The 72,089-nt window shown below is 32.8% G+C and overlaps 7 protein-coding genes and 1 long non-coding RNA gene across 12 annotated transcripts in view; 2 read left to right on the top strand and 6 right to left on the bottom strand.

Annotated features, from left to right (window-relative positions):
* Positions 1 to 7,194: 7,194 nt before the first annotated feature.
* Positions 7,195 to 9,586, bottom strand: LOC141708979 (laccase-11-like). Its single transcript, XM_074512853.1, has 6 exons — positions 9,431 to 9,586; positions 9,199 to 9,350; positions 8,871 to 9,115; positions 8,646 to 8,774; positions 7,636 to 8,559; positions 7,195 to 7,542 (listed from the first exon to the last, which is right to left on the bottom strand). Exons 1-6 carry the CDS (start codon positions 9,533 to 9,535, stop codon positions 7,412 to 7,414), a joined length of 1,686 nt encoding a protein of 561 aa, XP_074368954.1. The 5' UTR covers positions 9,536 to 9,586; the 3' UTR covers positions 7,195 to 7,411.
* A 954-nt stretch (positions 9,587 to 10,540) lies between these two features.
* On the bottom strand, positions 10,541 to 12,971 carry LOC141706443 (laccase-11-like). The gene is made up of 6 exons (XM_074509204.1): positions 12,867 to 12,971; positions 12,631 to 12,782; positions 12,316 to 12,560; positions 11,982 to 12,110; positions 10,959 to 11,882; positions 10,541 to 10,871 (listed from the first exon to the last, which is right to left on the bottom strand). The coding sequence occupies exons 1-6, from the start codon at positions 12,969 to 12,971 to the stop codon at positions 10,741 to 10,743; spliced, it is 1,686 nt and encodes a 561-aa protein (XP_074365305.1). The 3' UTR covers positions 10,541 to 10,740.
* Positions 12,972 to 14,567: 1,596 nt separating this feature from the next.
* On the bottom strand, positions 14,568 to 18,727 carry LOC141708981 (cytokinin riboside 5'-monophosphate phosphoribohydrolase LOG3-like). Its single transcript, XM_074512854.1, has 7 exons — positions 18,375 to 18,727; positions 17,671 to 17,768; positions 17,495 to 17,525; positions 16,685 to 16,784; positions 15,411 to 15,481; positions 15,161 to 15,304; positions 14,568 to 14,918 (listed from the first exon to the last, which is right to left on the bottom strand). Exons 1-7 carry the CDS (start codon positions 18,492 to 18,494, stop codon positions 14,829 to 14,831), a joined length of 654 nt encoding a protein of 217 aa, XP_074368955.1. The 5' UTR covers positions 18,495 to 18,727; the 3' UTR covers positions 14,568 to 14,828.
* Positions 18,728 to 33,084: 14,357 nt separating this feature from the next.
* On the bottom strand, positions 33,085 to 35,680 carry LOC141708983 (29 kDa ribonucleoprotein A, chloroplastic-like). The gene is made up of 4 exons (XM_074512856.1): positions 35,330 to 35,680; positions 34,181 to 34,282; positions 33,735 to 34,055; positions 33,085 to 33,545 (listed from the first exon to the last, which is right to left on the bottom strand). Exons 1-4 carry the CDS (start codon positions 35,678 to 35,680, stop codon positions 33,483 to 33,485), a joined length of 837 nt encoding a protein of 278 aa, XP_074368957.1. The 3' UTR covers positions 33,085 to 33,482.
* On the bottom strand, positions 35,612 to 40,463 carry LOC141708982 (large ribosomal subunit protein mL102 (rPPR5)-like). Its single transcript, XM_074512855.1, has one exon. It carries the CDS (start codon positions 40,294 to 40,296, stop codon positions 37,990 to 37,992), a length of 2,307 nt encoding a protein of 768 aa, XP_074368956.1. The 5' UTR covers positions 40,297 to 40,463; the 3' UTR covers positions 35,612 to 37,989.
* A 1,316-nt stretch (positions 40,464 to 41,779) lies between these two features.
* LOC141708984 (synaptotagmin-3-like) lies at positions 41,780 to 47,462 on the bottom strand. Of its 3 annotated transcripts, XM_074512857.1 has the most exons (12): positions 47,171 to 47,462; positions 46,376 to 46,474; positions 46,218 to 46,268; positions 45,985 to 46,108; positions 45,709 to 45,827; positions 45,021 to 45,122; positions 44,831 to 44,905; positions 43,858 to 43,934; positions 43,326 to 43,575; positions 42,555 to 42,920; positions 42,313 to 42,438; positions 41,780 to 42,212 (listed from the first exon to the last, which is right to left on the bottom strand). In XM_074512857.1, exons 1-12 carry the CDS (start codon positions 47,279 to 47,281, stop codon positions 42,084 to 42,086), a joined length of 1,629 nt encoding a protein of 542 aa, XP_074368958.1. In that variant the 5' UTR covers positions 47,282 to 47,462; the 3' UTR covers positions 41,780 to 42,083. The 3 variants fall into 3 exon arrangements, with proteins under 3 accessions (XP_074368958.1, XP_074368959.1, XP_074368960.1); XM_074512858.1 differs by lacking the exon at positions 47,171 to 47,462 and having other exon boundaries at positions 46,357 to 46,448; XM_074512859.1 differs by lacking the exons at positions 46,218 to 46,268; positions 46,376 to 46,474; positions 47,171 to 47,462 and having other exon boundaries at positions 45,709 to 45,849; positions 45,985 to 46,101.
* A 2,828-nt stretch (positions 47,463 to 50,290) lies between these two features.
* On the top strand, positions 50,291 to 57,742 carry LOC141708985 (uncharacterized). 3 transcript variants are annotated; one of them, XR_012569679.1, is made up of 4 exons: positions 50,291 to 50,453; positions 51,632 to 53,356; positions 54,080 to 54,179; positions 57,223 to 57,742. It is a non-coding gene; the product is annotated as an uncharacterized LOC141708985 (long non-coding RNA). The 3 variants fall into 3 exon arrangements; XR_012569678.1 differs by having other exon boundaries at positions 54,092 to 54,179; XR_012569680.1 differs by lacking the exon at positions 54,080 to 54,179 and having other exon boundaries at positions 57,223 to 57,741.
* A 12,514-nt stretch (positions 57,743 to 70,256) lies between these two features.
* LOC141708987 (phenylalanine ammonia-lyase 1) overlaps positions 70,257 to 72,089 on the top strand; it is a 3,329-nt gene continuing 1,496 nt past the window's right edge. Inside the window, exons 1-2 of the mRNA XM_074512861.1 lie at positions 70,257 to 70,797; positions 71,650 to 72,089. The exon at positions 71,650 to 72,089 is cut by the window's right edge and continues 1,496 nt beyond it. Coding sequence (XP_074368962.1) covers positions 70,391 to 70,797; positions 71,650 to 72,089 — 847 coding nt within the window. The 5' untranslated portion in view covers positions 70,257 to 70,390. The remainder of the gene's footprint in view (positions 70,798 to 71,649) is intronic.

A 72,089-nucleotide genomic window follows, 5' to 3' on the forward strand; every position in this document is an offset into this window, starting at 1 on the left:
GTTTTCAGCTTTTGCAGAAAGTATCTATCAGTTTCAAAATCAAACCTTATCAAAAATATTATTTTTATATATTATATCTCAAAATATGCATAAATTAAAAAAATTACCAAACAATCATCTAATTTTTCTGACAACACTTTTATTATCCGCATTTTTTCCCACAATACAACAGTTTTTAACAACAATTCCAAATAAAGCCTAAACACCCTTCTGACAGTTTTTCAGCAAAAAATTGATGTAACTATTTACAACAGCAATATCAAACGGAGCCTAACTCAGACCGGACCTCTTCAACAGTTATTTTCAAGCACATTAATCACACAAATATTAAAAAAATTCGAAGGAAGGTTTAATTTAGGTCCACCGTGTACCTCGCCCTCACCGCAAACCGAATAATTAGTTCCCCACATGTGGGTCTTGATAGTCCCTTTCACTTGAGCGGGGCCCATGAAAAATAATAATAAAAAAAAAAATCAAATTTAGCTGGAAATATTGTTAGAACCAATTTCCGGGGTCCTATTCTTGGTACAAAATTTGCGGTCATAGGCCCTTTAAAAGAAAGTACAAGAATTAAATAGTAATAATTATGTAAGTTGGGGGAGTATAAATGTTTTTTTAATATAAATGTACGAGTGATATATCTGTAATTACATGATTTAATTAAAAAATTACTGACTTTATTGTTAAAATATAATATGTACTCGTCTAACTTCCCTAAACACGTGCTTAGAAATATTTTTTCTCTTTATTTAATAAACTTAATTTTCTAGCTGAAATTGTATAAAATTATTATATATTTGAAGCACATTTAAGAAATCCTTTAAATCCGTCTAAGAAGTCCCATACTACTGCATTTTATATTTCTGAATTTCAAGATACTTAAATGTTCTCGCTTTATGCGACTTGTCTCATTTTGTGCTATATGGTAATTGTATTGAATATGAATTTCACATCAACAACACCTCTGACAGATTTGTAGCTGATATCCTACATGAGATGGGTTGCATTTGAAATGGTGATGAAAATCGCATGTGCTCACCTCTCCCAAACGGTGGTGAAAATCGCATGTGCTTACCTTTCACAAAAAATATTTGTTCATAAAATGAGGACTGTGAAAATCGCATGTGTTCATCTTTCGCAAAAAATATTTGTTCACAAATGAGGACTCTAAACTCAGTTGTTGTCATTGAGTCATTTAAACATTGCACTATCAATCTAAACATTGCACTATCAATGAAATTAATGTGAGAGTTAATTGGAAAACTACTATTTTTGGGTAAACATTGCACTATCAATGAAATTAATGTGAGAGTTAATTGGAAAACTACTATTTTTGGGAAGATCATGTTGGATTCCCCGTAAACCATTAACTTCATTTTTAATTTTCAAAATACTTTTATTCAGTTTGTTAAGCACTCCCGAAAAAATGGCTAACTATTTAATTTTATTTATTTTTCAATTGATTACATAGAGGTTTGTCCCAACTGAGTTTTCTTCAAATTATAAAATCTTTTTTAATTCTCGGTAAAAAGAAAAATAATGCTTGGTTTTCCCGTGTATAGACAGAGCACGTTTTATGGGTAATTTGGCAAATCCGAATCATTTACGTCTTAGTTATTAATATTTCTAAATGATATGAATGAATCAAAATTCTAAATATTGAATGAATAAGATTGTTTGGTACATAATTTTTTTATGAATTCTGAATGAAAATTTTGCTAATAATTTTTCCAAAAGATAAGTCTTAAATTTTACAAAATCTTAGAATCGAGGTATTTCTGCATGTTGGATGTGGAGAAAATATGTATTATTAAATTACTAAAACTTAGAATAATTGTAGTTTGTTAAATATAACTAATCAATTGCAAACAAAATATATCAACATGTTGGATGATACATAAAATTTTGATAAATGACATTTTTTTAAATCAAAGAATTTTATTTATTTATCAAATTTGTATTCATTTAACAAAAATATTTTATATCAAATAACTTATTAAAATATTAGTGTCGGATTATACATAATATGATGTCAAAATAATAGTTAATAATAAAAGTATAAAAAAATTTATAAGAAGGGGACAAGAAAGGAAAGTTAGCAGCTAGCATCACCCATCACCCATGAACCATTTTGCCGCGATTTTTTACATTGAATGACTAAGAAAAATATATCGTTTATATGCAAAAAAGGTGTCAAACAAATCTATACTTATACTATAATAACCGTAATGATGTATAATTTGGATCAACGGTTATTTTCTAATTTTGATATTAAAAAAATAGTGTTATATATGCGCTAAACTGCTAAATTATTAAACTACTACAAACAAAGTCTACTTATCCTACTAAACTATAACCACAACGTATGATATTATTAAAAAAAATTAGTGTTATATATTCGCTAAACTACTAAAATTTTAAACTATTAGATATAGTATATTTATCCAACTAAATTACGACCCCACACATTATCCTATACTTTTTTTATAAATTTATTATTATTATATATTTATATAAATAATTTTAAAATTATAATATGACGGGATAAAAAAAAAATTAAATATTAACAAAAACCCGTGTATCGCACCGGATTTAAACTAGTGAACGTAATATATGATTCGGTCATGAGGGAAGTGATTCAGAAATATTTGTGACAACATAATTTTCACTAATGTTATAATTGTGCATGGAGTACGTTTCTTCTTACAAACATCGAATTATAAAATAATAATGTTTTAAGTAGTAAGTTTTTTGATATATACGTCGAATTATGCAATAAAGCTATGGAGTCCCATGTTTAATTGGAGTTTTGGAGTCTATATATATTATGTAAATAGTGTTGTAAAAATCAGGAATTAAGAAAGATCAGTCGAGCTACCGATTTGAGACTAATTGAAAATTGACGATTAATCGGGAGAATTAATCAGAGTAAAAATCAGATATATTATAATATTAAATTATATTTAATATATTATTATGATTATATTAGTTATTTAATAAAAAGTAAATATTTGTTCTATCATAATTTCTATAATTGTTCATATTTAAATGAATATAGTATTTTAATTCTAATAAATAATTATATATACTCCAATAAAGAAAAATTTGTAAAGACTAATCGGATTTCAAAAATCGAATCGGTTGGGTATCTTGCATGGGATTAATCGGTTGAATCAGGGATTTTTAGAACACCGTTTGCAAGTTATATATTACATAAAAAATTACAAAATATATTATTTTTCCAATTATATTCTCTAAATATCATTATTTTAACGATAATCTTGCAAATCACATATATTTAAAATTAAAACATTGTAAAATATATTATTCCGCGGAACATGTTTAATTTGGAGAATATAATATATTTTGTAATATTTTAGTTATAAAATGTATGCGATTTATAAGATTTTAATTAAAATAATAATATTTATAATATATAACTCATAAAATAATATCTTATATAATATTTTATTTATAGAAAAAATATAAACTACATACTCCGATAAAATGGTGGACTTCATCAAACTTAACTATCAAATTATGACGTAATAATGTTTTAAAATTATGACAGCAATGTGACAAATGACAATAAAACAAAGGTGGTGGGGAGCAATTTGTTTTCCACAAAGAAATGAGAGGACGCTTTGACATTTGACACCTATATAATTTTGATATAACATTTAAAACAAAAAAATATATTAATTTGAATGTTTTAATAAAACAGAATTGAAAAGTATCTCATATCTGTATTCTCCTCTCCAAAGAGTAAAATTTAAATTTGCCAGATTAGTAGAGCAGTCAAACGGATAATTCAGATACGAATATATTTATATTCATATTCGCATCCGTATCATATCCGCATCCGCAATCGTCGGATTCGAATACGGATAATATCTGCTTTATTTCGAACGGATATCAAATTTTTTTAATGGTCTGTCGTATTGACGATAATTTTAGAACATTTTTTACGATTAAACTCAAATGATATATATATATATATATATATATATATATATAAAGTATGTGTACAACCAAGCAATATTTGTATAAATGTATTATAATTATTTAATGCATGTACACATACTAAACTAATAGAATAAATTTTAAAGTATATAATTTAAATATCATATATGTATTTGATTTCAGATTCCAATATCCCCGATTCAGATACGGATAATATCCGCTTTATTTCGAATACAGATAATATTTGTTTTTTTCGGATACAAATACGAATTTTTCAAACGGATATCTGATATCAGGGCAGGGAACCTTCTTCAAATTCTTTTAACTTGATAATTTGATAATTTTACGCTTTACAGAATATTAGCAATAGCAAAACGCTATTTATTATAAGAATTATTGTAAGAAAAAATTGTAAAGCACCTTAAATTAATTACAGGCTAAATTTTGAATTCATTAAGGTTTCTCGAATACGAGGAAGACAAGAGAAAACTCTTAATTTTTAATTTAATAAAAAGATCATTTTTCGCTGCATTATACATCTTAACTTTATTTATGTACATATATTAAATTTTAACACAAAATAAAAAGAAAAACCTATTTAAAATTAACCAATAACTAAAAATAACGTGATCTTAGAATCTTGAAAATTGTCCTGTCTCTCGTTTTATCGTCAAAAAGTCATTGTTATGCTTTTAAGTTTTACCATGGTTATTTGACGTTTTATTGCATCCTCGTGTGATCTTTCTTCCGCCTTTTTTTAGTTGTCATGTTATGAATTTTTAATGGTTAAACTGAACGAACTTTGACTGAGATTTAAATATATTATATAATTAAAATTATTTTAAAAAATTATATCATTGAAAACTACAACTAAACTATTTTATTATTTAATTTACATTTTAAAAAAATAATAAATGACCCTATAAATCGATTAAAACATCATATTCATACTAAGTTTAAGTAATTGTTCAAAAGTAAGTTGGTCAATTTTACCACTAAAAAGTCAAATATGGCAGCTAAAAAGGACGAAGGAAATATTTAAAATTTTGAAGGGAATACATGTGTGTAGAAAATTTAAAACTTTAGTTTGTGTTGGTTTTCTTTTATTAAATATATTATATTCAAAAAATATTATTATAATCAACACGTGTTCGTACATTTTTTTTATCGTAGTTAACCCGCAACCGCTACCCTTTGGGTGCACACCGGGTAAACCCTACGGGCTCACGCAATAGCCTGCAAAACACGTGAATCAAGGTAAACCGCATTTAAGCGACATACTCTGACTAAGGAGGTATAATAATAAATTATCCTCATGTGGGATTCGAGATCAAGAGGATAATTATCCTCTCTTTAACCAACTGAGTCAACCCTTGCAGGCGTGTTCGTACTTTTTACTTTTGATACATTTGGATTATTGAAATCTGATATTGTTGAGTATTGTAATATAATGAAGAAGATCATTAATAAAAATGTTATGACTGCAGGTTCGGCTGAATATATTTTTAATAAGATAAGATTTGTTATTAGACGAGGTATTACGACGCAGTTTGTTTCCCGCTTATCACTTATACTCGTATAGACTTTTTTTTTTTATTTTTTTTAAAATAATATATTATCAAAAGGAAAGAAAAAAGCAAAAATAAAATAAAATAAAGTAACAAAAAACGTGTCAGCCCGTAAGGGTTGACTCGGCTGGTTAAAGAGTGGATAACTATCTTCTTGGTCACAGGTTCGAATCCCACGTGAGGAGAATTTATAATTATGGTTCCTGAGTCAGAACCTGTCGCTTAAATGCGGTAATTTGGGTTGCCTAAGATATAAAAAAAACGTGTCATTTGTCCGGTCTAACCTAAAATTTTTGTACCTACAAAAAATAATAACAAAAATATGAATACGGTGTCATAATAATTGTCCGGGGGGGCCTTGAAAATGTGATGAATCGGTTGCTTAAATGTATTAAAATGTATACACAGTACTGGTCCCCTGAATTTGATTGACTGATTGTATGGCCCGAATCTCTGTCGCTTTGTTACTAGTGGGGAATTTAAGTGGGAATTACTGTCAATTTGTATGCATTGTACTCTGAGTTTTTCTGGTTTTACCCTTTCTTGCTTCACCTTTTCACCATCTTCATGTTCATCCAACAAGGACATTCATCAGCATCATCACCTAGAGAGTTCTGTACTGTCATATTGTTGCTTGGTTTTGTTGTATGTGGGGGTAAATTTGTGGTTTCATCTGGTTTCGGTGTTCGGCATTATTGCTGGTTGCGGAAATGTGTTAAAGGGTTGGACTGATGTCAGGGAGACAGGGGCGGAACCAGAAAAAAAAGTTGGGGGAATGTGTTTTCTTTTCTTTGTTTAGATTCTTTTACTTGGTGTAAAATTATCGATGAGTTTCTAATCTAGTAACGAATGTTGTGACACTACATGTTCGATTTTCCCTTATTCTTCGTAATTTATACAGTTTTTGACTTTTGTGACTCCTTTGCATAAAAAAATGGTGCAAAACTGAATCATTTAAATTTCTTTTTAAGCCTAATGCAGCATTGCTAAAATGAATTTTAATTTTTTTACTAATTTAAAACAGAGTACATATTTTGCTATTTACATTGCTTTCACAAAACTCTAGAGATGCAGCTGTGACCTTCAAGATTAATGCAGAATATTAGATGGGCTGAAAGGCTGAAACTTTCAACACAAAAAGTTGTTGGGCTGTGTCATCAGATTTCCCAAAATCGTTCCCAATATGATACGTGTCATCTTTTAATTCACGGAATTCATATTAATACATGTGAAAACCATTTCATTTATGAATAAATATCTAATAGCATGTTACAACTCATCATTCGGGAACGGTTTTGGGAACGTTTTCGGGACTATAACATTTTTGTTATATTTTAGTATCCTTTATTCATTTCTTAGATTTTCATTGAATTTCTCATTCTTTTTCAAATGCTGGGAAGTAGATTCACTTTAATGATGATTGCTTTTACTTCACTTATAAATCTCTGAAATTGTTGCACCATTTTAGGCTTATGCTAGCAGACTTTCTTAAGACAAAAGGCATGTAAACTGTCATGCTATACCAAATGTTATGTTGTTTCTAGTGAGTAGTTGATTTGAGAAACTAGCAAGAATATGAAACTCAAGCATGCAGTCAGAGTATGGTGCTCTGTGTTCATCTTTTGAGGTCCTGTAAATAAATAAATCTTTACGATAAGCGATGTACAGTGAACTTGAAAATTCATTGATCAGGTTTTATTTACACATGAAGGTCACATTTAGACCCCCAAAATAATCTTGAATTGCACAAACTAATCAATCTCTTAGTATTGCAACATTGCAGAACAGACATGAAATGAAGCTTTGCTGGAACAAATTGCGAAATTTAAATGCAATGCAAGCTTGAAAGAATGAATTGAGGTCTCTTAGATTCTTATTATCTAGCAGGGAGGAAGGTCTTTAGGTGGTGGTAGGATAGATTCTTCTGCTGACTTGCCGTTTTCTACCACAAAAGCCATCTTCAAGCCCCACATTGTGTGCAGTTCCAAATGACAATGCATGAACCAAACACCTGTAAAGATCAAAACAAGTTCACTATATCAGTTCATAGATTTATCGAGAAATCTAGACTAAATGTGTGTGAGAGTTTGCATGAAAAAGTTACCTGGATTATCAGCTCTGAACCTGATAGCAGTCCAACCTCCAGTAGGAACCCCAACAGTATTTCTCTCAGGTGGATCAACCAAGTTATACTTAGCAGGGTCTTTCTTCGGGTTAAAGTTCCCTACACCGCTTCCCATGACAAAGAAGTTGAAGCCATGAAGATGGAATGGATGGGACTCAACTGTGAGGAGATTAGTATCTTGGAGCACTAATTCCACAGTAGAATTGAACTTCAGCTTACTCAACCTGGTGCCTAAGGTAGTTCCAAGATTAGCTGTGAGCGGTGCACCTGTATAATTGAAAGGGGCCAAGGGACGGTCTGGAAAATCAGTCCTGAATACACCCGGAATGTTGAAATAATGAGCTTGCAAGAGTCCAGTCTTTGGCATTACAAAGGTTATGTTATTCAGTGATGCTGTTAATTGTGTTCCATTTAGGCAGTTGGGACACGCGTTTTGCCCAAGACCAACGGTATAAAACAGGTGTCGATCAACTTTAAGAGGAACATTAGCTGGAAATTGTGGAGTGTTTAGGCTTTTGAGTTTACTGCTATAACTTAATGCAAAGTTAGTGTTGTTTGGAGCTGGAAGTTGAGGCAAGGTAGGAAGTACAGTATTCGGAATGCCTTTATATTGTAAGATCCCTGTGGCGGTTTTATTGTCTACTGGTACTGGTGCATCCATGAAAGGCCTTGCTGCCATGAAGTACCGGCCTGGAGATTGGTCAGCTGTTACCAATACATTTGTGGTTTGGCCAGGTGCAATAAGAATGGCATTGGTGGTGAAGGGTTTTGTGTAAACTGCATCAATCTCTACTACTGTCAAGATGTGACCAGCAATAGCAAAAAAGAGTTCATCATTGAGTGCAGCGTTAACGATCCTCAAGAGGTATGTTTTCCCTGACTCAACTTCCATTGCAAAAGTATCTGCATTCCCCAAAACAAATCCAAATATGTGAGGAGATTATTTGAGTATAAGAGCGTAAATGTACTTGTGATTCATTTAAAATTACGTTTCTCAGAGCAAGGGAAAAGAGGTCCTGGCTTCCCATTGATGGTATGAGCATCTGACATTTGTGGTGGCAATCCCAACTTATTGCCTTGCTTAACAAGTGTTTCTACATCTCCATTCCACCATTCTCCTGCATTCATTCATAACCATTGCATATATAATTTCAGTTAACTTTTTGAATTTGCCAAAGATGAGGAATCACTCATCAGTTTTATGCAGAACTAACCCAAGACTATGTTAGCTTCGCGATAAGGCTGAGGGAAAGGGAATGGAGTTCCTTCCTTAGGCATAATAACAATGGCACCATAAACAGTTGCTCTTAGCCACAAAATATGTGCATGCCACCACAGGGTTCCCCTTTGGCCTGTAACCGTCATATTGTAAATGTAGCTGTTCCCTGTTTGGATCGGACATTGTGTTATATATGCTGGTCCATCAGCCCATCCATTGCAGAATTGTTTAAGACCATGCCTGCATTCATGTTCACACAATTAAAATCAGCTCATACAACAAATTTTCCCTGTTCCATAAACTTGCACAGACATTATATTTACCAATGGATGGACAAATTGTATTGTGCATGATTAGTGACATTAATAAGAATCTGATCTCCTTCTCGAGCATATACAGTAGGCCCTGGAAACATCCCATTTACTGTAACAATCGGTTTTGCATGGCACAGTCTGCTAACATTCTTCACTTGGACCTGTTGATCAAATCCAGTTATAATCCAAAACTTGAACTAATAAGCAATGATCAAATATCAATTAGCTTTAATGTACTTACATCAAACTGATATGTCTTCAATGCTGCATCAGCCAACAGTGAAGTTGCAGTGCAGCTAATGAACAGAAAGAGCAGTGCTCTAGACCATCTAAAGCAAAGTGCCATTTTTTCGATATTTTCCAGACAATATTCACAGGAAGAGATTTTGTTTCGAGTTGGTGTGCTAAATGCAGTTGGAGGGCTTGGTTTATATACCAAGTACAGACTAAAAATTTGTTAAGACTTGAGAGGAAAACAAGGACAGTAGGTAAAACATGAGCAAAAAGTAGAAGGCTTTGCTCTACTGCTAGACTTTGAACAAAGCTTGGAAGCAAGTGAATTGGAAGTTGAGATATCCATATAGTTTCTGTTGGCTATTTGTAATACATTAGTTTGCAAGCTATTTTAAATAATTTTATTTTATTAAAGTTAAATAGACTACCATAAGATATGTATTTCCTTATTCTTATTTATTCTTAAAGCACTGTGCAATAGCATTACACAGTTATGAAAATTGAGGAATCAAACAATGAAATGTTCACAAGTGAGGGTCACATTTTCATTAAATTAACATATCTAGTTAAGTTTTATAATTTTCTGGATTTTATGATAATTTATTTGAATCAAACACATGGACCTCTTTCTGAGCTGATGAGAATGAGAGGAAGAATGTTGAAATCCTCGAAACAGAAATATGCATGTCTTCCCTCTTTCCAACTACGACGATAGAGTTTAACTCAGAAGCGCTAGTGGTTACAGCCTAATTGCCTGATACAGATGCATCATTTCTTTGTGAAGCCTGGTTGAATCAGGAGTGAAGCCTAGTATGGATGCATCAAAAGCGAATTCACTAGAGTTATGAAAGGCGCATGACATGTAGAATGCTTCTTTTGAAAGTTCTCGATTAATCTATGCTTAAATTTCTTGTTTATTAACTTAAATGGTGCTTTTGTTGGACAGGTTGATTCCTATTTATTGCTTTACTTGGTTGGTTAATTGGAACATGAATAAAATTTCAATACAAAAACGTAGATTAGAGTCTCTCATTTTTATTTCTGTTAACCGGATTGTAACCCCATGATCACAAGTAGCATGGACTGAACTTGATATTCCATTTATCAGATTTTATTGTACACTTGAAGGTCCCATTTAGACCCCAAAAACAAATTTGTCAAGAGCATTACAAAATCTAAGTGATCTCTTCAATCACCAAAGATTATACTGCATTATTGAAAAAGAATTTTTGCTTTGTTGCTTCAACAAATCCAAAAACAAAATATGTAACACAAGAGCTGGAGGACAGAACAACTAGGGATTTATAATCTCAAATACTAGCAGGGAGGAAGATCTTTAGGTGGTGGTAGTATGGATTCTTCAGCAGACTTTCCATTTTCAACCACAAAAGCCATACTCATGCCCCACAATATGTGAACTTCCAAATGACAATGCATGAACCAAATACCTAATGAGATCAAAACAAATTCAATATATCAGTTCATAGGTTCCTCGAGATTTCTAGACTAAATGTGTGTGCATGTGTGTAGGTTACCTGGATTATCAGCTCTGAACCTGATTGCAGTCCAACCTCCAGTGGGAACACCAACAGTATTTCTCTCAGGTGGATCAACAAAGTTAAACTTAGCAGGGTCTTTCATTGGGTTATAGTTTCCTACACCGCTTCCCATGACAAAGAAGTTGAAGCCATGAAGATGGAATGGATGAGACTCGACAGTGAGGAGATTAGTGTCTTGCAACACCAATTCCACAGTAGAATTGAACTTCAGCTTACTTAACCTGGTGCCTAAGGTAGTTTCAAGATTAGTTGTGAGTGGTGCACCTGTATAGTTGAAACGGGGCAAGGGACGGTCTGGAAAATCGGTCCTGAATACACCAGGAATGTTGAAATAATGAGCTTGCAAGAGTCCAGTATTTGGCATCACAAATGTTATGTTGTTCATTGATGCTGTTACTTGTGCTCCATTCAGGCAGTTGGGACAGGCGTTTAGCCCAAGACCAACGGTATAAAACAGGTGTCGATCAACCTTAAAAGGAACATTTGCTGGAAATTGTGGAGTGTTTAGGCTTTTAAGTTTACTTGTATAATTTAATGCAAAGTTGGTGTTGTTTTGGGCTGGAAGTTGAGGCAAGGTAGGAAGTACAGTATTTGGAATGCCTTCATATTGTAAGATTGCTGTGGCAGTTGTGTTGTCTACATTTATCGGTGCATCCATGAAAGGCCTTGCTTCCATGAAGTAACGGCCTGGAGACTGGTCAGATGTTACCAGTACATTAGTGGTCTGACCAGGTGCAATAAGAATGGCATTGGTGGTGAAGGGTTTCGTGTAAACGGCATCAATTTCTACTACTGTCAAGGTGTGACCAGCAATAGCAAAAAAGAGTTCATCATTGAGTGCAGCGTTAACGATCCTCAATAGGTATGTTTTCCCTGACTCAACTTCCATTGCAAAAGTATCTACATAAGTAGAATCAAAGACATTTGTCGGTACTCAAAAGATATTTAGAAGATCATTGTGTATTTTGTAATGTAATTTGTTGGAGATTTAGAAATTACGTTTCTCAGAACATGGGAAAAGAGGTCCTGGTTTTCCATTGATGGTATGAGCATCTGACCTTTGTGGTGGTACTCCCAACTTACTGGCTTGCTCAACCATTTTCTCGATATCAACATTCCACCATTCTCCTGCACAAAGATACAATTTTAATCGGGTTAAATATCAAGTAGGTGACTGACTGCGTCCAAAATACTCAAGTAGACCACTCACTGCAAATTTGGCTCAAAGTGATCATCAATTAACTTAATTTGATCATTCCTATAAATATTCAGAATTTTAAAAACTTGAAAAGCAAAGATGATGATCCTGTCATTAGCTATTTGCAAAACTAACCCAAGACTATGTTGGCTTCGCGATAAGGCTGAGGGAATGGGAATGGAGTTCCTTCCTTAGGCATAATAACAATGGCACCATAAACAGTTGCTCTTAGCCACAAAATATGTGCATGCCACCACAAGGTTCCCCTTTGGCCTGTAACCGTCGTATTGTAAGTGTAGCTGTTCCCTGTCTGGATCGGACATTGTGTTATATATGCTGGTCCATCAGCCCATCCATTGCGGTATTGTTTCACACCATGCCTGCATGCATGCTCCCAAAGTTTAATCCGAGACAGACTAATTTCTGTACTTGCATAAACATTATATTTACCAATGGATTGTCAGATTGTATTGTGCATAATTTGTGACGTTTACAAGAATCTGATCTCCTTCTCGAGCATACACAGTAGGCCCTGGAAACATCCCATTGACTGTAACAATTGGTTTTGCATGGCATAATCTGCTAAAGTTCTTCACTTGAACCTGTTGATCAAATCCAATAAACTCGAAAACTTGAACTAATAAGTAATGACCAAATATCAGTTAGCTTTAAGCTAATGTACTTACATCAAACTGATATGTCTTAATTGCTGCATCAGCCAAGAGAGAAGTTGCAGTGCAGCTAATGAACAGAAAGAGCAGTGCTGTAGACCATCTAAACCAGAGTTCCATATTTTTTCGAGACGATTTCACAGGAAGGAGTTGGAGGACTGGTTTATATAGCAAGTGCAGACTAAAAATCTGGAAGCAAGTGAAGTGGAAGTTGAGATATCCATGTGCATGCAGTTTCTGTTGGCTATTTTAAATATAATTATTTTATTAAAAGTTGAATGGTATGCTATGATTTTGCAAGGAATAGTTCATAGACTACCATATACAATGTGCTGTGCATTACACGTTAAGGGCCAACATTCAGAGAGGTGAAAAGTGAGGAATTAAACAATGAAGAGTGAGGGTCACATTTCAATTGATTTAACTTATCTCCTCAAAATGTATAAATTTTTGGGTTTTTTCAGAGTTTATTTCCTGCATTCCACATGATTACTCACATTAGTAGCCTCTTATAAATTATTACAGGGGAGAAGGTTCCTAGCAACGGTTTGCCTGAGCCGTCATGTAACAAACATGTTTTTAGTCGTTGGATCAATCATTTAACGGTTGTGATTAAAAAAACAACTATAGGAACCGAGAGACGAAAAAAATTACCCTTTTGTTCACGGACCGCGGACATTATTTACGGCTGGAACCTGAATTAAATTTCTATTTGCTAAGTGAAAATGGACCCCCCGCATTAACGCGATTTCAGGTCCCAATCGCAGACCATGTCCGCAGCCCGTGATTAGGGGTCAAAAAGGTAATTTCTCCGGACTGCCGATATTGTCCGCGATCCCGGTGACTATTTTTTTAATCACAATCGTGGGATTTAACCATCCAACAGCTGAGAAGGTGTTTGTTGCATAACACATCCTTAACAAACGTTTGATACGGACCATCCCTCGTTAGAAAATACCCTAATTTTACTTTGAATATCTCAAAACTTCTCCATATGATATGCTGCAACTCTTTTTAGTGAGTTTTTTCCATGTTTGAATTCCGGAAGAGATTGTAACATGTAAGTGCATGAATATGGATATTTAAACCACCAAAGATTCCTGTAGTTGGGTTGGGGTCAATTTTACAAACAGCTTGAATGTGTAGTGCACAAACAAGATCAACACAGGGACCATTGTTCTAAGCCAACCTATCATTGTCCCAAGCCAAACAATATCTTGATGCTCACCCACATGCTTCTTTCACCCCCATTGTTAGTTGTTTCTTCTCATTTCCCTACTCCTGGTCCCATTCTCATAATCTCCTTCCTAAAATGAAATAACAAACAACAACAATAATAATGCATTCCTTATTGCATTTTCAGAAATGCAAGAGGGATTGAACAGGCCCCTACCCGAACCCGAAAAATGGCAAGAAATAAGTATAGCAATGCCATAATTTTTCAAACATCTTCAGTATATAAACTAGGAAGAATAACAATAATGGGGAACAGAGAAGGACAATTAGTATATAGAGCATATGCCATTATAGTTACATCCAAGTGAACACTCCAAAGAGATGGACCCTGACTTGAGCTTCATTCAGTTTTTGGTCCCAAGCTCAAGATTTTTTTTACAGCAAACATGAGACTGCTTATGTTCTGTGACTTCGAATGCATGGTCATATATGGAAGAGAATCATCAAAATTTGGTATAATTGAACATAGCGATTAGCGGATCAAGAAACTTGAGTTCGATAACCATTCAGTAGGAAATTTCATATGCATCAGTACTAATACTTACAATGATTTGGAAGTAAACAACTTTCAAGATGGGATGGAGTACTAATTAAGTTTTAACTGAGGTCATTTAGCAGTAATTTACAAAAAGAACGATTTCCCATCTCCAAACAGTAAAAACTAATAGTAATCTTCAGTTAGCTTCTTCGCTGCCAAATATCATTCATCTACCAAACTGTTCTACTGCCATCCCGAGTTCATCAGGAGATATCGTATGCAGGAGGGTAGGCAAGCTGCTCTGTCTCCCAGTTCAACTTAGTAGCAGCTATCTCATGGCGGGGAACGTACTCCTACAAAACAAACACAAAAGAAAGGCTCAAGCTTCTACCAGATATAGTAAATTGAGTAGTTCTGAATGACATTACAAACACTGGTTCACTAAGTTTCTGTGTGGTCTAGAGTCTAGACCATACAAGTTTATTACACTGCATAATGCGTATGATGTGCTTAGTAAGTAAAAAGTTAGAACATGTGCTGAAACATAAGCTTCTCTGTATCTAACTTCATTTTCTAACTTTTGGCAAGAGATTACCTCTAATTTCTTGACCAACACCTTTGCTGTTGGAGCAGATACAATAATATGGCGTGCACTCGGGCTAATAAACCCTTCTTCCACAGCTTTGTCGATAAATGACAGTAAAGAGTTGTAGTATCCATCCACATTGAGCAATCCCACCTGCCAAATGAACAATTGTCTTATCCTTTTAGCACTTAATGAAGTTCAAGAGTCCATCAGACTCGTCAACAGCCTCAAACTTGTGTAATACATGCAGTGAATTTACCGGTTTATCATGGATACCAAGTTGAGCCCAGGTTATTACTTCAAGGAGTTCCTCCAGAGTGCCATAACCACCTGTATGCACATAAATTTCATCTGATATCACATGCCTTGATATGCAAATGCAATTTAATCTAATATGTTAATATTATTAAGCCATCAACACGTTCAATTTGAAAAGAAACCTATATTTATAACATAAGGTTAGGCTGTTAAGATGATATACACCTGCAAGTTAACCTTGACTAAGAATAGTTTTACTTTTACCACATTGACTATCAACTATCAACTACTAATGTTTCTGCCTAGTTTTGGTAAAAGTAGGTCCAAGCACTTGTAATATTATTATTCAAAGTTGGTCTTTATTGAATATATACCCCCATCCTCTGCTTGTATCAGAGGCTTAATCTTCTCAAATGCACTCATGTCATAATGCCATGCTATGCTTATGAGAAGGCCTTGGCAGGAGTGATCATGAGCACCTGTTTCCTTCCAAAGGTTCAATGGTGATAGTTGGCAATAAATTTGGAAATATAATGAAATACTAGTATCTTTTTCCATAAAAGGGATGAAAATAGATAGGTACTATGGCATAAAAGTATGAGTATTGACTAATGTTAATCATGGAGACAGAGTAAGTCAGGATGAGAAACTCTGTGGATTCAGTGCAGTATGTCATCAGTCAACATTTAAGGCTGGGAGGATTGCTTTCTATTGATGGGTCTTGGGGTTTGTGTGAGATACTTAAGAAACTCTGCAGTTGCTTTCACAAATCACAATAGAAGAATGGGAGACTATATTTGGCACTATAAAGTAACAAGAGCCATAGTAAAATTTTGGCTATATTTTCTAAAATACTATTATTTACTATATATATATTACATTAGCCTAGATGGTAGATAATGGTTTACCAGTTAAGGACATACAGCCTACTCAAAAGACCAAGACAAAAACTATATAATAATGAGTTTTAGTCCTTTTTTGGATGTACCATTTACAAAAATGCAGTTTTAGAATTTAAAAACAGCAGTAGAAAAGTATATCTATCTACCAATACTAAAATAGAAGTGCCTTTTTCAAGAAGATTAGAAAAATTATTTTTTATAGTGGCAATGTAGTTCTCAAGGAAGGTAAATATGTGGATTGCAAAAAGAACCAAAGAGCAGACAGATAAGCAATGCTAGAAATGGAAAATATAAAATCACCACAGTTATTTGTGTTCATCTTCCTAATATATTGTTAAAAAAACAGTGAGAAAATTGCAGGCCTTGTACTAACCTGGCAAGGCAATAAAAGCATCTGAGTGCCTAGCCATCTCAGCTTTCCTTTGGTGCATATCTGCTACTGCCTTCACTTCCCCCACTGTTTCACCAGTTAACTGCAAATAGTACCAGAACACAAAACACAAGAATATTAAAATAAATAAGCAGAAGAGAAACCAAGAGAGAGAGTATATTTGTATAGGTGCCTGTGCAACTTGTGCAGGGGAAGCAATGATGAGTGTTGCAGGTGGATTGGTCCAAGAACTAAAATCAAGAAAACTAGACATAATAGACAAGCAGCTCATGTCCCAGGATTGCAAATACTCATATGTAAAAACATTAGATATACCTAAGGAAAAGCCAAGAAAACACAAGAAAGGAACTGTAATCATGATGAACAGGTAATAAAACACTGTTTTGAAAAATAAATTTTACAACAACATTTGAGAGCTTAAAAAATCTTCAGAACTACAGCTACCACAACAGTGCTTTGAATGGATAAGTATGCCTGTAGCAGCTATAAACACCATTTTTTCCAAAGAACATACATAAATTTTCAAGCCCTTTTTATAGCAGTTTATATTTCATCTTTTTCCCTTCCTATCCTCCAACAAATGAGGAGAAGAAAAGAAAGATGGTCAAGATCACATATATGTTTATATAGTAACCAAACAAGAATTTTATACAAGGCAAGCATCAAATAAAGCTCAATCCAAACAAACTGGAGATAATAGTGTTGCAATGATATTTTTAATCTTATATTTTTTCTCTAAAAAATGGTACTAAAAGGCCAAAGACTTTCTTGACCATAGCAGGACAGACATACCTCTCGAGGCATGAGCGTCTTGGGAATCACCCTGCAGAGCATGACAAAACAGAGTTTTTAGAGGATAACAAAAACAATGGTCTCAACAGAACATTTGAACATTCTTATTGAGATTGTAAATAATGGAATTTGAGAAAAAACATAATACTATACTATTACTGCATAAGGAAGCTTACCCAATAACATGCCTACCACCATCATGAACAGCCTGAGAAATCAAACCCATTAGCCCAATGCTTCCCCCTCCATACACCAGATCAATGTTTCTTGATACCTTCATTTTCACTCAAATCAAATCAGCCCATATCCATTTTTTTCCCACTAATGTATATCACACACAGTCACACACACACACATACACATATTGAACATATAGCAAACAAGTATTAAAAGGGCTAATGACAGCAAAACAAAAAAACTGTTGAGGGAGGGAGAGAGAGGGAGGGGGAGAGAGAGAGAGAGGGAGAGAGAGAGAGAGAGAGATTCTTGATTACAGTAAAAACAGGGAGCCCTGGTTGATAAAAGGCTTCAATCATCTTCAAAATCAGGATATTTGCATGACATTTTCAAAACTTCACAAAATACTTAAAAATCAAAACTGCAAAATCCCATGAATCAACTTACTTCCAAACAGACATAACACATTGCATTAAAATCCCATATTCATTAACTTAAAAAACATTAAAAAAAACCCATCTCAAATCACAACAAAAAGGCCTCCACTAAAAAAACCCACAAGCCAAAAACTCATCTTTTCAAACAAAAATCCAAGAAAAGTACAAAAATGCAAAACATAACCACAAATGACACATTACAAACAAAAAAGTACACATTTTGATTAAAGGGCTGTAAAAAATCAAAAGGGCAGTAAAAAAAGTACCAGTTCTTGGCCAAGCTCAATAGCAGCATCCTGATAGCTACTCTTTTTACCTTGACTACTTCCACAAAACACACAAATTCTCCCAAACTTTGATAGCTTCATCTCACCCTCACTTCCCATTTTTTCTTCTCTTTACTATAAAAATATTTTTGTATTTTGTACTTTTGGCCTTAGGTTTAAGAAATAAAGTTGTTTCAAGAAAATGAAGGGAAGAATCTGGCTCTCCTCACTCTAGTATATTCACATATATATAGAGGTGTGTGTTTAAATTATGTAGTACAGAGGAGAGAGAGAGAGAGAGAGAGATTGGGAGAGAGTGGGAGAGAGAGAGAGGGAGAGGTGGAGAGAGAGAGAGAGATGTAATGGAATAGGTGTGCCACAAAACATATATACAAAAGGTTTCAGCTACAAGACTAGTAATAGTTGTATTGCCTCTCCTTCTGGTGCGTGCTAACCAAGCATGTACTATAAACATTTTTTTACATAAATTTATTTTTTTTGTTATGCCTTCTTCACACGTGAGACACTCTCCACCATGCTCAATCTTTGCCCCAACACCCTCTTATTATCCTCTTTAGGGTGGTTCAAATTTAATATTAAAATCTCGCTCGAAATATCAAACTTTCTTGAATGAAAAAAATCGCTTAATATGCAAATTTTGAACACGAAACTTGTGTTAAGTGTTAATTATATGCAAAAGTTAAGTCTGTGTGCATTGATGGATATAAATTTCAAGACAACAGGGTCTAACGTTCGAGAACGAAAAAGATTTACGTTATATGTAAATTTCGAATGTGATGTTAAGCGTAATATACAAATTTTGAACGAAAAAGATTAACTTTCTTGAAAAAAAAATCTTGTAATATACAAATTTTGAATACGAAACTTGTGTTAAGCGCCGATTATATGCAAAAGTTAAGTCCGTCTGCATTGACGGATATAAAATTTCAAAATGATTAGGTCCAACTTTCTTGAATGAAAAAAATCGCGTATATACAAATTCCGAATATGGAACTTGTGTTAAGCGTCGATTATATGCAAAAGTTAAGCCCGTCTGTATCGACGGATATAAAATTTCAAGATGATCACGTCTAACATTCTGGAACGAATTTTTTTTAGATATTATAGAAATTTCAAACGTAAAACTTATGTTACGTGCAAAAATAATGCACGTCAGTTATATGCAAAAGTTATGTTTATCTGTGTTGACGGATATAAAATTTCGAGACAATACCGGGGCTGATAAATTACGAGAAAATTGGCATTGGCCCTTGAAGTACACTAGGTTGGTAGTTGTTAATTAGAATGGCACAACATAATGGTAGGCATAAGTGATTTTCACAATATAGGAGAACATTTGACTAAACCGAAAGGTTATATATTACCATCACAAATAATGATAACTAGTGATGTCTTTTCTTAAATACTAGAAAAAACTATTACTCAAGTACACAACTTGATGCTTTTTATCTAAGTGTTTAGTTGTGTTTTTGCTCAGGAATATGTTGAATGCCTTTACTCATCTTTATCATCTTTTGTCCAAAAGTTGCCTAGTATGTATCACTGAAGTAATTATCTATATTCTCCTCTACGTAAGTGTGAAAGCTACCTCTCTTTATGTGTTTTTGTACATTAGTACAATGATAATTCCATGAATTTGAATTTTAGTAACTTTATTTTTTCGGGGAATCCGGTCCCTGTCAAGTGATTGCGATTACTGCAAATCATCCGTATGCTATAATTTTTCACGTATTAAACGACGTTGGTCCCTGAGTTTATAAAGAAAGTTAGAGTTAAACATATGCCCGAAAAATTATGACGAATTAAATAGTTACAACATTCACTTGTCAGAAATCCAACACGGACTCTTTAGAAGTTGCTTTTCCCATTTATAAAATATTATTTCGATAATTTGAATGATATATCGGATAACAAATAGAAAGTTAGTGTTAATTAGATCTATCCACTAAAAATTATGACGAATAAATATTCACAACATTCACTTGTCAGGAATCGAACCCTAAGGGACTCTTTAGAAGTTGCTTTTCCATTGTATAAGATGTCATTTCGATAATTTAAATGATATATCGGATAACAAATAGACACTTGATTGTTACGTAAAATGCGTCAACATGGACAATGAATTTAGAAGTTGCTTTTCCATTCTATAAAATGTTATTTCAATAATATGAATGATATATCGGATAACAAATAGACACTTGACTGTTCCGTAAAATGCGTCAACATGGACAATCAACTATGGCAAATTGCAATAGCTACAAGAGTTTACACCCCATGTTGCAACATTCAAATGAACAACTTAAAGTTTAAAGACCTACTAGAAACATAAAGTTCTGATGACATTACATACATGATTTATATATGAATCTATGGCCCCCAAGAAAACTGGATATATTCTTGAAAATTTCACATGCAAACTTAAAAGGTGGCAGCAAATGTAGCTTCATAATACCTTAATTAAGGGAAAAAACATCAAAGTTAAGGAAGAAAGTGTACAAGATTAGTAGATTGAGGTCTGTAAACATTCAAAAAGGCCAAGACCTTTTGAAGGAGGAGATCAGAAGAACTGGACAGAAGGAGATGGGAGTTATATATAATTAGTATGTGCATGCGTGAAATTAGTATAATTAAGTTAAGCATGTGAAACAGGACAGAGAGAGGATATGGGTGAAATTAGTAGTAAAATTCAAGGGAAATTGAGAAGAGTGAAGAAGTGGGATAATGTGGAATTGATGATTGATTAAACATGTGGGCATTGGCCTATTGAGTTTGTACCCTTATCAACCCTACTTGTTTAGACATACTTGTTCTATTCATAGGAAACATCTTGTTTTCTTGATTTCTTAACCCATAACCTTGCACCTCCCTTCCAACCCTACTAGTAAGTGTCGAGTTTGTTACGATCGGGAGTTTTGTTCACTGGATATTAACAAAATTATCGGTTTCATAATACAAATCTGCAGTTGGAATGAGAGTTTATTACGAGCGGTAGTTTTGTTCACTGGATACTAAAAAGATTATCGGTTTCATAATACAAACCCGCAGTTGGAACGAGAGTTTGTTACGAGCGGGAGTTTTGTTCACTGGATACTAAAAGATTCGATTATCGGTTTCGTAATACAAACCACACAACTGGAATGAGAGTTTTGTTCACTGAAGACTAAAGAATTTGATTATCGACTTCATAATACAAATCACTCGGTTGGAACATGGGGTTTGTTCACCGAACAAAACTGAATAATAGACGGTTAAATTATTGATTTTGTAATATAAACTACACAGCTGAAACGAGACGAGAGTTTTCTTTAGTGAATACCTAAAATGTGAAACGAGATGAGAGCTGTTTTGGTGAATACCTAAAAATTCGATTATCAATTCGTAATACAAACAACACAACTGAGACGAGAGTTTTATTCACTGAATAAAGATTCGATTATCGGTTTCGTAATACAAACCAGACAACTGTCTCACACACACACATTTCTTGCTAAAACTATCAAAATTAGTGTAAGCAGAGCTTCTCTCTCCTGAGCACACTTTCTATTTATTCACATATTTATTTATTTATTTAATTATAGTCAATGAAGAACAAGAATGATGGGCTGTTCGGGTCATGGAAACTTGTAAAGTGGGTAGTAATATTATTATACAAATTCAGTCAGAGATTGTAGGAGCAGAAGCGGTCTAAATTAAACTAATGCTGCGTGCTACTATAAATTAATAAAAAAGTAGATTTTTTTTAATTAAACATGAATATGAATCTTCAATCCCAAAGCTTACTAGCCCCTTTCTAGCTGCTGTTACAACTTCCTTACTGTCTTTTGTTCCTTATTGTCTGCTACCCAGTTGCCTAGTAGTAACTCATCCTTTTAGTGTCACACCAATATGTCAAATTTCAACTTTTGATCGATTTCGGATATTTACGGTTCGGCTTGTAAAAAGTTCGAAATTTTAACAAATTTTGGGATAAACGAGAATTGAACCAATAACTCATCTGTAATCAGGCTTATTGGTCTGTACGTATTTTAACAAATTTCGGGATAAACGAGAATTGAACCGAGTATAAGAAACACGAATAAATCGTTGTCACAGTGCTATCCCGACCCTCGTATCCGTTGAAATCCGTTATCAAATTAAATGCCCGTTTGGATCATGGATTCAATCCGTGAAACATGAATGAATCTTTATCACTGTGTTATCCCAACCATCGTATCCGGGGACGGAGACAAGGGATGGCAGGCGGGTGCGGCCGCCACCCCAAACCACAGTATAATTATAAAATTAGTATTAAAATTTACGGAAAAAAATTATATATTTATATAATTAGTATCTAAATATCGTTATTTTTAAATTTCGCCCCCCTCAAAAATATATAAATTTTATAAATATAGTACTAAAACTTATGATATTTACAATAATTATGAATTCAGATACGTGAATTCAAGTATATTTGTACATTGAAATTGTTAAAAATAACTTCTATTAATTTATTTAATATATTTTCAATTATAACAATATATTAGTTACTCCGGAAAAAAAATTCGCCCCATAACCTCTCATTTCTGGCTCCATCCCTGATCGTATCCGTTATCAAATAAGACTTCCGGATCATATCATGCCGAGAAATTTAACAACTAGCACACCGACGCAAATAAAGATTTAATCATTTCCGTGCAAAACGAAACCAATATAATGCAGACAAAAAAGATTAAAGTAATAAGAACCGTAAACTCGTAGGACTAGAAAGAGACCTTCATATATATGGGGGTCTTGAGACTCTATTCCTACACGGCTCTATATGACTTAACGTTTTCTGCCGACTTTTCTAGACTCCATTAAGATTACGATGATGATATATATAAACTCCATTTTCAAAATAAATTTATGTCACAATCTTTAATTAAAGGCTTATTGACCTTTTCGGCCTTAAAGTTTGCACCAACGTATTCATAAAAACCTGAAATTTAAAATCGTACCTTTTCGGCTATCGGCTATCGGCTATCGGCTATCCAAAATGTGCTTTTTACCCTTGAATCGGGAAAAAACTGGGTGAAAATCGGTCGGTCTAAGGGTAAAAAGTTACATTTTCAGTACCTAAGGGGCAAAAAAGTATAATAATGAACTACAGGGGCTAATAGGTATATTAGTACAAATTTTGAGGTTTAAAAGGTCATTAAGACATAATTAAACCATGATACGGGCCATTTGAGATCCGTTTTGAGACCTTTGGCATTTACCTATGGAAAATGCTTGGTGTAGTACAAAAATTTGTACATAATGACATGTGGTGGATTTTAATTGAAATGAGTCATCTGCATTCACATCAACAACACCAATTAAAATACCCTACATCAAGTTCCACGTCATTCTGTACAATTTTTTTTACAAAATTCTGTACAGCTGACACACTCTTTACCTGTAAGTTGCAGCAGCACAGTTGATGTATGTTCTCTGATTTGCAATGATAATAGGAGATTGATGGTTTCAACTTAGAGTGTGAGTAATGATCAAGCCTGAACCAGTGACTCTACTAAAATTATGAAGTTTTACATCAAACTTAACTGAAATTACATCAAACTTAGCTAAAATTACATCAAACTTTTACACACTTTTGTCCATGTATTGAATGATATTAGAGTTCAAACATATCTAAATAAAATCCCTAAAGTAAATATTATTAACATAACTATAGTCTATAAGCAAATAGTTTACGGTGAACTTGCAGGTCACTCTTACTTTACCCCATAGCCGGAGGTCTCGGTGTAGATGGTGTGAATGGAAGCTCGTGATGTCCGGTTCTCGGAGGTCCGTGCATGCTTGTTTTTAACGGCGGTGCAAATATTTTGAGCTTAGTATCGTGATTGCAAGTTAAATATAATTTAATGATGTAATTGAAAGCTTTTTTAACTTGATGACTACTTGCAAATTACCGGTGACTCCAGTATACAGTGACGAAATAACCATTTTACCTTGACCCCCGAATATATATAGGTAAATGTTAAAAAAAAAGCTGTTTTTTAAGTTCCAGAGCAAATAAGCTATATAAAGACAAAACTGCTCTCCCCGGATGTACATCAACAATCATGAAAAAAATTAATTTGAGGATAATATAGTCGTTTCATAGTAAATTTGCTCCGGAAATTAAAAAACGGCTCTGAATTTAACATTTCCGAGTATATATTCCCTTGAAAACAAAAGAGACATAAATTTCATGATTAAAAGGTTACCTGCCTGAGATGTTTTACTTTAAGTAAAGACTGGTCATCCCACAGGTCTGTCATGGAGTCTTGTTGTCCTGTACCATTTGGTCACATGGTGAGCAAATAAAAGCAATTGCACCCCATAAAGCCACTTGGCCCCAAGAGTACAACAATATCACTACCATTTTTCAAACCAATGACAAATGTTTCTTTCAGTTTTTGTGCCACTGGAAAAGACATGGACCTATTGAAGTTTTTATCATCAGTTTTCAACACTTTTTATCCTCCATCTTTCATGGTCTCTGTAAGATGTAACATATTAAGGGACTTAACCTTTGACATTGTCTATACCAATTTAAAGGGCACATCATCTCTTCTTTTCTACTTAATATAGCACAACATGGTTTGTGCTCATCTTATCTTGGATCACTTGTGTGGTGTACATTTTAACAAACATGCATATTACTGCTCTATATAGTGCACTTAATCAACATCTCATTTCAATTTGTCCTTGCTTTGTCCCCACATCAAACCTTTGAAAATGATCAAGGATGCTTCCCTCTTATCTTCTTCACATTGGCATATATAACCTCCAACTTTTGGTCCCGAAAATGATCGTTGTATATTAACATGGAAACATGTCGTGCTTAATGTAATGGTCAAGTGTCTGTTTCGTATCAGTCACATCCGAAAATGATCGCTGTACATCAACAGGGCAATCTGACATGCTTACTGCAATGGTCAAGTGTCTATATCGTATCAGTCACACCAGTTCTTAATGTGATCGTCAATTGTCTATTAGACCGCCTACATCGAGACATGGTTAAGGGATGTAGTGCGTTCATACTAACATGCATGTGTACAAAACACAAATTGAGAATTGAGATAGAGCCATAGAGGGTTGATAAGATAAGGTTGTTGAAGAGAACTGGATAAGAGTGTTTGGAATCTTACTAAAGAAAAGGATGCTCTTGTGGCAGACTACATATGACAAAACCTAATGATGCACAAAGTTGAGGTCCATTTTAGCTTTTATTAAAAGAAAACTCTGAGACATAAGAACAGGACACTGCAGCAAATTATTCATAAACAGAACAGTGCAGCAGTATAGGATGAGCAAGAAGAAACAAAGATAAAGAGGTAAATATCAATGATAGGTGCATTGCTTAGGTGTTTAACAATCATATATTTGTTCATAATCTCGTCAAGTTAAGTGAGTACGTATCCAGGATCCTAATATGTATTTGTTCATAATCTCGTCAAGTTAAGTGAGTACGTATCCAGGATCCTAATACGTAAAAAGTGTTATTTGATGCAGAGGACTCTAGATTCCGAATAAGTTGATGCATCCTTTTAAATTATTTACTCAACTCTGTCTAAAGTCAAGGTCCCTTCCAACCAACTGCAATTTTCAAGCATTATCAAATAATACTTTTCCAATCAATCCAAATTGAAAACAAACCAGCATTTTTCTAATCAAGAACCAAATTCAAACTATTCTTATATATTTTGCATCAGCAGAAAAAAATTAATTACCTAAAGCGGATACAGAAACACTCACATATGGAATGACCGTCAAACGTATAATTCGAATTCGGATACACATCTGCCCATATCCGTATCCGTATTCGTAATTGTCGGATTAAAATACGAATAATATCCGATTTATTTCGGATACGGATAATATCTATTTTTTCTCAGATACGAATGTGGATATTTCGTACATAATTTGATTTTTTTTTATTTTTCTTATGGTCCTATCATATTGACGATAATTTTAGAACATTTTAACGATTAAACACAAATGATATATTTATATATGTATAAAGTATGTGTACAATTATATAAAATTTGTATAAATGTATTATTTAATGCATTTACACACACTATAAAATAAAAAAATAAAATTTACATTATATATAATTATATGTTTATATAATTAAAATATCATATATGTATTTTGTTTCGGATTCAAATATTCTGGATTCGGATACGGATAATATCCGTTTTATTTCAACGGATACTATCTGTTTTTTCTCGGATACGAATGTGGATTTTTCGGACGGATAACGGATTTTTCGAATTTTTTGACATTCTAATATTGATTTTGTTTTTGACAAAAGTCGAACATTTAACATGCATATCATGAAGGGAGCGAGAGGGATATCATCAAATTAAGAGATCATTGGTTTTTGTATAGTTACACACCGGAACTCACATATCCGACTTATTTTTGACAAGATTCAAATTCTTAACATGCCATGTTCGTAACGACAACATTCAAACTCTCAGTCGTGAAGGGAGCGAAAGACATATCGCCAAACATTAGTCCCAGCTTACCGACGCTTTCCTGTACACAAGACATGTCAAACAGTAAACAGCATTAAATTAAGTAAAAAGAGCTAAGATTCTTGCAGTTGCTAGGGTGAAAAGACATTAAACAATCTTTAAACTAGGTAGTTAGTTGACTAAACAGAAACATTACAAACTAAACATAATATTTAACAGAACATATACTAGTTAATCAGATCTCATGGCCCCGCAAATCCAACATAAATTAATAAAAAGAGTTGATCTTTTCCAGTTACAACGGATCTGGTAGTTAATACAGTTTTAATAAGTCAAACTAAAATTCGGTTTGAATTTTAGCATAAAATATAAATTTAAGTGACCCAAGCTGTAGTTAAGTCTCAAGACAATCTCCACTTTTTTTTCTTCAATTTTCTTCAGTACTTCTCCGCATAATTCTCCTTAATTTTTTCTCTTTCTGTATGGATTCACTTAACGCAGGATTCGGGGAGGGTAAAATGTACGTAGTCTTCCCCTCTTTCCGAAGAATGAAGAGGCTGTTTCCCGAAAGACCCCCGGTTTGTGTGTGCGTGTCAAGATAGGTAAAAAGTGAAAATAACAATTTAACATATACGCAAGAATCAATACCAACTTCAAACAGACAAAAAACTGATCACTTAAATTGAAAAAGCGTCGAAACAAACCTTAACCAATGATATTATTCACATGGGATTTACCTAATTATTTGTTATTATCATGTTATTGGCTATTAACAAATGTAGTGTGATGCTTTGACGAAATAGCAAGTAATTTTCATATTACAATATTATTCCGTTGAAGCATGTAGTGCACTTTGTTTAGAATATAAGTTCGAATTTGATTATCATTACAAATCATAATCATTCGAGAGTTTACGATGAATTTTTACGTATTTTCTAAAGTGGTTACATTTATGAGAATATTCGTCGGTATGGACCCGAAATTTGAACCAACATGTCACATATTCCCAGGTTGAATGATGAACTTATTCAACATTAATCTTTCACCTTATAAACATACTATGCAATTTCTTTAGGTTAAACACTTTAAAGAAAAGTATAGATTCTGAAATGACATCTTGAGCTTTCTTTTCCTAACAACTTAAAGAACATTTTCAAGAAACTTTGAAGTTCAACTAGGGAGAGATAGAGTGAGGAGGGTTGTCTTTGCTGACTAAGAATCAAAGTTTCTCACCGAAAGGGATATTATCAAATGCAAAGTTTGAGAAAGGTCCCATTAGTGATGCATACTCAGAAAGTTAGAAGAATTTATAAAGACAAGGACCGGATCGTGTTCCCTGACAATCGATTGTTGCAACCATCTATCCGCTATAATTTGTCGCGGATAGGCGTAATACTGAAAATTTTTGTGAATACAGGGGGTTCACGTCATCTATCCGCGCTTAATACATCATCTCTAAGTTTTTTGCTGTCCGCGGAAAATTATAGCGGACGGATGGTTGCTAACAATCGATTGTTCTCGACCAGCTTCCGTGAAGACAAGTCTGATACATTTAAAGAGGAGAGTTTTGAGGCATCTGACTATGTTTTTGGGACCCTATAATTGTCACCTCTATCTTTATTGAGCTAGCTTGTCCCTCTTTTACTAGTTAGTTTATGCCTCAGCCTCATCAATTTGTCTTCCACTCTCCTTTTAATCCTCAAGCAGAGATTTGCTAGAGTACCCTACACAAACATAGACAAACTATTCAACTCTAAAGTCAGTTGGTGTATTTTTTCATAGAAATGCATAATTATATATGATGATTTGATCTTAAAAGGGGTTCTAAGAAAGTTGGTAGATGTTTGGGCCTTTGGTAGGCCTGACCTAATAAGCCTAGTGGATCTCTGTAAGGAAATATGGTGAAGCAAGACAGTTGTGCTTGAAATGAAATGTATTTCTGTAAAGTTATTTCAACATATATTGCAGATTTCAGTATAATCAGTGAATCAGATCTCCTGAGCACCGATCACTGGGACGTTTCAGAGCCCGTGCAAAGCTTAGGCACCAATCTCTCAAGGTCGATCCTCGATACTAAATTATAAGTTGGCAGCAGCATACTGATTCATTAATGAAAAAAAATACTATTCCTAATTGTAAATGTATGTGATTTCTCCTTGATAAGAACACGTAAATCTGGGAAGTAAAAACCTGAAAATGCAGTTTGTTGAAACAATTTCCACTGAAGAGGCATCGATGTCAAAACTGCAGCTTTAACCTCCGTAATGCACATAAGAATAGCCTTCAATAGACTTTGGTGGGAGCTAAAATTTGATTAATCTCTGGAAAATCTGCAGTGGGCTGTGGCCTGTGGCATTGGCCAGCTAGGGGAATTACTGATGCATCACAAAGCCCAATGACACCAATGCACACAATCCCTACAACGATATCACTCGCCTTTTTTGATGCTGCATCCATTGCTGAAACACACCTCCTGTATCAGGATGTACCATCAATCATATTAAGCACTGGCACCTGAACTTTCATATCAAACAACTTAGTCATAGCATTCTTAGAAGACAAATGAGTACTTCGATTTGAAAGTTGGAGGGGGTAATTTTTCTTCTATTTAAACAGGTTTCTTCGAAGCTTCCAGAAATGGGCCACATCAGCATCAAAGCTGTCTGAAAAATTTTTATATCCTGTAGAGAGTTGCACTAAACTGCTTATCACAGCTGAGCAAAAAACAGTTTAATTCTTAGAAAGCTAAATTTCTACAAAGCATCAATTCATTAATGAGTGATAACTATGCCATAGACCGCAAAAATATCCATCCTTCACTCGAGCAAACTGCATGAGAACAACAATTTTAGAAGTCAGAGAAACTATTAATAATCAAGAAATATTTATATACGCTCTCGAGTCACACTGAAACATAGTGCTAGGAAAAATGGAGATGTGTTTCTATTTCACCTCTAGTAAAGTACAACGAAAGTCCTCTATGTCATCACCTATCCCACGTACACATTCGAGTTTGTGATGGTACAGATTCATTTAAAATGAAAATGCCTCCTTCAAATTAATATAATTTTAAGTGCACATCTCTGTGTTTGAATAAAAAGGCCAGAGTGGAAGGATCAAGTTGATTGCGGGAAACATATAGCACATTGATGTTCTTGAGATTTATGGAAGGTCTATAGAGCTAACTGTCCTTTGGAAGTTGTGGGAAATGTTTCTCGCTAAAACCAGAAATTGCGTCATAAAAGTGGATTAAACTGTCACAACCATGCATGTGAAAGTATTATATTCCACCATCAATATTTAGGCGCGCACACAGACTCAATACAATGAAAGATTGCTTCAACAAGCACTGTACATGGTAGTAGAAGTACGCATTGGGAGTAAATCAGTAAAATTAGCAGGGATTAGGGAATACTTGCTAAAAAAACTGATCAGTCAAAATGGTGCGGAGTATCCAGGATGCATAAGCTTCAAAGCATATTGTGCTCATCGCTGAAGGGTCCTAGATTTCTTGATAATGTCCACACATCCTTATCACAAGTAGAACCATACAAAAGATGAGTGGCCAACCAAAGGCTTTTGGCCTTTTTTACCCAGACTCGGTTGAAGAGTCCAACATGGATAAGTTTCCAAGTGTCAGACTCGCAATCTTTTGAAAATGTTACATGATTTGGCTTTAAAATAAGTGTCAGAGTGTACATATCCATGTCCAAATGTCAATTGTCCAACATGGGTACTCGAGGCAAAATTAAGGGTCTGGGCAACATAGCTTCTGGCTATGAGGAACAGAGTATGAACACTGCTTTTTTTACAAGGTATATATACTTCATGCTCTTTATACATTGTTAAACACCATCATGTAATAATGTTATAGCCTTAAGAGAAACTGATACCTGGCAATGTTTTCTACCAGTCTAGAATCTCAGTAATGAACAACCATCAGAACTGACAATAGAATTAATCAAAGCTGCCAATAGCGATAGGAGACACATCTAAGTATGATGCAATTAGTTTTTCTCTCACAAATCAGCTTTAGCATAAGTGTAAACCATCAACTAGTTAGCCATATTTATACCTCAATAACTACCAATGCAACCAGGTGAGGTGAGCCACTAACTGTACAGAGATATGCAGAGGCGTTGCAGCCGTTACACATGAACAATCAATCCAACTATAAGTTGAAATCTTTCTGACATCATTCAGTATAACCAATAAAGACTTCATCTCCTCTATGTACACCGACATTTTAATAAAGTCACTAATCTGTTTTTCACGGAGATAATTAAATAAATTTCAAAATTAGCTAAATGAGTAATACGCAGTAAAAAATATCTAAATCAAATTTCACAACAATTAAATCGTGTATCTTATACTTTTAAATACGAAACCAATACTTTATAAGAAATTTCCATAATTTGGAATATGACCATGGATAACCCAGCCTTTACAATTTCTATAGCTGTCTGCAGATATATCTTTCGACCTATCGACTGGTATATTTATATCCATTTAGTCAAGTCATAATTTATCAGGTATTATGTGGTAAAAATGGCAATTACAATAAGTTTGTACATGTAGATTAGACAGTATGGAAGGAGGAAATTTCAGTAATATGAGTGTTTTGCAACTACATTCATATAGCAAGACTTGTTATTCTCATATGTTCATTCATACAGTACTAATTTTTTGGATTGGCTTTCCCATTGTTAATACCGGAAACTAACAGGAAGCTTGGTTAATTATTTGTGCTAATGCTACAATATGTAAAACTTTGTGAAAGTTTCGAATACTAACCACAATCCACGAGCAGTGCTGATATCATTGCAGCCTTGTGAGTTGTGACACTGAACACCGTAAACCACATTTGCTCACTTTTTCCGATTTCCACAGCAGAAACTTTACAGATGACAAGCTCCTAATAATTTTCTGCCAGCGAACATAACATAACAGCCTGAAGCTCAAACACCTTGGCAATTTCTGCGAAAAAGAACAAACTGTAGTTATAAGTCAATGTACTACATGAACTACTGCCTAATTATAACCAGCATGATTTAGATAGGAGTGCGATAAAACGAAGGAATTGAACATTTTATGAGTCCAATAACTGAAGAATCAGCACTTATTTCCTGATTGCTCATGATCTTAATGAGAAATGATCCTGCAACTGAGAACCTTACTGAAATCAAAAACTAAACTCAGGATGTTTCTGGCCTCTTTCTTGTTAGAGTTGTATGCAGACCAGTCATCATCTTAAACTTCTAGTAAGAGATCACAACAGATGAAGTAGGCCAATCTGTACTGGCAAACCAACATCAATAATGAGCATTATACTCAAGTCCACAACATCAAGACCTGCTTCATCATCTAATGCACACAAGTTAAATTTTATATTCAATCCTCTGTACATAAAGATAATGACAGCAAGAGTCATTTATGATATCCAATTATCCATATATCTCCGAGCTTTCATCAGACAGGAACTCGTAATACTAAAGGATGAATATAGAGCAAAAAGAATTAAACCTGATAAAGATATGAGCAACATCATGCTCATTGTCAAATTTTCCATGAACACCTCTTCCGGGTCATCACAAACACATACGAATAATTTCAAACTAAAATGAATGTCACATCTAGAATGAAATCAACCAGTGTACTTCGCACAAACAAGTAGTCAACTAGTCTACTCTCCTGATTGCGTTAAAACCCTTCCTATGCATTGCTCCAAAATCAAATACCCTCAACGCTTCCTCGGAATCACCACTCTGAGGATACCCAGAAAACAATGCAGTTCAAATTACCACACTTCTTTCAGTCATCTATCAAACACCTTCCATGTACAGGACATTTCAGCTACTTGCGAATAAAAACTTGTCAGTTTAGTATCTGTATATACATTTGAGTGCAACCCATTTCTTGAACTTGTGAATACGGAGAATAGAAATCTGATTGAAGTGGGTTTGTAAATATCTGATTTTAAGCATTGTTCAAATTTCAAGTGAGAAAGTAATGGATGTTTGATTTCACTGATTTGTGGATTGGTTTGCAGATTGGTTCATTGATGCTGTATTTTAATTTGTTCTGTTAGAATATAGATCCGGTTGGGCCTTCTCTAAGACCTTGAGGTTTTACAGGGACGGGGTTTCTTGACACGTTCATTTCTATATATATTAGTGACAGCCAAAAAAGAGTTAATGGGCTAGTACAAAACTTCAATTAAGGTCATTCATGTCAGAAAATGTACAAAATTTATGTGTTTACAGCAAGTTGTATCTGGTATCTTCAGCATTTGACAATTGACATACATAATTATAAGAAATAGAAAACTGAAAGCTTCCTCTGTCCTGAAATGGAGATATTACTATTTTTTCGTAAAAATTCGTAGCCGAAAATAAATACTCTGGCATTTCTAACTAAAGCCTTACATATAAAGATGCACACATGAATGACATGCCATCATATGTGCATCTTAAGTAGCTCTTCTTTTTTTGGTTGAAGGAGTAACACAAATCTGAATACCTAATATAAGTGCCGCTGCTTCAGTAGACTTGTACTGTGATGTTTCTCGACGAAGGTGTACCACAAAAGTATTCAACACTTAGTAGCGCCTCTGTGGTGGAGCTTCAGCAACACTCACCCGGATTTGTCTACCATCAAGGTCCTGCAGCATTGCAATTTATTAGAAAAGTCATTATAAAGTAATCAAAGGCTTTTTGTACTACTACTCATTTGCACAAAGTGAATGCAGTTTGAACATTGTGTTCGGACTATAGTCCTTGCAAACAAACATAGACATGTATGATCCTGTACTAAAAAAACATATATTAGAAATTCACAAAACAACACTTACAGCTCCATTCAGATTATCAATCGCACGGTTGACCTCATTAGATGAACCATAAGTCACGAAACCAAATCCCCTCGATCTACCAGTCTCTCTGTCGTAGACCACCTTTGCATCCACAACCTTCCCTTGCTCACTGAACAAGGTTTCAAGAGCCACATTATCAACATCCCAAGAAAGGTTTCCAACATAAAGCCTGTTGGTGTTGTCGAAACTTCTGCCGCCACCGCCTCCACCACCAGCACCACCCCTTGGTGATCTAAAAGAGTTCTCTTCTTTAGGAGGGGGAGGTCCAGAATTCACCCTCAATGCTCTGCCTTCAAGTTCCTGCCAAGTGCAATGGATTTTGTTTTGATGAGAACATAGAATTCCAAAGCACAACTTGAATTAACTTGAGGCATTCACAGAACAGAATAAAAAATATACATTATTTGTGGTATAATCTAACTTACATAACCATTGAACTGCTGAGCAGCTGCCTCAACTTCTTGAACTGTTGACATAGTCACAAACGCAAATCCACGACTTTTTCCAGTGAATTTGTCATATATAACCTACAAAAGATTACAAATTCGGTCAACTAACAAGTTACATACATCATACATTCCCTTAAGCATACAATTCCACCAAAACGAAACTGATACCCAATTAAAACACTTAATGTTGCATCATGAAATAAGAAAATAATTAAACAAGTACAAGATAGACTAGAAATCTAGTTGCCTACATTTACATCTCTAAGAACGCAAATGGCTATATGCAAACACACGTGACATGTACTTAAGTATTAATATTCTAAAACTGGTCACGTATTATATAAACTCAAGTTAAAATTTTAAAACTCTTAGAACACGAGAATTAGCATCTACATAAGCAAATTTCACACTCTCAAGTTGGATAACCCAATTTCCCTAAAGTTTCCTTGAACAGACACTCAACTAACACAATTACATAACATACAAGCGCATATGAATCAAGATAGTCTTTACAATCACACATATAAGTCATTTATAAACTAATATCGAGTAATCAAACTAACATAAAGCATCAATCTTTCTAAAACCCGGAAACAAAACACATAAATTTGAGCATGAACCTAAAGAAAAAGCACCTAAAGTATCAATCTTTTACAATAAAGAACAATACCCAGATAATAAAACACAAAACTGAGCAAGAACATAGATTAAAACTAACCTAAAGCATCAATCTTTTACAATAAAGAACAAACCCCAGTAAAGAAACACAAAATTGAGCAAGAACATAGAGAAACAGTAAGCTAAAGCATCAATCTTTTACAATAAAGAACAAAACCCAGGAATAAAAACACAAAATTGAGCATGAACATCGAGTAAAACTAACCTAAAGCATCAATCTTTCACAATAAAGAACAAAACCCAGAAATAAAAACACAAAATTGAGCATGAGCATTGAGTAAAGGTAAGCTAAAACATCAATCTTTGACAATAAAGAACAATACCCAGAAATAAAAACACAAAATTGAGCAAGAACATAGAAATAAAGTAACCTAAAGCATCAATCTTTTACAATAAAGAACAAAACCCAGAAATAAAAATCAAAACTTGAGCAGAATTATATAGTACCTCAACCATTTCGACAGTGCCAGCATTCCCAAACAAGTCAGCAAGAACTGCACTGTCGCAATTAAAAGGCAAGTTACCAACAAACAATTTAAGGTCAGGTGAGAAGCTCCTGTTATCCTCATCTTCATCTTCATCAATGTCAGAAGAGAATGTAGTAACATCCTCATCAACAGCAACTTTCAACTTATTACACAAAGTGGGCTTAAAGATTTTAGTACCAGAACAAGATAAAGATAAGGATAAGGTTGGTGTGAAAAAAGAAACAAAGTTGAGGTTTGAAGAGTGAAGAGGTGTTTTAGGAGTGAGGTTAAGGAAGTGAAGTGAAGACGCAGTTGTGGTTGAGACAGACATTGTAAGAAAAATGAGTTGAAGATAATGTAATGAGAGGGTTGAGAAGAAGGGTTGGCTGCTGTTGAAATGGTGTGAATAATTGTTGAGGAGGGAGAGAGATGGGTTTTATAGAAAGGGGAAGGGATAAGAGAGGTTTTAAGCAAGTTGGGAGAGAGGGAAATTAGGGTTGCATTATTGTTTTTCAATCTTTGGGTTTTTGTTACCTATGGTAAAAGTAAAACTAGTCAAGTTCATTTTTTTACGGGACGTGACGGTTTCGGGTTTCGGATCTTGTTCGTGATTTCGGGTTGGGCTAGTTGGGTTCGAGTCCACAAATCAAGTTGAGTTCGGGTAAAAATACATTTAAATTATATTTTTATGATTTGGTCTTGTAAAATTTTATTGTTTTTCCACTTTGATTCTAACAGATCACGGTAATCTAGCGTGTACACAAGAACTCAGTTTTCTGCACTACACTACCAGAATTCTATCGTCTTTCAGTTGAATGAATGTGTTTAGAACTTCAGTGTGTCGAGGAGATGTGTGTTTTGACATTTTTCAGGAGCATTTGTTATGCAGTTAATTAGAAGAATGTTTGTATTGGAAAAATGTCCTTTGTCCTTTGTCCAAAAATACACTATTTATGGTTATATTTTTAATTTTATTTGACAATCTTTACACATTTTAAATTATTCTGAGTTTGTATATCAGTTCTGTTCTTACCATGGCTACCAATTATCATCTGACAAAAAATTAAGCTTAAAATTCCCCCATCTGGTGTGTCCCTAGGGTTTGTAATTTAATTCATAGATTCAGATTGTATAACTATCATTTGTCCAGAATATAAGATGTTTACTGTGATGACATTCCTCTGCAAAATTTAACAAGGGTTTCACACTTTCACCTGGAAGAACTGTCCACAAGAACTTGCAACCCTAGAAAGTAGATTGTGTTTCTTCCTATCATCAGCTGCAGAACCTTTTTTTTTGGTTTCAAATGATATTCAAGGAACTAAGGATGAAATTCTAGACAAAAGCAGGGATTAAAAACTGAAGAAAATTTTGCCAGCAATAATGTTAAGAACAGTACTAAATATAACCACAATCCCATTTCAGCTACAAAAAGTCACTGCATGGTTATACAAAGTGCATATGATATCAAGAACTACATGCACTATATGGAAAGTTTTAAATTGAACATCAGTATTCAGTAACATCCAATATAGCTTGTTCAGTTGGTCTATAACTGTCTTCTCAAATTATGGGATACTAAATAGTGTTACGACTGATCAGAGGAATATTTTAAAGAGAATTACAGCAAGTCCTAGTAGAGGCAAAAACTTTGAAGAAAGACCTTGGAAATGATTAGGAAGTTTCTAATTTGATGGTGAAATCATAATCAAGGGAGATGGCAAATGTGAGATCAATTCATTCATAAATCTCCTACTAAATTTAAGTTGGCGATTAGACAGTTTACATATAGACTTAACTATCTACACAGCTACAATAGAAACCAAACAGGATGCAACTGCACAAGTCTGTGGTGTCTGTTAGACTGCAAGAAACTTGGCTTTATTTATATTCCATCCAAAAATGTATAACATACTATTATATCATTGGGAAGAAAGAGACCGGAATTGCAAAAGAGCAATAGACACAGTGTGAAGAAAAAAACTAACAATTACGACGAGATATAGATAGCTTCAGAAGTAAATGCAATTTAATCCCCGAGAAAAAAAATGGTAGAAGCATTGGTTACTCCAATTATGTTCACTACATGCAATTCCTATGAGATGATCATATGAAAGAATCAAAAACAGAAAATGCTGATATTTAGGTCCTGTAATCATGTATTGAATTGACACTTCATGAAACTAAGTCCAATATTTGTACCTGATATAACACTTCAGGTCACAACCAATTATGAGAATGATGCCTGCTTACAAGTATAAAATAAAACTTCTCATCTAAGAAGACTAACAATTTAACTTCTAGATGCTAGTACGAGTTTCATTCCACAAGATTCGCAATGGAAATATTTGATTTATGTTGCAGAAATCAAAACTCAACCAAAAACAGGAAAATGTTAACCAATTCTTACAAAAATACTCAGCTAAGCATTTTGAAGATATCAAACTTTTGCTAAAAGGATCAAGTAGAGTGTTACCAAGAAAACTCTTGGAATGAGTTTAATGAAAAACAAAAACACATTAAAACAAATTCATGCCACTTATTCTGTTGCTGAAGAAATCTTGTCACACCCTAGGGAGAAATTTAGCCAATAAATTTTACCTTTGAACTAGAAAGACAAAATTTGGGCTATGATAAAATCTACGAAGCCATGGCTTCTCGTTTCTTGCCTTTCTTGCTTCCAAGTGTTTTATTCTTTCCCTTGATCATCCTTGAGAGGACATCTGCTTGTTTTGTGTTACCCTGCTCGTTTAGGCTCTTAATTAGTTCCTCACAGCTACTCCAATCTGTGGTGCCCCCTTTTTCCATTATTTTACATAAGATGGAATATGCATTAAGAGTCTTCCCAGCTGTTAACAAGGAATCCAGCACCTTTTCGTAGCTTGAAAAATCAATGTTCAATTCTCTTTCCAAACAAAAGTCTACAAGCTTTAAAGCAGCAATGGTCTTTCCTTTTTCACATAGTACAGACAACAGACTATCCACATCAGGTGCACATCCGCTATGCACCAGTAGCTCAATTCGTCCAATGGCTTCCTCAACATGACCCCTCAGGAGAAGAGCTTCCAATATCTTGCCAACTACGTCCATGTGCTCTTTCACCCCCTTGTCCAACATAGCTTGCATGACACGACTTGCTGTCTGAACCCTTCCATCTTCAAATAAACTCTCCATTACTGACCTATACAAAGATGAATCTGGAAGATGTCCATTTTCAATCATACTATCCAGAGCTGATTTAGCATCAGCTGGTTCACCTTTTGTCAAATAGCTCTCAGTGAGAAGCTTATACGCGCTTGCTTCTGAAGGAATTTGTCTCCTAACCATTATCTTAATAAGTTCAAAGGCAGAATCAGGGTTCCCTTCCTTTGAGTGACCACGGATCAGATTATTGAAGGCAATTGGATCCTTAACACCCACTTTCATCAGCTGCCGGAACAGAGTTTCAGCTTTGTTTGTTTTTCCATTGTTGCAGAGATACTCAATCATGGGGTTGTAAGCGGTAGGCTCCATATCCGACACACTCTGTTGCCCCAATATAATTTCCTTCTCAATAAGCTTATCAACCAAGTTTTCAGCTTTATCATAGACCCCAGCCTTGCACAAATGCTCAATCAAGATACCATAATGTCCAGCCTCTGTTGGAATACTCAGTCTAATCATCGCTTTGAGCACATCAGCAGCTGCATCCAAATCACCCACCTCGCATTGACTCAACATTAACCTTCGGAAAATGGAATTATCCGTGGGATTAATATAATTTGTCACCATCTCCTTCAAAATTGTCCTAGCCTCGGGCATCTTCTTGGCATCACATAACCCTGGCAATAAAGTTGAGTATGTAATAGCATTTGGGTTCATGCCAGAACTTTTCATTTCTTCCAAAATTTCTAACCCTTTGTCAACTTTCCCAGCCTCCACGTACCCTTTAAGCATGGTGGTATAAGTAATCACATTACGAACTATATTTCTTTCCTTCATCTCTGCAAAATATTTCTCAGCTTCCTCCACTTTCTTAATCCTACAATAACCATTAATCATAGTATTGTAAGTGACATCATCAGGCGAAATCTCCCGGCCTTTCATCTCCTCAAAGAACCTATTCGCACTCTCAAACCTTTTTGAAAGAAAGAACCCCCAAATCATCACATTATACGTATGAACTGTTGGAACTATCCCTTCACCCAACATCTTATTGAAATACCTTTTCGCCATCATATACCTTCCTCGCCTCATTAACACCTTAAACAAAAAATTATAAGTCTTAACACTCTTCGGAACCCCCAACTCCGTCATTTTCTGAAACAACTTCACACTCTCCTGAACAATGCCCGCCTTACCATAACTATCAATCAACATAACAAACAAATCCTCGTCCCACTCGACACCCTTCGTAGGCATATCTAACAAAATACACCTAGCATGATTAAGCTTCGACGCGCGTCCTAGAATCTCAATAATCTTACAATGTGTCCCCCTATCATGCTTAAACAACCCCGCACGCTCAACCCACCTAAAGAACTGAAGCGCGTGCTCAGCATTTCGAGCACTATGCAATACATTATAAACCAATTCATAATCAAATTCAGTAACTAAACTACGAATAGAGTTCTGTAAACGAGTAGTCCAAGCTCTATTAGCCATCATTCTACAAATAATTTCAACATTTTCTTGATACTTAGGCTTATTAGGCTTATTACCTCTTGGAGCTCTTCTCATGGGCCTCTCTAATCCACCATCTTCAACACAAATTCCTCTCATGGGCCTCTCTAAATCAACTTCTTGGACATGGGTTTCTTGAATTGGGCTCAAATCAGTGAAGATCACATCATTCTTGATTAATGGGTCAGCAGATAAAGAACAAAAAGGTAGAGTCTTTAGTGAAGAGGGGTATAAAGATTTGTAAAGATTGAATTGAGATGACTTTGAAATGGTGATAAAAGACATTTTCTTGAAAAATCTTGAAGAAATTGATGTAAAGTTTAGATCTTTATGGTTAAAATGAGAGAGTGTTTGTGGGTTTTAGGGTTCATAGAGAGGAGTGATAGATACAAGATCTGTATCTCATGTTTTGTGCAAGTGTAGCTGCAAAACTAGGGTTTAAGCTTGTTTTGTGTATATCAATATTAGTCATGTAATATATATATATATATATATATATATATATATATATAAAATATAAGATTTTATTTAAACTAATATTTTGTTTCTAAAAAAACAGGTTTTGGAATTTTATCCCGCTGCAGTAAACAGGTCGGGTACGACCCTCTCTCGTCCCGATAATTTCTTAGAAAAGTTATTCGATAATTTCTTAAAACAGTTACTTATTTATAAGGTTATAAGTTATGTGTATAGAAGGGACTTGAAATTTATTTATTTTAATAATATTAATGCAAAATATTTTGATTTTGACATATTGGAAAATCAGTTTTTAAAAAAGTGATATTATTAACAATATGCATTTAATTATTGTTATCATTATTTATTATTATTATTTAAAAAATCGTTATAAATACACCGAATTCGGATCTTTTGTAAAAGCTTATTTACAATAGCATTTTAGCTCATAACACAAAAGATTATACTGAAATATGATAGTAACTCGTTAATTTATACTCTTTATAATATTCGCTCCAAAATTTTTTTTTGCAATTCTTGATTTTGAAATGATGTTGCAGTGTGCGGGTGTACACGGTTCGGATTAACCGACCAACCCGATCCAAACTTACGCTATTTCATCCGATCCAAATCGAATTTTTTTAAACCGAATATAATTGGATTGAAAAACGGTAAACCCGATTTAAATGGGTTGAATATGGGTTTCGATTTTTTTTAACCGAACCAACTCAACCCGATTAGAAAATATATATACATTAATATGTTACCTTAGTTGTCTATCCTGATGATGGCGAAGTTTCGAAGGTTACAGATTAAGTATGGTTAACAATTTAAGTTTCTGTAGAATTCAGTTCAATTAAAGTCCCACCTATATAATGGAGCAGTTTAGTGTATATATATATATACATTCATGACTGCTTCTTTTATTCTAATGATTTTGCTTTTGGATTTCAAAACAAAAAAAAATACAAACGGATACAAATTAAAAAGTTACTTGTTTATTATTGCATAAATATTAGTTACTTGTTTGTTTTTTAACCCGAACACTCCAACCCAAACCGATCCGAACCGAAGTACGTTAAATGTGTTTGATTATAAATTTATATTTTATGGGTTGGTTTGAAAATTTATAAACCCGATTTAATTGGTTTGGGTTATTAAAATCTCCGAACCCGACCTACCCGAACCGTGTACACCCTAGTTGCAGACTGAATTGTAATAATAAAAAAAATTGAGAGTTCTAGCATTATTTAAAAAAAAATCATTTATAATTACAAGTCACTTGTGCACACACAAGTTCGAATTATATTCATAACTCACTCTCCTAATTTGTAAAAAAAACAGTATGACAAAAAATGTATATCACTTCTATATGATCATAGAGTATGTTCACATTGCATTGCAGGGTAATATTTACAACAGTATTGAGAATCAGAGGGACAAGTATAGTTATATCTAACTGTACAAACATTTTACAGATATCTGTTGTATAGTATTCTCATTTCTCTCAAGTTTTTCGAAAAATGTCTACAATTGTGACCAAAAGAATGAACTTGAACTTTCCTGCAGTGACCATCAAACCAAAAACTGCAACTGTGGATAGTCCATAACAAATATCAGGCTGTCGTCCACCTCATATCAAGATGTATCACTCCATTTCTCGAGTTAATAAGATAGAATTTCTCGTTGATCCGACAGTTGTCAACTACATCGGCCAGATTAATACGAACATGCCCCAGTGATTCCTGCATCCGACATGGAATTAATTTTGAATATTGCTAATGTGAAATAAAACAGTTGAAAGCAAGATTGAGATGACTAATATATTGTATACTATGATCATACCTTGAACTTGAAAGATAACCTTTTTGTACTTATGATTTCTACGTAAATCACATCATTTATAGGAGCCTCATCTAACATAAATTGAAATTCTTCCTCCCAAGTTGGGTCACGGGTTTTCTTGATTGTCTGGTAAAAATCGCAATAATCCAAAAGTTAATCTATATGTAATCAAGCTTCAGTTGATATAGAAATGACTACAGTAACCACTACAGTTATAGGCGACATTGTTTCTGTAAGTTCACCTTTGTTTTTTTTATCTCTCCTCTAAAAACAACCAAAGCAGAAGGATTGGTGTGGTGCTTTCCCTCAACATCTTCTGCACCTACAACTGTGATAAAAAGTAAACCTGCTCCGTACCCGTTGCTGGACTCGGACCTTTTTACTGAACTTTTATTCATAGAATGTTGTAGAACAAGAGAGCCAGTTCTCTCATAGTCCTCTTTAAAAGGTACGAAAGTTAGATCTAACATGATTTTTCCTCTCTGCTTTTTGTCAGTGTCATTAGGATTTATGTTCTTGAGCAGATTCATTGCAAATTCCTTTCTCTCGTTCGGCACAAGTACCTTCAATGGGATGAGCTGCATACCGAGCTTGTCATGTCGCCCAACCTAGGAATTACATAAGAATCTTATTTCCAAAACCAGGTTTATATATATGTAAATAAAGTATGCTTCACAAAATATCATATCCTGAGCTACAAGTGCATCTTATTTTTACTATTAGTTACAAAAAAATCTTTATACATAATGAATATGATTACCATCATAGATTCATAGTAGCTGGTTCAAGATTTATGGTAATGGTTCTAGTCAAATGGAGCCTTATAGAAACAAAAGCCCGTTCACAAACCTTTTTTTTTGCTAAATAAATATTTGGATAATTATAATATTAGAATTTCTATATGTGTAACTGCTAAATTAACTAATATTACAATCATGGTATCAACTATATAGTTTTACTTGATTAGTTAGGATTTGTATTTGATTAAAAAATACATAACATAATAACAAAACCTTTTCCCAATCGTAGACATGTATCTGAAGGACCTGGGACTGAGGATCCTTTACGGTAAGCTTGAAGTCCTCGTTCCACTCTGGGTTCAAATTGTTCATCTTAATGGAGGTCTTTTTTGCAGGAAGTCTTTCACCACTGAGACTGAGTTTTACATACGGATCAGATGTACTCAGCAAGTCCATGTCCAGAAGCTTTTCCGCACGTAAAACCTTCACATGCAGTAATCCTACGGGCTTCTTAGCAGCTCCCCTGCATACATGAGGCCGAATTTAATAGTTTGGTTTCAATACTATAGATAGTGACCTGGTCGAGAATCATTCTAAAGAAGTCAAGGAGCAAGATGCATCATAATTTTTTTATTTTTTGAGAATACTTGGTATAAAATAACTGCACTGTCTCAAAATAGGAGCCCAAATACGTTAACTTGCTGAGTTGCTGTATCAGGTTACAACTACAGATGCATGCACTTAATGGCTATTTTAGATTTACAGTCTGCAAAAAGAATCATTTTGTCATTCTTCAATAACTTACAATGAAGGGTCAAGAATTGGTATTTCATAAGTCTGGGGCCAAAGGAAGAGGCTAGCCACTTGTCTTTTTATTGTTTCCTGCAACAACCCAAGAATTAAATCAAATGCAGCTAAAAAATTAATGTCAATCTAGTCAATTTAACTATCAAGAAAGTCTCATTCACAATTATAATCTGCAAGGTGAATTTTTTCCATCCAATCATCCATGCGCCTAGTTCATAAGTATAAGTCACCTCCACCTAAATAGCTCTTATTCAATAGTGCTGACTAAATAGAAGCGCACGTTATAAACATTTTAAGATTCATCAAACAGATTCATTGAGTTGTGAACAGAAATATCCTTTAGTTTCGCCAAACAAAATAAAAAATAAATGTAACAGTGTACATCATATAAATAAGTTAATTTAAATAGAAGCTACACTAGTGGGACAAACATTTTCTATTTTCAAATCCTAACATCTGCAACTCCACCCCACCCCCAACCTGATACATTTTATAACCATATATTTCTTCTTTAATCCTTAATTTTATATATGTCAATATGCGCTCTTCACAATCAATAGGGCCAACAGATGAGGATTTGGAGATAATACCGGCACAGCTCATTACCCGTCATCTCCCCCATGACAAGGTCATGTGTTGAAATCCTTATTCTCACTAACCTACCAAAACAAAATAGAAATGGACTAACCCGTTGACCTTACAGACAACGCAAATGTCGAGGAATAAAGCATTGGGTAGCAGTAGTCAAACAATGGTGTATCCTTCATTATGTAAAAGTACAAGTATTGGTTGTACACAAAATTGAGCCACCAAAGATTCCTATGAATTTATAGAATCCCAGCAAAATATATACTTGTGTATTAATTAAGCATGTCAGGAACCACAATTAGATGGCCCAGAAGTTCCCTCAAAGATTGCTGAAGAAACAGATAGAGTTCATCTACTGCAGAAGAGGAGAGAGGGAAATTCACCTGTACAAAATGATGTAAACCAGGAATAGCCATAAGATCACACCCCATCAGTTTCAGCCCAAAGTCTACTTGAGGCTACATCAGTCAATATTAGTTTATCGGTATGAGTCTTGTGTCATATCCGGGACATGCTTAGCAATCATAGTCATAGTATGAGAAGAGCATGCATAAGTTATTACCCTGAACTTACCTTCTCCATTAAAGAAACTATTATGCTCGCAAAACATGGGAAGGTTGGCACCAAAGGCTTCAAAATAACTCGAGGGGCGACTGATACTTGTAAATCTATCAACTGGAAAAAACTGAAATCAAAATATACACATATTCGAACAATTATGCCCATATGAACACACTAGAATTACTTCTTTAAAAAACCTTTGAATTGCATCACAGATACAAATGTCAAAGTCAAATTATAAGAACTGACTTCAAAAGTAATCGTAATGTGCCACTTTATAAATATATGTAACGATGGAAATAAATCACGTGACAACAATATAAGACCCAAAGAATAGGAGAAAAAGACAGGGTACAGCACCAAATTAGAAGAAAAAAAAAACATTATCTGCAGTTCCAGGTTTACAATCCAAAATGAAAATCAAACAAGCATGCCCAATATGTCCCATTGTGAAGTAGGGTTAGTAAAGGCTACACAAACCTTACCTCTACCCCAGGAGTAGAGAGGTTATATTTTTAAAGAACCGGACTTATATCTGAATGAAACTGGAAAAGCTTTCTCGCATAATTAAATGATAACTTTAAAAAAAAATATGACAAGACATAACATGAAACATGGAAATCAAAAGCACTACAACAAATTGCATATGTACTATAAAACATAGGCTTTTCAAATATACACTTCAGAAAAAAATTCTAACCTGTACACGAATATTTAGGTAGAACACTTTCAAAACCAGAATAATATTAGTATTTCCAGCAAATCTGACTGCAGGTTCAAGCACTAGGTGCTTCTCATTAGAGTCGTACACTTTCAAACCTAGAAATGGATCAGAACTCCTCTGTTAAAAACAAATGAAAAAAAATAAACTTTAAATTTAATTCAGTTTTGGTTAGCTTCCTTCTCTTAGAAAAAAAATTATTTTGCAGAGTGATCTGTTTGAATCAAGATATCTGTAGGGAGAGATGTTACTTACCATGAATAGCAGGAGGAATAGTTCCAAGTGTAAGGGTCTCGAAATGTATGGATTGAATTTGGAACTTGCCTATATATTCAGCAAAAATAGGTTCCGCGGTGCTTTTTATTATATTACATAACGCCTTGTAAAGAAATTCAGCAAACGAGTTAGACTTTACAGAAAAATAGGTAAATGATACTCCTATTCCTATATGTTTCAGAAAAGTAGCACGTCTGTGGAAGTCATGAAACCTTGTTGAGGTAAGGCCACATGTCATAAATCGCCACATTCAACCAATCAACCTGTTAGCAAAGGATATAAAATATTTATTCGATTCCTATAATGGTAAAAATCTCAAAATTCAGACGATAGTTTATGCAGTCTAAGTACATTGAAATTTAGAGCTCACCCGCTCGTAGTCTGAACTTTTTACCCAGAGAGGGATGTCAGGTAATATGTCCGGCCAGGAGCTTGAATCAAACACCTCAATTGGCCTAATAACTGGTTCCTGCCAATGTAGGTGCAACAATTTCACTTCAATTCCCATTCTAAACAATAGCTTCAAACTTAGCATTTTATAATTCAGAAAGTGACCTTATTACAAACAGAAAAAGTACTAGTAGAACTATGTGAAACACAGATTCATCGTATGCTTAATCCATACCAACCATTTGAAAACAATTTAAATACACTTCCTAAATTTTGGAAGTGTAATGTTCTAACAATGTATCGCAAACACATACGAAGTATCCCACTTCATAAAAATAAAGTGATTAAAATGTATGATTTATGAATGACAACAACTATGGTCTAACAAAACAATCTCATTTGATCAAAGCAATCAAGAATCATCATATAAACATACATGTACATTATATACATCAAAAAAATTAATCGACAACATAACATATAAGTCGCAAATGAACAACTAAACAATTCTTGGAAAACAAAAAAAAAATCATTAGACACACATTAATAATTTAAATGTAACAAATACATAAGCGGAATATACCGAGTACGTTTAGTTTGGTTTAACAAATTACCTCAACAAAATCAATTGACAACATAACAAATAACAAATTACAACCTACAACAACTCTTCTTGGAAAACTAAAAAAGATTTCAGTAGACACACATTAATAATTTAAAATGTAACAAATTACCCCAGACTTGTGATAAGCGGGATATACTGAGTACGTTTTACCTCGATATTTCGAGACTCGTTTCGAATGAACATGAAAAACCCAAGAAAAAGACCAAGTGGGATTCCAAATCCAAACCCAATAACACTCAACAAAGTGCTTATAAAACCCATCTCTTAATCACCAAGATTCTGCCATAAACAACATTAAAAATGGGTATTATCACAAACAAAAGGATTAAAAATATAAGCGATTGAAACTCAATGGTAGGGGAGACTTTCATGTGTTTGTGAGAGTTGAAACAGCCAAGATGATAGATACAGAGTCTGTATGTATTTATTATTTGAAACATAACACAAGTCTTGTAACTTGTTGCAGTTTTTTGGAGTTTTGTCTGACTTATTTGTCTACGTGGCGTGTCCACATAGACTTTCCCGCGTATATCGTTTTTACCCTTCAAATCTCCGTCGTTTTGTTTTATTGGTTTGGCTTTGACCATCAAATTTCGTTTCCATTTTTTTAAAAAAATAGATTTTTTTAAGGTCGAAAAAATCATCTATAATCTTTGAAATATTAATTTTTCGGTATATACATTTAATGAGACAAATATTTTTGATAAACCGTATAGGTTTATACAGGTTTATAAGAAAAAAAATATAGCATTACTCATTAGGGTCGTAATGAAAGAAACTTAAAAACGGTTTAAATAATGATATAATTATAATTTTCCCTTCAAATTCTTGGAAAAAAAACAGGAATATCAATAATAAGTCTTTACGATATATAATTTATTTTTATGTTACCACCATGATTGATACTCGGTTGCGTAAAGAATATATATGGATTGTTTGTAAGTGATAATATGAATACCATATATAAATTATTGCAATTTATTTATTACATAATTTTAATTTTTTAATAATTATAAATACATGTTATTTAAGTAATTAATTGTCTCACTAGATGTTAATAATGGTAATGCATGTACATAAATCAGATATTTAGCATACAAATAATTAAAACCATCATAATTTATTAAAAAATGTAACATAAGATAATTACATGCTGACACACACATATAAATTAATCTTATTTTGTTAACAATAGTGTAAATAAAAATTAACATTTTTTCATATATGTTCAATTTCAAAAACTAACATTTTTCGTTAAAATCAACTTTTATACTGATAATAATGTAAATTTTAAAAATATATACAAGCTCTCACAACTCACAAGGCTTTAACCTTTTTTATTTTTAGTTTGGGAGAGAGTAATCGTTTATTGGACATCAAAAATATGAGGGGAGTCAAAGCAACAAACGTTGTTCCATGAATGTTCATTTCAAAACTGAAATTACGGATTTGGCCAAATAACATATTTAATTAAGTAAAATAATTTAAATTTAAATTTTATTTAAAATTTAAGATATTCAAATTTTAATACAAATATGAGAATTTAAAATGAAAACTATTGAGTTTCTAGATGTTCAGATAGGGAGACGTGAAGATCGAATATGCTGAAACTTGACTCTTAGACGACTTGTAAAGCTTAAGAAAACACTTAGAGGTGATATATAGAATTTGTGTCACGCTAAATAATGTTGAAATATAATTGTCAGCACCGAAGTTAGTAAAATCAAAACTTCTGACAAAAGAAAAAAAAACCACCAAAGCACTTTTTAAAAAGGAAAATAGTTGCGAACAACGAGTTGGTGCTGTGGTTGAATTTCTGTTTCGCTTAAACAAAGTCAAGAAATCGATATAGTTCGACTTCTAACATGTGTGCACGTGTAATCAAAATGCAAAAAAAGAAAGGAATACTAAAACAAAAAATTATAGTCCACCAAAAATTGAAAATGGGCCATCAAAACCGAAACCAAATTGTTAGCCCATTATTTGTAGCACCTTAAAGTTCTCTTTCTTCCCTAAGTTCCAGAACTGGGTACGCAGTAGCCCAGCCCAGTCCTCAATGCATGAGGCCTTTATTGGAGGCCTTTTAAAAAAAGAAACGAAATATAATAAACCAAAAATCGATTTTGGAGCATTGTCTTTGAATATTTGGATGATAAATGCTTAAACAAATAAACATTATAACATTTTAAGGTCCCGGATTGGATTGGATGAACACTCGAATTTAAGTAGTGGGCTAAAATGATGGAATAATTTAATAGTTATTTCAAAATTTCATTTTAAGGAAACACTCAAATTTAAGTAGGAAATCATGATGATGAAATGTTATGCTATCCTTTTTCACTTTTCAGGATTAATCGACATATATATAAGCTGATCAGACACCTGATTATAAAAATAAATGCTAAATAATACTCCTTCTATATGTCTTTTGAATATTTGGATGATAAATGTTTAAACAAATAAAAATTATAAAGCTAGGATTTGAGAGTGGCTTAACATTTTAAGGTCCCGGTTTTAATGGACACTCGAATTTAAGTAGGGAGTTATTACGATGAAATGTTGTATTAGCCATTTTCACTTTTCAGGATTAATGCAGACACGAATAAGCTGACCGGACAGACACCTGATTATAAAAAATAAATGTTAAATAATACTTATTCGGTATGTATTTTTAAGATGTAAAAATATATAGCTGAACCATTTTCGATCTCTCGTACGTGTCGCAAAAAAAATGATAACTAATTAATAAAATAATCACTTTTTATATTAAGTTACGCGTAAAATGTCAAATTGACAACTAATTTAGAACCGATGGAACAAATTTTTTTTACGATTACAAAAAATAAATCTATACTATGCTATAATAACCACAATGAGGTCAAATTTGTTTTAACGGTTATCCCTTAATTTTAATTATTAAAATAATAAATAAATAATATTATATATTCGTTAAATTACTAAATTATTAAAATACAACATATACTATTACACATAATATACTTATCTTACTAAACGAAAACCACAATTTATCTTATTCTTAAACAATAAATAAATAGTTTATATATCCCACTTGTTAAAATACTAAAAATAGTCTACTTACTAAACTATGATCATAATTATCTTATAATTTTAATTATAAATTTATAATCTATCATTATTAAATATTTATATAATTATTTTAAAATTATAATATGAAATGATAAATAAAATTTTAAAATATTAACGTATCACGAGATTTAAGCTAGTAAATAAATAAGATAAAGAATGAAAGAACGCTAGTCGAGTCGGTCACGTACAGTGTATGTTGTCAGCTATCTCGGCAGCTGCTGCTCTGCTAGAACTTTCCAAGCTGTACTTTAAACTCTTTCCACTTAATTTCAGCTTCTGTGCCCACTTTCAACACCAAAGACAGTTTTAATACGAGGAACCAAAGGTGCTTACTCATCCACGTTTATCATTTCTCAGTTTTTATATCTCAATTTTATGTCTCTCTGTTTCTGTTAAGTAAGATTGTAATTGATCATATTGTTATGCAACTTGTTTTCAGTTTTCGTGTCTGTTTGGATCATGGGATTTCAATCCACGTAACGACATTTCAATACAAAAATGTTTTGGAACCTCGTTTTTGTTCGTGTTAACTGGGTTGAAATCTCGTGATCCAAGCTGTTGCTAGGTTACCAATAGTTTGAAGTAGAATTGCAGTAGGAATTAGTATATGGTTTTAGGGGTTTAGATCAAATACAAACCATATAAAAATTAGAACCAAGGAGAGCCATTGATGTTTAGTGTACCGAATATTGCAATTTTATTTATGGCACCGGTGCATCTATGGGTTCACTAGTCCATTATTAGGATTTAGGGGTATGGTATGGATTATGTAGGATTCGACATATTTATGCAACTCCCTTGGTATTTAAAGTGATAGAGTTGATTTTGTTTTAGATCTCGGTTTATTGGTTTGTGATGGAGCTAGACCCTTTATTTATGAATAATGCTAGGTATTCCGAAACTTGTATCAAAATAGTTACAAAATGACGTGGCAGTACAAGTGCCGAAATTCAATTCGTGGGCGCGTATGAATGCACACGGGTCTCGTATTATTATAAAGAAAGTTACCATTTATAAAACATTCGGGAAATTTTTTTATAGCAATATTTGGGATCTCTAGCATTTTCCTTTATTTATACGTGTAAAATGAAAAAAAAAACCTACGTCTTTATGAGTTATGGAATCTTTCTGGCAATGAAAAACATTGGAATTGGTCATTTGACGTGCCTATATCTCAATTATTTCATGTACGAAGAAAACGCTAGTTAAATATTTTCGTCAAGGTAGTATGATATTGAGCTAATAGTGCGACTAAATTTTACATGATCTTCATGCTTTAGAATCTAAGTGCTTTTTATAGTGCTGAAAGAATCAAATATCATATGTTCAAAGGACATTTGAATAATGGGCACATACAGAGTATTCATTGATGTTTCTGTGTGTAAGAATTTTATCAATGATATTGTGCTGTGTAGTCATGTAGATATGTGTTAGTGTCACCATTAAAAATCAATAAACAGTTAAATATTGAAATTAATTTGTATCCTTTTCGGGGTGATGCAGGGCAAGTAGAGGTTACAAGTAAAAAAGAATACAGGAAATGGGATATATTTATGTAATATCGTTTCCAGCGATTCTCTTCATCTTAATTGTGGCCATAGCTTGTTATCTTCTTGGTAGGGCTCGCGGTCGACAAGAAGCTGCTACGCTTCCTCAATATCACGGGCCTCCTGTTCCTGCCCCTCCATCTACGATTCTGCATTCTCATGAACCAGCTCCTGGTGATACTAAATGATCTCAGTTCACTTATGTAATCTGTAATCTTTATTGTGCTTTATCGTGCTTTTGACCTATACATAATACTTCAGTTATGTTGTTAATATAGAAAGTCATTTTCAAAGATTCAATTGTTTGTTTAACATATATAATATCCAATTAGTACTTGCAATGTGAAGTGAAGCAAACTTATATAGCTTAATAGGTTCTAGATATAGGTGTTTAGAATAAGAGTCGTGCTCTCGGTGTTATATATCTGTTAGCACATTATGAACAGACTCTTTAGATGATCATGACTCAGGAGTAAAGCTGTGCACACAGGGAAGGTCCCCTAACATTGCTGACCTTTAAAATGTATATAATTAATTCCATGTGTTGCGCGTTAGAAACAATTATCATGCCATTTTCTGGATTAAACCATCTGAGCACCCCAACTGTCTCACCGGCATGTCACACGTGTTAGTGTAGAGATACTTGATACTTAAACAATAGAGTTGACAGAGACCCTGGCATATTAATTTTGCTGCAGCAAAACCAGGTACTAGCCAGCGGAGCTTGAACGTGTGGCAAGAGCTCTCAGCATATTCGAGAGATTTTGCAGCAAGCTATGTGACTAATCTGAGTTCTTTTAATCTAAGCAGGAAACAGGTTTTAGTTCATAATTAACTGTCAAAATGTAGAGGTTGATAGAAAACTAGGACTTAGCTAGATATAAGGATTGATTTTCTTTGCTTATATAGTTACATTTTATGCAATGAGGAAAATCCAACCAGTTAAGCTCGTGTATCCCTTACGGGAGGTCAGGAGTTTGACCTCTAACGTGTGCGTGCGTTATCAATTAGCGGGGAAAAAAACCAAACAACCAAAATGTGAATGAGTAATGGTCAAGTATGAGTTACTAATAATATATTGTCTCAGTTAGAAAACAATTGTTGACTTATGCCCTACAGATTCCAGATATGGTAGGTGGAACCAAAACAGATTAGTGTATGAATGTGAATTGTAAACCACAATATTTGATAAACCTAACCTTCTATGTGCATGTTGAGCACTCTTTGTTGACTATTAGGTCCTTTTGCTCCATTTACTTCAACAATATGTGATGAAAATTTGGAAACTGTGGTCCTCTAAATCATGCTCTTTCAGTTTTTGGTACCTAGTTGTATTATCCAAACTCTTATAACCGTCTTTTTTGGGTGAAACATTACTAGTATCCGTTGTTGGCCTTGTCGAAAGATAATGCATTGATTTGGACCTTACGATAAAAATTACTAGCTCGTCTTAACTGATTGTTAACACTTTTGGTTCATCAAATTGTGAGCATTTTCTGAGAATTTCACTAATTTTAGTATTTATCATTAGCTTATTCATTTTTTCTTCTCTTTTCTTTAATCTCGGTGCTCCACCCGAATGTTAACAATTGGGTACGACGGAGAGAGTACGGATGTGGATCAAGGTTTGAAGTACATTAGTCAGATAATCCCACTTTTAGATGCTTTGGTGTATTTGGAGGTGAGGACCTACTCAATTGTACTCTGTTCTAATTTTCTATGCTTTTGTGTATTAGAGGAGAGGAACTACTTTGTTTTGCTAATTATTACTCAACTAGCTAACTGCTTCACAACTTGAAGAAAACTTCTTGTAGAATTGTAGCCAGTCATCTACTCCTGGTTAATATAGAAAATGATGACATGAAGATGCATCAAAGAATATTCACAAAAATAATAATTAACTAGGTAATTAAAACTTCTTAATATGTGCGTGAAAAAGTCAAACGACAATTTTTTAAACAGAGAGTATTAATGTTATACAGATACGCCAATGACTAATGAGTACCCCTAGCCTTATACTTACTATGTCCCTCTCATCTGTTTACACTTTTCTTTTTGAGATATCCTCTCGATTGTTTACATTTCAAAATTTTCCAAAAATAGTAAAGTTTTTATAATTTTTAAAATAACTGCATCCACTACTTCTCTCTGCTATATCCACTTTATATATATAATATTAATCGGTCCCACTAATTTACTCACTTTTTTTAACTTCCTTCTATCACTTTATCATACTTATTAAGAAAAACACCTGGTCAAATAATGAAATAAAATAACAAGACTGTATCTATAAAATAATTTAAAAATGGCCACTTATTAATTAAGTAAAAAGGAATACATGTTCCAAACAGAAAAAGTTAGTTACAGGAATTTGTTAACAAAATGTCATTAATACTCCTGCCAGTTCTGGTACTAGGTACAGCAGAAAGGATTATTAATGATTCAACCTGGTTTCAACTCTGCATGACTTGCAGAATTAATGGCCGGCTTAAGATTAATTACTGGTATTATCTGTATTCTTGTCTCTTAATAGCGCTTATGTCTAAACCTATAAGTTAGTTAAGTGTCATAGCATGAGGAGTACTTAAGTTAAGGTGCTAATTCCTAGTAATATAGTGTGTTTTTTTGAAACAGTAATAATATAGTATTTTTTTATCCTTCGGCGGATATTTTTCGTGAACAGACTTTTCTCATTTCCTCGGATATTTTTCGCGAAAAGAAGAAAAATCCATCCGCGAATATTTTTCAAGGAAGGATAAAAAAGATTTCCTAAATATAAACCCTTGAAATATATATTTAATGCCCCTCAAAAGTGTGTTAAATAAAGTTCTGATTATTAGGGAACATGACCCTTTAGTTAAAGTATTTAAACATGGGGAGAAAGTCGTTGCACACATTATGGGCTTGTGGGGTCATGACGTGTACGTGTAATTTAAAAATATATTGATAGTATATCATTGTTAATTATTTTTAAATTTTTTATTTGTGTTTTAATTTTTCCAAAATAAAAGAAGTTTTAAAAAATAATCAAGCAAATCTTTTAACTAATACATCTTAAAATACGTGTAAAGTTAAACCAAGAAAGTTCAGGTCGAATCATAATTTGAATATATAAGCTATATCTAATAATATATGGGTCTCTATCCACAGTCATAGTTGGATAGGGACTCTATCCAGTCAACAAATCAGGACAATTGAAGTAAAAAACGAATGGTTAGGATCCGCTATTGCCGCTATGTTTCATTGTGAGGGCGCAATGAAATATTGCGGGAGTGACCCACATACTCCATTCCCTTTTTTACCCTTTTCCTATGTTAATTCATTTATCAATGCTTTTTTAACTACATAAATATTAATTTAATAAGATATTATTCTTAATATTTCTGATTAAAAATATAATATTTAAAAAATATTAAAAAATATTTTATCATAATATTAAATATTATATTTAATATTTAATATTCAATATTTTAAAAGTATTGAAACATTAAAATGAAATTAATATATTTAAATATTTAATAATATATATTAAAATAATAAAGGTAAATAATTTGATATTTAAATATTTTAATTATTCAATATTTTTAGTAATAAATTAAAATATTTGAAAATATTATTAATATTAAATATTAATTCGAATTTTAAATAAACATAAACCTACTACCGCAATGAATCATTGCGGTAGCGCAATGAAGCATTGCGGTAGTCGTCTTTTGAACACAGAGACACGCGGAAACTACCATTATACCTAGAGTTGTTCGCGAACCGAGTCGTTCGCGAACAAGCTCGAGCTCGGCTCGTTAAGGGTTCGGTTCGGCTCGGTTCGTTAAGGGCTCGAGCTCGAACACAAAAATGTGTTCGTTAAGAAAACGAGCTCGAGCCGAGCTTTTGGCATGTTCGGCTCGAGCTCGGCTCGAGCTCGGCTCGGCTTGATTCGGCTCGAGCTCGGCTCGGTTCGGCTCGAAAAAAAATTAAAAAAAAAATTATTTTTTATATATTTAATTATTATGAATTTTATTCAGATTTTTTATAAATATTTTTAAATTATTGAACTATACGAATGTCAAAATATATATTTTAGTAATTTGAAAAAATTCAGATATTAAAAATTAATTTTTTAATTTGATATTTTAATAATTAACAAGTGATTTGACTATTACTTGTAACTAGTATTTATTTCCTGATCGGTGTTTCGATTTTTTGAAATTATTTATAAATGATCCAACCGTACGGATGTCAAGATCTATATATTTAAGTGATATAATAAAAAATTTAGAAAAAATAAATATATTTGGTTTGCTATTTTAACGGTAAACTAGTAGTTTGACTATTACTTCTCCCATATTAATGTTTCGATTTTTAAAAAAAAATTTATGAATGATCCAGCCGTACGGATGTTAATATCTATATTATTTAGTAATATGACAAAATTTTTAGAAAAAATAAATGTATTTGATTTGTTATTTTCACAGTCAACATGTGTTTTGACATTTACTTGTAACTATTGTTTAGTCTCATATTAATGTTTCAATTTTTAAAAAATATTTATGAATGATCCAACCGTACGGATGTTAATATCTATATATTTTAGTGACATGATAAAAAATTTAGAAAAAAATAAATTTATTTTGTTTATTATTTTGACAATCGACCAATTGTTTGAATAGTTGTTAGAACTAGTGTTTAGTCTCATATTAATGTTTCAATTTTTTTTAAAATATTTATGAATGATCCAACCGTACGGATGTTAAGATCTATATATTTTAGTGACATGACAAAAGTTTTAGAAAAAAATAAATGCATTTGGTTTGTTATTTTAACAGTCAACCGGTGTTTTGACCTTTACTTGTAACTAGTGTTTAGTCTCGTATTAATGTTTTGATTTTTTTAAAAATATTTATAGATGATCCAACCGTACAGATGTTAATATCTATATATTTTAGGGACATGACAAAAGTTTTAGAAAAAAATAAATGCATTTGGTTTGTTATTTTAATAGTCAACCGGTGTTTTGACCTTTACTTGTAACTAGTGTTTAGTCTCGTATTAATGTTTTGATTTTTTTAAAAATATTTATAGATGATCCAACCGTACAGATGTTAATATCTATATATTTTAGTGACATGATAAAAATTTTAGAAAAAAATAAATTTATTTTGTTTGTTATTTTGACAACCAACCACTTGTTTGAACAATACTTGTAACTAGTGTTTAGTCTCGTATTCATATTTTGATTTTTTTAAAAATATTTATAGATGATCCAACCGTACGGATGTTAAGATCTATATATTTTAGTGACATGACAAAAGTTTTAGAAAAAAATAAATGTATTTGATTTGTTATTTTAACAGTCAACCGGTATTTTGACTTGTACTTGTAATTAGTGTTTAGTATCGTATTAATATTTCGATTTTTTAAAAAATATTTATGAATGATCCAACCGTACGGATGTTAAGATCAATATTTTTTAGTGATATGACAAAACTTTTAGAAAAAAATAAAAGTATTTGGTTTGTTATTTTAACAGTCAACCGGTGTTTTGATCAGAATTTTTTAATTAAGCTCGGCTCGGCTCGGCTCGACTCGGCTCGTTTTGATGGAGAAAGCTCGTGTTCGGCTCGTGTTCGGCTCGGTTCGACTCGACTCGATTTTGTTCGATAAAAGCTCGTGTTCGGCTCGTTCGTTAACGAGCTCGAGCTCGAACACAGGTTTTTGTTCGTTAAGAAAGCTCGACTCGGCTCGGCTCGTCAGAAAAAAAATTAAAGCTCGGCTCGGTTCGATCAAAACTCGACTCGGCTCGGTTCGTGAACAGCTCTGATTATACCCGCCCCAACCCAGAAACAAACACAAAACACCGGCGATCAAAAGCGATTTCAGCGAAATCAAACAGCTCCTGATATCTTCCTTAATCAAGCAGCTTTGTTCTCTTTCTCTCTCTCTCGCTCATACATTCTTGAGATAATTTTCCGAAATATGTTTGTTTTTAACCGTTAGGGATATAATTGGGGGTTTGATTTCTGTGGATTGTTGAATGATTTAGTTGTTAGAATAAACATTAAGATGATCTGAGGATGCTATTTATGTATTTTTCGTAATTTTTGGTATGCTAAATCGATGAACCCGAGTTCTCGGGTTTTTGATTTTTTATTTTCGATTTCTTGAGTTATACGGATTGTTATGGTTGATTAGGATCATGTAAATAGATTGTACTCCTTCTGAACATCATTTTGATATCAAAATCATGAAGTTTGGTTTAGAATTGAGGCGATTCGACTGTTGGCCGGACTTTGTTCGCCGGATTCTTTGAATTTGGCCGGGATCGACGAAGGGAGGGACGGAGGGAGTAACTAAGAAGAATACCTCGGAAATGGCATTACTTAAAGCGATGTCTTGATCCGTAATAATGGTAATAGGTGGCTTGTTATCGACCGCTTCCAACCAAGTCTTCAAAACCCATCTATAAGTAGTCTCTTTCTCGTCCCTTATAAGTGCAAATCCAAACAAAATATTTTGGTAGTGGTGATTCACTCCCGTAATTGGAATAAAAGGTATGTCATACCTATTAGTCCGATATGTCGAGTCGAAAGTCACCACATCTCCAAAATTCTTGTACGCATTAAGCGAACGAGGATCAACCCACACCAAACCCCTAACCCGATTCTCCTCACCAACATCCACTCGGTAGAAAAAATTGCCATCACTTTGTTTTTGCAAGTCTCGTAACAAAACCAATCCACACTCCGCATCACCGGAATCAAAAACCCGTCTTCGAATGTCATGTATTACATTTCGTACGTCTTGAGCGGAAAAACCAATTTTTTCAATACCACCACACGTCTCACTAAGTAAATTCATCACTTTCGGGGTCTCAATACCCGATTTGTTGAATAACTCAATCAAAGATCGGGTAAACGGATCTATGTTGCGTGATCTTTGCATGAAATTTACCTTATCCGATGTAACCATAGCATGATTGTGCTCTAGGTTGACCTTGGTTACTTCCCATTTGTTTGAGCTTACTTTGTGAGCAACACACATACTAGCACGACAACAAGTTCGAGGAATAACATCTCGAGGTCGTTTCCCTTTAGCCCTATCTTCAACTTCCAAGGGTTTTGGACCCAATCTTCCACCCTTTCGACATATATACAAACGTGACGATATACCACCATTTCTTGAATGCTTATGACTACTTCGAATAATTATCTCGAACCCTATACTTCGACCATAACCTCGATAAAAACTTTCCGCTTCATCCAACGAATCAAACATCATACCAACACAAGGAACTACATCATTCATATTTCCAATAAAATTTTCATCATTAATTTTATCATCATCATCGCCATTAAAAGAATCATTACTATCATCGGAATCACCGTGAACATCGTGATTCTTCCAACCGAAACCAACATCATCATCACAATGCGTTTTTCGCTTCCCCGGATCATTAACTTTATCTTCAATACTATCAACATCTATTACTTCATTATCATTAAAGATTTTACGATAAACCCTCTTTTTTGTGTGGGGGGTAACATAATTAAAATCGTTATGATTACTAGATGAACTTGAATAATCAAATAAATAAGAAGCCATGGATATTGAATACTAACCTTTTTTTAAATAAGAATAAATTTGAGCAGAATGTTAAGAAGCAGTGAAACAACAATGTTTCAAAATTACAGACATTTTAAGGTAGGTGTGTGCATTAAATGCACGCCCGCAATGTTTCATTGCGATGGCCGCAATGAAACATTGCGGCACTGTACAAACCCCCAAGCCAACAACTGTAAATATTTGCAGTTTAAAAAAAACTTTACAACATAACCCAACAATATTTCATTACGGGGGGAAGTGTCCACCGCAATGAAACATTGCGGTTGGGATGTTTATTTTTGTTATTTTCTTTAAAATTAGAAAATTAATCAAAAAAAATTATAAAAAATAGTTTCTAGACTTATTATATTTCATTTAATATGTTAAATGTTATTTTAAAAATATAAATGTTTATAAGAGTAACTTAATTATAATATGCAACTATTTTACATAGTTTTGTGAAATTTTTGCATAATAGTTATGTCAAATGATATTTCTTGACGTGTAAGTTGTAAAGTACAAATTTTGACGATCCAACTATATGGATGTTAAAATATAATGATTATAATAATTAAGAAAAATTATTTCTTAAATAAAATGCGGTATTTATATATATTTTGTTACCAAGAAATGTTTAACATTTTGGGGGCTAAATTATTTTATATTTTTTTATAGATAACGAAAATTCGATAAATTTTCATTTTTTTAGATTTTCACATTTTCAAATTTTAGTATTATATTTGTTTATTAAAATTTAAAATTGATAAAATATATTGGACAAGTACAACAAAAATAAAATATTAAATAATTTATTTCATTCAAATATAAATGGAGTACATTCAATTTTTTTTTCAAAACAAATACATAATAACATTTTATGTCGACGAGAATGATCAAACTTTAACGGTGTTGGAAGAACCGCCTTTATCACCCTTATCGTCGTCTTTCTTTTTCTTCGACTTTTCCGCCTTCGCTTTAGCTTCATTTTCTTTTTTTTTCTTGCGCTCAAGCGCTATTTGAATACGGCGGAGAGCTATTTCCATGTCTTCCTCTCCTTCGGGCCCGTCGTAAGCCACACCATCTATAATTACCTTATTATTGTCAAAATCGTAGTAGAAAACCATTTTTCGGATATTAGAGAAGATAATGTTGAAGAGAAAATGTAAAATGAAAATAGAGAAAAGAATGTTGAAAAAAAATGAGATGAGACAGGACTATTTATAGGTGAAAATCTGAATTTTAAAATTCACAAAATTAAATTTGGCACAAAAAAAATTTTGCTGAAAAAATTTCATTTGACTGTTGAAATTGCCGCAATGAAGCATTGTGGCGTGTTCAAACTGCCGCAATGAAACATTGCGGTGTGTCGGTCAAGCTTCTGCTCTATTGACCAGTCAATTCAACTGCCGCAATGTTTCATTGCGGCAATTTCAACAGTCAAATGAAATGTTTTCAACAAAATTTTTTTTGTGCCAAATTTAATTTTGTGAATTTTAAAATTCTTATTAATATTGGCACAAAAATAAGTTTTGCACAAAAAATAAGTTTGACTATTGATAAATTTTTTAAACTAAAATAACTCAATTGAGTAAAAAGTATAAAATTAATAATATTATTTTTTAAACTAAAATTATTCTATACGATAATTTAAAGAAAAAGTACCGAAAAAATTAAATTGATAAATTTATTATTAAAATTGATAATATTTTAATATATTACTACTACTTATATTTAATGTTAACATATTTTAAAAAATTAATTACCGTTGAACATTAATATTATTTTTATACTTATATAAATAAGTTAAATATTAGAATAAGCTAAAGAGAGGGGCAGTTTGGACATTAAAAAAAGGAGTCTAACCAAAAATGAAACATTGCGGCCAACAATAAAATATTGCGGAATGCGCAATGTTTCCTGTGCATGGAAACATTCCGCAATGTTTCATTGCGGAAGGCAAGACCCGCATTAAAACATTGTTTTCCCCCGCAATGTTTCATGACTGTGGGTTGGGGGCTGACTCTGATTATTTCCCTTTACGTAAAATATGTCATGCGCAAATTGCAACAACCAAATCAAAATAAAATATAATAATAATATTGAATCATGTATTCATGTGTGGAATTGGCACTGATGAAGCCAGTGAGAAGTTGAGCCACGCGTTATTTGACTCCTACTTTATTTCATAAAATAAAATTTGTACAAAATGGACCCTCTCTCAACTATTTTTTAATCATTTTTAATCTTCAAGATTCGCTATCATTCTCATGAAACATTCTCAAATAATAATTTAGAAAATTGACAATTTCTTTTTGTTATTTTACTTAGGCTCTGTTTGAAAATTGTTTGATAATTTTTTTAATTTATACATATTTTGAGATATTATATATAAAAATAATACTGATAATTACTTCCTCCAAAAACTGAAAACAGTTTTTTTCCAAAAATATGGGCACATATTTTTGCTAAACGCGGTTTTTAGAAAATTCAAGATTCACCACCTTTCTCATCAAGCATTCTCAAATTATAATTTAGAAAATTGACAAATTTTTAGTTATTTTACCTAGTGGGTGGGAAAACATGGACATATTGCTATTATTTTTCTTTTCTAGGGAAATACTTATTTGTAAATAAATAAATTTTGTATGAAATACTTTCTTTCATTGAATAAATGAATAAAATTTATCATCTAACTGAAATATGAGTAAAATATATTCGGAAATTAGAATTTTAATGTCTGTAAATAAAAAATTCAAGTAGTTGCTTTTTAAAAAAGGTATTAATGTGCCAAAAAATTGTTGTTACATTTTTTAAAAGGAAAATGGTCGTGATTATTAATATTGTGGAAAGTTTAAATGAGGCTTATAAAGATGGTGTTCTATATAAAAAATTCTATGGTTAGAAAAAATTATGTCTTTATTATAGTGTTAACAATTGCTTGAGTATGAGTGTTTAATCGTGTCATATATGCTAGAACAGACTACGATGTTTAACCTATAGCGAAAAATAATTAATTTTATTTTTTTTTTAAAATACCCATATTACATAAAATATATTTAAAAATAATGTGCAACTTTATATGGAACAATATTTGTAAATTTGTATGTGTTAGATTAATATCAGATGGCTATTCTCTAACATTTTGAGATTTTAGAGTAACTGATTACTTGACAGAGTATCAAAGCTCAGGCTGACAGAGTATTCAGGTTCGATTCCTGTCAATTCATCCCCAATATTTTCACAATTTATAGTTCGATCCTTGTCGCCCGCAATATTCTCACGATTTGTCGTGCCACGAATGACAAATTAATGCTTCAGAAATGAGAGTACTCAGGTTCGATCCCTGCCACCCCAATATAGCTCTCGAGTGAAGGGGGATGTTATAATAATATAAAATCGTGAGAAGTGACATTCTATAAAACGTTGAGATTTTCTCCAAGAGTATGTAATTTCAAACAATTTCATATGTGATTTTGACCGTATTTTTAAAAGATAAATTGAAACATGGATAGTTTTACAAATTTTCTCATATTTAACAAATAAAACCTTTATTAGCTAACCTACAACGGAAAATAATTATTTTTAACATATAAAACTCTTATTAGTTACTCAAATAACTACTACAACTCTTTAGTGTTTAACAACCGGCAACAAACATCAACCACGTTTAGTAAATTGTATAAATATTAAACATTTTAGGTGTTGGATGCAGGCAGCTTCCTAATATTTCTTCCTATTATGTAAATAGGAAGTTTACTTTTATTTATAGTAGTATTTGTATATAATAACAATAGTATATAATTTAATAGTATATAATTCGTGCGATGTGGATTATATATATTACTCCATCAGTCCCTTCCAATTATTTATATTTCTGAGAAAGTGTCCGGCACGCATTTTAAGGTGTATAAAAAGTATAGTTATGTAACTTATTTTTACAATTTTCTTTTTCTGAATAAAAGTTGAATGTTTTAATTTTTATTCAGAAAAACAAAATTGTAAAAAAAAATTACACAACTATAATTTATATGCACCTTAAAATGCGTGTCGGAAACTCTCTAAAAAATGTAAACAATTGAAAGGGACGGAGGGAGTATTATATATTATAAATTATAATTTTAAAATGTTACTAGCGGTATTTGGACCTTATAAGCGTGAATAATAATTTTTAAGATTTATATATAACGGTTCTCATTAATTTGATATGATGGCTCTGAATTAAATTATCGGAATAGCAACAACCAAACTTTTAATATGTTGTTTTTAATGACCATGTTTGAAAGTGAGTTTTTTGGCCAAAAAATTAGGTTTTTGAATCAAATTAGAGGTTTGGCCAAATGAAACCTCTAAATATCTATTTTACATTAATTTTTTGAAATATATATTTTGGGCCCAAAAAGTTAATTTTGAAAAAATTAGTATGAGGAGATTTTTCAAGTTTACAATCAAAAAAACAAGGGAAATTCTCAACGGTACCCTCGTACTTTTAGCTTTTTTAGATGGTACACCAAATAGTTTTGACTTTTATTTGGTACCCTCATATTATTATACAATTCTGAGATGTACTCCTCCCGTTAAGCCCTGTTAATCAAACGTTTAATTACCTCATAAACAGTATAAAACACAATTAATAACAGTTCAAGCCTAAACTGATAGAACAAGAGTATGATAGCAAGTTTAAAAAAATTAAAAATCAACCAAAAGGTCCATCCAATAACCATTCAAAACATCCATCCATAATCATTCAAAAGACCCAAAAACATATAACAAGATAACTTTATAAATTTAAAAGATTTGACCGTAATGACCAAAAAAGTCTACAAATTAAACATTTAAAAATAGACCAAATATGTTCTTATTCGTTCTTAAATATGAGATGAACCAAGTTGAGAAATGTTGAACTCGATAGCCTGGGATGCACTGCCATTATGTGAAGTTTGAGTTATGACTTTTCTTGGTACTTTAGTTATTTTCTTTGTTGTTTTGGATGCCTTTGCATCTGCTTTAGCAGTCTGAGCTGCTTTGGATTAATCTCTCACCTTTGGATTCCTTATAACCACAGCTTCACCATTTGCCTTCTTTTCTTTTACAGTTTGGCCTCCCTTGCAGGTCCTTGAGTTATGACCATAACAGTCACATTTGGTACATTTTACAGTTTTTGCCCTTTTTCCTTTCCGGTCGTCTCCTTCTTCTTTTTTTCTATTTTTACATGGTCTAGCAATCCCTCTTTTTAGTGTATGTGGTTTTATAATAGGAAGATCTTCATATGATGGCCATTGTTCGTTGTCAGGAATAGGGTTGATGCTAAAATTGTAGGCTTGTTTATATATCCTTACTGAATACCATGAGCTAACTACTTTGTGCGGATCTATTCTAGCATGCAACATTGCCCTAATGACATGCCTACATGGAATTCCAGACAACTGCCAAGCACCACAACAACGTATTTTGCTATTAAGATATAGAGGGAATTGAGATTTACCCTCGTGAATTTCATATTCCCCGGGTTTTGACATGTATGCTTTACAACTGGTAGTTTCCTTACTTATGGCCTTCAACATTTTGAATATCTTAGGACAAAGATCATCATCATTCCAAGTACTTGCAACTTGATACCTTGTTGCCATTTTTACCATGCAAACCCTCCTAATCCCTAAGACGCAAGAAAAAAGCGGAAATCATATTAAGTGAGATATGAGGTGGGGGTAAGATAGCATTGATTTTAGGTTTACTTTTGGGTTTGGGTTTAGGTAAAGTTCTGGGCTTGGGTTTAGTTTTATTATTGGCATGCTTCACTGAGGTATCCTCAAAATCATCCAGAGAAGGCAAATCATCATTACATCCGGATAGAGAAAAATGGTCATCATCATGTTCTACAATATCATCAACCCGAATAATTTTTTGGGCATCATTTTGTCTTCTCAAATTCAAAATCAGCTTATACAGGGTACTAGGTTTCATAGTTGTCCTAACCAATATCTTAATAGGATTTTTTTCTTTTAACCTCTCAAACATTATCATCAGTTCGACATCTGTTTCTAGTTTCTTGTGGCTCATCTAATAAATATATTGAAAAGTTGGATAACTGTAGTTCAACTTAATACCCCTGTTTTTAGCTTCATCTTCGTAATCCATAACCAAATCCAGTAATGTGCATTTATCAATTTCAACCTTAATATCTATAGTTATACCCCTCCATTCAAAATGTAAAATCTTATGATCACCCATGCTGTAATAATAGTGCAATATATATACGAAATCAAAATCAAAACCTTAAAATTTAACAATAAGATACATATAAACATACATATATCAATTAATTTATATACGAAATAGCAGTACAAGATGAATGGTATAACCTCTCAAACATATGTGAACATATACAGGAGTCTATTGATACACACATATAAAAAAAGTGAAATTAAAGATGAAGGATATATACCTCAATTGGAATAAAAGATTGATTATTTTATGGAAGCGGATGAAGAAGAACCCTAATCGCACTTAACTAATCCCCAATTTTCCATATTGTTGAAACTGAACCTAACCGGACTTGACATTGTATAAGCGTTATGTTTTTTTATTTTTTATTTTTTTATTTTTATTTTAAAGTTAATCATGGTAATTAAACGTCTGATTACAGAGTTTAACGGGAGGAGTACATCTCGGAATTATATAATAATATGAGGGTACCAAATGGAAGTCAAAACTATTTGGTGTACCATCTAGAAAAGCCAAAAGTACGAGGGTGCCGTTAAGAATTTTATACGAAATATTTAAATTCAACTAGTTAGTCAAAATAACTAATTTAATTAACAAGTATAAACAACTATTTCAAAAAATCACTTTCATAGCTAACATCCAAGAGCATCTCCAATGGTATTAGTTATAATTGGTTGGCTAAATAAATTTGACCCTGTAGGACAATATTTAAAATTTGTTGAACTTGTAAGAAATTGTACTTCGATGGTATTGACTACATTGGTGAAATTGTACTTGGATGGTATTGACTACATTGGTTAACTATATTTTAAAAATAGTATGTTATTAAAATTTTATGTTGTTATAAATAGAATATATTATTTCAGTATGATAATAAATGATTAATTTTATTTTACAGATTTGTTACAGGTCTGTAGTGGCTCAAGAAATATAACCAACATCAGGAGGTTGACTATATTTATAAATAAGGGGAATGTACCATTGGAGATGTTTTTTTTTAACATAATCTCTATATTTTTTATTTATAATATGCATTAATGATTTTCAGTTAACAGTTCTATGTGTTTGGAGATACTCAAATTGTGAAACAGGGCTAATATAATAATATAAATTTTTATAAAACAAATTTTTACAAACAGATAAAAATTACGATAAGGGGCTGACAAGCTACAATGATATCTACGTTATCCTAAAATAGAAAAAGGATTTAGAAATTTAACAAAAATACAAAAGAATGAGTATTTAGAAAAAGGTCAAACAAGTCGATCTTTAAGTTATATTTTTTCACCTATTAAAAGTTGATTTCTTACCCATTAGGTGGACCAACCGTGGAGATAAAGTGACACCAAATTAACGAATCTCGTTTTCATGTTTTTAAATTCAAATAATTTTATCGAATTCGTAAATTTTAAAAATTATTCTAAAATGATAAATGATATTTAATTTTATACTTATTTGGTATAATTGAGTCGATCACTCTACTGACTTTGTTTAAAAAATCGATATTGATACCCATTATTATTAGAAAATAACATTCCTCAAAAAGATTCAATTATTTCCATTCTCGCAATTTCGTACCTTTTTCTATAGAAATTACTTTTTAATATAATATACCATTATCACCAAAACATATATACTTATTTAAAATAATTGCAAAGATTTAAGTTGGAATCTAATTGTTTGCATATTATGTCATTTATTTTCATGGTACAAATAAAAATCATAATATATAATCAAAATAGAATAAATATAACATTTATTTAGTGCATGACACGGATTATAAGTTAGTTTATATTGTTCGACAATAAATACCGAGATCGATATACAAAATGACTATAAAACTCTACTTTTCATAAAATCACGTATTAAATCATTAAAGTCAGAATTAAAGACAAAGAGCGAAAAGTGTGAAGGAAAATGGTTATAAAACTATAAATTACTTTTCATAAAATTATAGTTTAGTTATTTGAAGATAGAATTACAGATAAAGAGTGAAAAAAGTAATAAAAATTGGTTATAAAGCTACAATGTATTCTCAATTTTTTGTAATGTTATTTGAAGATAAAATTACGGATATCATTGAGGTGTAATTTAAACCAAACCGATTTGAACTCAACTGAATAGTTTAACTCGATAAAAATGGGTCATATTCAGTTTAAACTCATTATCAAGCTCAAGTTTGATAAGAAAACTCAAATCGAGTTTTTTTTTTTTTTAACTCGACAGATTTGACTCAAAAACTCCAATTCAAATCGGTTAACTCAATGGTTGACTTAGTTGGTTAAAGATGAGATAATTATTTTTTTGGTCACAAGTTCGAATTAAGTGCGATTCATCTTGATTTAAGTGGTTTGCGGGCTATTGCGTAGGCCCGTTGGTTTACTCAACGCACACTAAATATTAGTGGCTGCGGATTCACAACAATAAAAAAACTATTTTTATTATAATAATTTTTAAGGAATATACTCTTTTTTTGTTAGTTTATGTGTTAATTTACTTGTACAAAATTTAATTTACTAATTTTTATGCATTACGTACATTATATATTATTGTACGTGATAAAAGTTTAAAATCGAGTTAGTTCTTAATTTTATCATGCATTCTTATAATTAGTAATGAAATTGTTTTATCATCAAACTTAAAAAAATGCTTTTAATTTTCTTAGTTATTAGTTCTTTTTTGTTTGTAAAATTAAAAAGTATGAAATTTACATAACTTATTAAGGTGAAAATGCTTATATTACTCCACTTTTAAAGAATGCATGTCCAAAATACCTGTTATCGTGAAACAGTAGTCAAAATAACCGCCGTATGTGCCAAAGGCACATTTATATTTGTTTAACAATATACATGTGACACAAGCGTATACGGTACAATAAAAAAATAACTTGATCACACAGTTTGAATATGCGTATTTAATATAAAAGAATTTATAAAGAATACACTTTCTTTGAAAATAAAAAAGAATTAAAAAAACACGCATTCTCATGATGCACATTCAGTATAAGCATTTTACACATGCGTGTTTTATGAGTGTTTAGATCGTTTTTTCTCGTCACCGAATATTTTGAGTTTTTCTGAAAGATATGTGGATATTTTCACACAATAACCTCTTTTAAGAAACTCAATTTAAAAAATGAAAGGAAAAAAAGGAATTTTGAAAAGAAAAATCATGTCATATTTTAATGTCAAAATATATCTGAAATATCGTTTACTACTTCAATTTATCTTTTGAAGGTCATTAGTCGATGCATCAATTGATTGTTCAATTTATGACATCGACATTCACGTACATAGTACAATTGTAAAATATATTAATAACAAGATAATAATTCATTATTATAAAAATTGATCATTTTTTTTAAAATTATCAATAAATTATTCAAAAATCGGAGAAAAAATAATTGTTAGATTTGACCGATTTTCAATAAATTGTCGATAAATCATCTATTTTTTTTTAAAATTGTCAGATAAATCGTAAAGCGGTACCTTAACGAATAGTTCTAATTTATGAAAATTATATTCATGGGTAACATTGAATTATGCAATATCTATATTGAATTAAAAATAAAAAAATTAAAACTATTAATGACTTTTAGCGTAGCGATGCTTATTTTGGAAAAATAAAATCATATTTGTCCACAATTAATCATGTTCAAATATTATTGTTCTTGTTATTACCATACACTAATTTAGGTGTATACTTTATAATGAAGATACAATCCAATATATAAAGTACGCATAAATATATGACATCAAAATATTATTTAAATCATTTAAAAAGTTGAAATTTGAAATCATTTAGTAAATTATTTTAAAATTTTCTTGCCAGTTAAATTATGGGAAAAAATTATCTTTTCACGCTAAATTTGAAAAGAAAATACTATAATTATACAAATTTTATGGAATCGTTGAAGTTAAAACTTGAAAACTTTATAAGAATTTGATAAAACTCGAAAACTTGATAGAAACTCGATGAACTCAAAAAATCGATAATTGAAATTTCAAACACTCATTATCGCTTGATAAGCTCGAAAACTGCATAAATTCGAACTCGACTCTTATAATAACCGAGCCGAATTTAATATAATTTTAGGCTCAATGACTTTTAAACTTCTTTTAAAATAAAAATAATCGAACTCAAATTTGACAGACTCAAAATCGACTTAACATATACTCCTTAAAAACGCGTAAAAGTCATACAAACTTATATTTTGAGACGAAACGAGTTGATGTAAACAACTTCATGTGTCCTTGCATTGAATCCAGTAATCCACATAAAATTCAAACGATCTCTATAAATATTCCCCTCATTCTCACCAACTCAAACAAATTCCCTGCACTGAATCTGAATATAAATTCCAAAAATCGCAGTAAATATTAGTATTAATATTTGGATAATTACCTTTATAAATTCCCACCAACCACAATATTATGTCTATATCTCCTCTCATGATATCACCAAAAGGGTCATTCTAATCTAGTTAAAACCCCCTGTTCAAACCCATGTCCACGTCAACGCACATCTCCACCGTCCATTTAAACAAAAACTAGTAAAATCAACGGCTCAGATTCATCTCCAACAAACCCCTTCTATTGGCCGTCCGTCACTCAACCCACCCCCAACCTATTTTCAAAGAAATCATATTCTCACCTACCAAAATACACATTTTTATTTTTATAAAAACTATTATATGTGAAATTACCATTTTACCCTTCACATCATCCTTGTTCTATATAAGCCACTCCTCTTAGCTACCTCTCCTCAGGAACTTGGTAATCAGATCATATCATATCATCCAACTTCCCTTGTACCTATCTCAAGTACATAATTTTTTTCGAGTTTTCGAGATTTTTAGTAGTGACAAATTTTTTATTAAATTTCGTTACGTGAAATGGAGAATGGTAACGGTGCAACTGCAAATGGACATGTAAACGGGAACGGAGTAGATTTATGCATGAAGAAGGAAGATCCGTTGAGCTGGGGAATCGCGGCGGAGGCGATGACAGGGAGTCATTTGGATGAAGTTAAGAAGATGGTGGCCGAGTACAGGAAGCCGGTTGTGAAGCTGGGAGGAGAAACTCTGACTATTTCTCAAGTGGCAGCTATTTCGGCTAGGGATGGTAGTGGTGTTACGGTGGAGCTCTCCGAGGCGGCGAGAGCTGGCGTTAAAGCTAGTAGTGATTGGGTGATGGATAGTATGAATAAAGGGACGGATAGTTATGGTGTAACTACTGGTTTTGGTGCTACTTCTCATAGGAGGACCAAGCAAGGTGGTGCTCTTCAGAAAGAGCTTATTAGGTACGTAAAGTTTTACGGACTCGAAAATACACGAACACGAATAATATATATTCAGTTATGGACATTATATATTTGCTCATTTGCATATGAATAATTTGTCTAGAATTTGCATTATATGTTAATATAAAAGAGGTGTTTTGAGAAAATATTTATCCTTTTAATAAAGGAAACAGATAAATTTGTAATTCCTCTTTTTACTTTTTTTTGTGTCATACTCCCTTGTTCAAATTTAATTGTTCAGTTTAAATTTTATGCGTAATTTGAGGTAATTGACCGTATAGCTTTATTGATTATTTTTTAAAATTTCTTTTTGTATCACAAAAAGAAAATTTGAAAAATAATCAACGATTTATGTGATCAATTCATCTTAAATTACGTGCAAAAATCGAACAGAACTAGTAAAATATGATGGAGGAGGGATAATATATCTTTGGCAGATTCAACTACTTGGTCAAAGAAAGTTAAAAAATAGGATACTTACTAAAAAAATATTATCAATATAAAAAAATATAAGTTTACTGTCTGGCCCGGCCACCAGACATCTTATTAGGAATAATCATGTTAGAAAATCACCTACTGAGCCGTTATGTGGGGATCTGAATCTGGTTCTGTTATCCCAACTGTTAACTAATGATTGGCATATGAAATCTCTGAATAATAAATGAAAATGCAAATGATATTACTTAAAAATTATAGATTCGGTCGGGAATAAATGATTGTTGCAGTATACCGCACTGTGATACACCGACCGATGATATTTGAATAGTTAATTTAGACATGTGATAAGTTTATTACAGTGGTAACTTAAGTTTGGAACTTTGAACAATTCTAATGTAAGCTTTGTAATAACAGGTTCTTGAATGCTGGAATATTTGGTAATGGATCAGACAACACATTACCACACTCTGCAACAAGAGCAGCAATGCTGGTGAGGATCAACACTCTGCTGCAAGGATACTCTGGAATCAGATTCGAAATTCTCGAAGCGATTACAAAGTTTCTGAACCAGAACATTACTCCTTGTTTGCCACTTCGCGGTACGATCACTGCTTCTGGTGATCTTGTGCCATTGTCTTACATTGCTGGACTTCTCACTGGCCGTCCGAATTCTAAGGCTGTTGGACCTACTGGAGTAATTCTTAGCCCGGAAGAAGCGTTTAAACTTGCTGGAGTGGAAGGAGGATTTTTCGAGTTGCAGCCTAAAGAAGGCCTTGCACTTGTTAATGGAACAGCTGTTGGTTCTGGTATGGCCTCTATGGTGCTTTTTGAGGCTAATATATTAGCTGTTTTGG

The sequence above is a fragment of the Apium graveolens genome, chromosome 2 (genome assembly GCF_009905375.1).
Source record: "Apium graveolens cultivar Ventura chromosome 2, ASM990537v1, whole genome shotgun sequence".
In the NCBI taxonomy this organism is placed as follows: domain Eukaryota; kingdom Viridiplantae; phylum Streptophyta; class Magnoliopsida; order Apiales; family Apiaceae; genus Apium; species Apium graveolens.

Coding starts and splice junctions, on each gene's coding strand:
- LOC141706443 (XM_074509204.1), bottom strand. CDS start 12,971: ATGGAACTCTGGTTTAGATGGTCTACAGCACTGCTCTTTCTGTTCATT. Junction 12,561..12,630: donor TACAATCTGACAATCCATTG/GTAAATATAATG, acceptor GCATGCATGCAG/GCATGGTGTGAAACAATACC. Junction 10,872..10,958: donor GTTCAGAGCTGATAATCCAG/GTAACCTACACA, acceptor TGATCTCATTAG/GTATTTGGTTCATGCATTGT.
- LOC141708981 (XM_074512854.1), bottom strand. CDS start 18,494: ATGGGAAGTGAGGGTGAGATGAAGCTATCAAAGTTTGGGAGAATTTGT. Junction 17,769..18,374: donor TTGAGCTTGGCCAAGAACTG/GTACTTTTTTTA, acceptor GTGAAAATGAAG/GTATCAAGAAACATTGATCT. Junction 15,305..15,410: donor TTGGTATCCATGATAAACCG/GTAAATTCACTG, acceptor TTCATTTGGCAG/GTGGGATTGCTCAATGTGGA.
- LOC141708983 (XM_074512856.1), bottom strand. CDS start 35,680: ATGTCTGTCTCAACCACAACTGCGTCTTCACTTCACTTCCTTAACCTC. Junction 34,283..35,329: donor GCACTGTCGAAATGGTTGAG/GTACTATATAAT, acceptor AATCTTTTGTAG/GTTATATATGACAAATTCAC. Junction 34,056..34,180: donor CTCAGCAGTTCAATGGTTAT/GTAAGTTAGATT, acceptor TGCACTTGGCAG/GAACTTGAAGGCAGAGCATT.
- LOC141708979 (XM_074512853.1), bottom strand. CDS start 9,535: ATGGCACTTTGCTTTAGATGGTCTAGAGCACTGCTCTTTCTGTTCATT. Junction 9,351..9,430: donor TGAAGACATATCAGTTTGAT/GTAAGTACATTA, acceptor TTTGATCAACAG/GTCCAAGTGAAGAATGTTAG. Junction 9,116..9,198: donor TACAATTTGTCCATCCATTG/GTAAATATAATG, acceptor ACATGAATGCAG/GCATGGTCTTAAACAATTCT.
- LOC141708982 (XM_074512855.1), bottom strand. CDS start 40,296: ATGTCTTTTATCACCATTTCAAAGTCATCTCAATTCAATCTTTACAAA.
- LOC141708984 (XM_074512857.1), bottom strand. CDS start 47,281: ATGGGTTTTATAAGCACTTTGTTGAGTGTTATTGGGTTTGGATTTGGA. Junction 45,123..45,708: donor ACCTAAATATTCGTGTACAG/GTTAGAATTTTT, acceptor AGTTTTTTCCAG/TTGATAGATTTACAAGTATC. Junction 42,439..42,554: donor GAGAGATAAAAAAAACAAAG/GTGAACTTACAG, acceptor GATTTTTACCAG/ACAATCAAGAAAACCCGTGA.